The 71797-nt window shown below is 40.4% G+C and overlaps 5 protein-coding genes and 1 long non-coding RNA gene across 9 annotated transcripts in view; 5 read left to right on the forward strand and 1 right to left on the reverse strand.

The window, feature by feature from the left end:
- Positions 1-1436: 1436 nt before the first annotated feature.
- LOC133981687 (uncharacterized) lies at positions 1437-4391 on the forward strand. Its single transcript, XR_009925309.1, has 3 exons — positions 1437-1499; positions 2484-2660; positions 4300-4391. It is a non-coding gene; the product is annotated as an uncharacterized LOC133981687 (long non-coding RNA).
- Positions 4392-5296: 905 nt separating this feature from the next.
- Positions 5297-7196, forward strand: LOC133981652 (protein NLRC3-like). The gene has a single exon (XM_062420456.1). It carries the CDS (start codon positions 5490-5492, stop codon positions 7194-7196), a length of 1707 nt encoding a protein of 568 aa, XP_062276440.1. The 5' UTR covers positions 5297-5489.
- A 16073-nt stretch (positions 7197-23269) lies between these two features.
- Positions 23270-24694, forward strand: kbtbd13b (kelch repeat and BTB domain containing 13b). The gene has a single exon (XM_062420674.1). It carries the CDS (start codon positions 23270-23272, stop codon positions 24692-24694), a length of 1425 nt encoding a protein of 474 aa, XP_062276658.1.
- Positions 24695-26615: 1921 nt separating this feature from the next.
- LOC133981819 (peroxisomal succinyl-coenzyme A thioesterase-like) lies at positions 26616-31526 on the reverse strand. The gene is made up of 10 exons (XM_062420676.1): positions 31323-31526; positions 30829-30928; positions 30545-30735; positions 29804-29973; positions 28861-28980; positions 28404-28486; positions 27568-27661; positions 27267-27347; positions 26832-26973; positions 26616-26749 (listed from the first exon to the last, which is right to left on the reverse strand). Exons 1-10 carry the CDS (start codon positions 31516-31518, stop codon positions 26616-26618), a joined length of 1311 nt encoding a protein of 436 aa, XP_062276660.1. The 5' UTR covers positions 31519-31526.
- A 4931-nt stretch (positions 31527-36457) lies between these two features.
- On the forward strand, positions 36458-47939 carry LOC133981662 (peroxisomal succinyl-coenzyme A thioesterase-like). Of its 4 annotated transcripts, none has more exons than XM_062420470.1 (11): positions 36458-36576; positions 37908-38140; positions 39746-39845; positions 40234-40424; positions 41289-41458; positions 43284-43403; positions 44204-44286; positions 44855-44948; positions 45703-45783; positions 46532-46673; positions 47699-47939. In XM_062420470.1, exons 2-11 carry the CDS (start codon positions 37945-37947, stop codon positions 47833-47835), a joined length of 1314 nt encoding a protein of 437 aa, XP_062276454.1. In that variant the 5' UTR covers positions 36458-36576; positions 37908-37944; the 3' UTR covers positions 47836-47939. The 4 variants fall into 4 exon arrangements, with proteins under 4 accessions (XP_062276454.1, XP_062276456.1, XP_062276453.1 ...); XM_062420472.1 differs by having other exon boundaries at positions 36466-36576; positions 37944-38140; XM_062420469.1 differs by having other exon boundaries at positions 36486-36579; positions 37916-38140.
- Positions 47940-54423: 6484 nt separating this feature from the next.
- LOC133981650 (metabotropic glutamate receptor 8-like) overlaps positions 54424-71797 on the forward strand; it is a 165448-nt gene continuing 148074 nt past the window's right edge. The window contains exon 1 of the mRNA XM_062420453.1: positions 54424-54915. Within this exon, the coding sequence (XP_062276437.1) occupies positions 54430-54915 (486 nt within the window). The 5' untranslated portion in view covers positions 54424-54429. The remainder of the gene's footprint in view (positions 54916-71797) is intronic.

The following is a 71797-nucleotide window of genomic DNA, read 5'->3' on the forward strand; positions in this document are numbered from 1 at the left end:
CTTTTCCTTCCTTATTTTCCTTCCTTCCTTCCTTCTTTTTCATCCTTCTTTTCCTTCTTTTCCTTCCTTCCTTCTTTCTTTTCCTTCCTTCCTTCCTTCCTTCTTTTCCTTCCTTCCTTCCTTCTTTCTTTTCCTTCCTTCCTTCCTTCTTTTTCATCCTTCTTTTCCTTCCTTCCTTCCTTCCTTCTTTTCCTTCCTTCCTTCCTTCCTTCCTTCTTTCTTTTCCTTCCTTCCTTCCTTCCTTCCTTCCTTATTTCTTTTCCTTCCTTCCTTCCTTCTTTCTTCTCCTTCCTTCTCTTCCTTCCTTCCTTCTTTTCCTTCCTTCCTTCTTTCTTTTCCTTCCTTATTTTCCTTCCTTCCTTCCTTCTTTTTCATCCTTCTTTTCCTTATTTTCCTTCCTTCCTTCTTTCTTTTCCTTCCTTCCTTCCTTCCTTCTTTCTTTTCCTTCCTTCCTTCCTTCTTTCTTTTCCTTCCTTCCTTCCTTCTTTTCCTTCCTTCCTTCCTTCTTTCTTTTCCTTCCTTCTTTTCCTTCCTTCCTTCCTTCCTTCCTTCCTTCTTTCTTTTCTTTCCTTCCTTCCTTCCTTCCTTCCTTCTTTCTTCTCCTTCCTTCTTTTCCTTCCTTCCTTCCTTCTTTTTCATCCTTCTTTTCCTTCCTTCCTTCCTTCCTTCCTTCCTTCCTTCCTTCCTTCCTTCCTTCCTTCCTTCCTTCCTTCCTTTCTTTTCCTTCCTTCCTTCCTTCCTTCCTTCCTTCCTTCCTTCCTTCCTTCTTTTCCTTCCTTCCTTCCTTCCTTCCTTCTTTCTTTTCCTTCCTTCTTTCTTTTCCTTCCTTCCTTCCTTCCTTCTTTTCCTTCCTTCCTTCCTTCCTTCCTTCTTTCTTTTCCTTCCTTCCTTCCTTCCTTCTTTTGTTTCCTTCCTTCCTTCCTTACTTCCTAAACGAGTACTTCATGATTAACAGTGTTGTAGTTTGTTGCTGTTGTTAAAATTAGTCACATTTATATCAAACTACAAACATTATTAATCATTAATAAACATGTTTCAACCATAAAGTTTGATCAGGTTTTATACCTGCTGCACTGATGAATGTATTGTATAATGTTTGTATAGTAATGTGCTTTTGCGACCACTAGGTGGCACAAAAGGTTTGTATGAAGAGGACAACAAAGTTCAGCAGAATGAAGTTTAAGGTCCAACAAACCCAAATTGTAATGTTCCCATATGAGGACGCAGGAGGTTAAAGTGTCCTCAGTAAAGAATCCTTTGAAACCAAAAAGTACAATATGTTGAAAAGAAGAAAATGCACATTGTAAGTTTTTTCTTTCCACTTAACCTTAAAAGTCCTAAACAGGAAACACACACACACACACGGTTTCCAGTAAATAAGGTGTGGAACAAACAGGGAGGAGCAGACAGGTAGCAACAGGCAGTAAAGATGAAATTCCAGTCAGACTTCATTTTACAGTCCTCAGAGCAGAAGGAGGAAAACAGCCAGTCTGAGGCAGGTGAGTGTTAATATCAGGACTGTAAATAATGATTACTGTCATTATTGATCAATCTGATGATCAGTTTTCAGGTGAATCATTTAGTTGATGAACAGAGTTTGAGGTGTTCAGAAGTAGTTTCCTGTTGTTCTTTTCCTGGTTTCTGCGTCCTCACAGCGATGTAACGTGTTATGAGGCTGATTGTTAAATGTTGGTTACAGTTTTATAGCTGATATAGTTTCAATATTTACATCATTACATCGAGATTAAAACGTGCCGATATTTAGTGTCGTGGCGAGGGAGCTTGGGCCCGGTCATGGCTGCTTGCAGCTTTAATTTGATTCATATTTATATACTAGAATTGTTTCTGCTCCTTATATTTCACTTTTTGGTATTTGTGATTGTATCTAATTTTAATGGTTGTTATTTTCCATAAATACCAAAATGATCCATCTATAAAATATCTATATGGGGAAACCTTTTCCAGTGCTGCATACTGCATATGATCATTCATACTTAGAAAGTAGAACTGAAGTGATTCATTACAAGATGATTAATTAAAACATTTCAAAATACATCTGCATTATTTAGCATTTTGTGAATTTCAAATAAAGGAACAGTCATATATTTCCTCATTGAAGTGAGCTGAGTATATCATCACACCCCTAACATTATATATTATTATTAAAAAAGTTTTTTTTTAATGTATTCACATGTAACAATTCTATATAACATGTTGTTTTAAACTGTAACAGAAAGTTAACAATCAGCAGCTCATAACGTGACTCACTGCTGCCTCTAAATAGAGAGAAGTCACAGTTAAGAAGCACACACATGTTTATCTGAAGTCTGTTTGTTGGATTTAAACCAGAGTCAAAGTTTCTCTTTGTGATGACTAGAAAACACACATGGTTGTAGTTAAAGTCATGTAAACTAATAAGAAGCTACTAAGTTGAGAGACAGGACTGGGTTTATTATACTGTGTATGTGTGTGTGTGTCTCCAGTGTTACTGGTTTACCTCTCAGACTCCAGAAGATGAAGAAAGAGGAGGAAGAGGAGGAAGAGGAGGAAGAGGAGGACGGAGCAGAGTCTGTAATATCCAGCTGTCTGTCTATGAAGAGTGACCGGTCTAAAGATCCTCCTCCAGCCTTCAGTAATGAACCTGGACCCTCAGACACAAAGTAAGAGACTGTTTCTACTGTAAACTGAGCTGAAGATGATTCAGTTTAATATCATTTGATAATCTACATTATTAACACTACTCTTTAATTCTGTAATTCTTGTCTTGACTGAATTCATTATGATGAATAATACTAAAACAGTTTTTTCCAATTGCTAAAACACAACTTTGCAAACTAGTCTGGTTTCATCAAAATACTTTAACACAATTCACAGAACCTCACACCCAAACTGCAACATACCTCATATATCCTGCAGAATGAAGCACTGCAACCAAAACTACATATAACATTATCAAAATCAAACTTTTGCACCAACTGGCTCACACTTCATTCATATTACCAGATGTTTGTCTAACCAGCTACTCACTGTTAATAATGAAAAGCTCTCTCATCTTTAGTTTGCTTTGCTATAATACTAAAATAGTTCAAATTGTAGAAAATTCTTCAGATTGTTGCACAGAAATATTTGCAGATACACAAACATGCTGTCAGTGCAACATATGCACAGCAGATATATTTACATTGGAGTGAACAAACATATGCTCACAAGAAAGAGTAAACTGAAAAAGAAAACGTGCAAAAAAAAAAAGGCAAGAAAAATAATAATAATTAGGCAACATCTTCTCTTCTTTCTCTCTCTGCAACGTCTTCCATTGTTGTAAAAAAAAAAAAGTGCTCACCTGTGGTCTTTTCATAGAGCTTCCTGATTGAAGTGGTAACAATTAACCATTGAGGTGTTTGGCAGGTGGCTCATATATTGAACAATTAGCTCACGTATTGTCATTTTGAATGGCAGTGAAACGGCAAACATGTGACTTTATATCAGATTGTTGTGTTTTATGCAGAGAAACGTGTTCAGTGCATTTAAAAAGTGACATTTTGTGTTATGATGTCATTTTAGTGTGTTAGCAAGTGGAAAAAACTGTAAGAGTTCAACATCAAAGTTCTTTATTGCTCACGTAAGTGTACAACACAATGTGTAGTGAAATGCACTTTAGATCCTCTTAGATTATTTATATCTGGTAAGATTAAAGAATAACAAGATAACAATAGTAATACAGATAATGACACAGTTCAGGGATCAACAACATGAATGTTTAGAGTTGAAGGTGCAGTGACTCATTTATTGCTGTTCAGTATTGTGACTGCATGGGGAAGAAAGCTTCTCCTCAGCCTCTCTGTTCTTGTCTTTATATGATCATCTACATTACAAAATGATTCTTATACAATTCGTTGCTTTTTAATTCACTGCATTATTTCTGTCATTTAGTGGACAGAGAGCTTGATTGCTGTTCTGAAATGTTTATTAGTTGCTTGAAGCAATATTTAATACAGGTTAAGTAGCAGAGGACAGATTGTGTTGTTTGTTTTCTAGACAGGAACAAGTTAATGTGACAGTCCAGCATCAGGCAGCAGTGCCTTTAGTTTAACTGTCACTAAATAAACTGTTGTCATTTTAACACCACACATGTCAAACATTTAGATGTTAAAAACTCTTTCTACAAATATATCCAGATTACAAATGTTTAAAACATGCAGGAGATATGAACATAACTGTTGTCATCACTAAATCATGTTTCATGTTACATCTGCTCTGCAAGAAATAATGATGTGAGTCAAACATTTGTTGTTTCTACAGACAGAGAGCAGAGTCTGTAATATCCAGCTGTCTGTCTATGAAGAGTGACCGGTCTAAAGATCCTCCTCCAGCCTTCAGTAATGAACCTGGACCCTCAGACACAAAGTAAGAGACTGTTTCTACTGTAAACTGAGCTGAAGATGATTCAGTGAGACGATTCATGAAGGTTGTAGTTTAGATATGAAGGAAACACAGTGGAAAGAAATAATGAAGTAGCTTCCATTCAGCTGTAATCTACAACAGATCTTCATGTTCATGTTAACCAGAGACAGAGACAGGGCTGGTATTGCTGTTTGATTTTCCAGTCAATAAATGTAAAGTAGCAGCAGATCCTGCATTGTTTACATGTTTACTAGCTTGCAGTCTTCTTTTTTCTTCTCTGCCTTTGCTGGCACATTGTTGTCTCTGTCTAATCTATTTTAAACTCTTGTGATTGTAGTATTTATTATTTTATTTCAAACTGAATGTGTTGAATCTCAGAGGCTGAAGAACAAAAACTGTAAGTATGTAAATACTGACAGTCTGGACTGTTCATGTGGGGAAAGAGCTGCATGCAGCTTGTGAGCTGTCGGTTAGCCTCCACTAATGTCACGTGACATAAAGAATGTGTTCATGTCCACAGAGTGAGGAAGAGGAAGAGGAGGGCTGTTTCTGTGGAGGAGCAGCTGTCCTGCTGTTCTTTGTGTCAGGACGTCCTGAAGGATCCAGTCTTTACCAGCTGTGGATACTGGTTCTGCAGACAGTGCATCATCTCATACTGGGACCAGTCTGCTTCATCAGGAGACTCCTTCTGTCCCAAGTGTAGAAAAAGATCCAGAACCAGACCTGGACTGCAGACAGACAGTCAGACCAGCACTGTACAAAGTAAGACTGAAGATCTGTCTGCTGATGTCATCATCTCTGAAAACAGGAATCTACCTCCTCTATCCTACTGAACATTAACAGTCACACTGATTTCTGTTTCATTCTACCTTTGTTCTTCTCTTTCAGCAGAAAGTGGTCTGCAGGAGGTTTTAGATGAACATCAGATCAGTCTGAGCAGCACATGTGAATGTGTGACTCAAGGAACTGATGAAGCAGGAACTAAAACCTTCCTCATCAGCATCTTCACTGAAGTCCACATCACAGAGGGACAGAGTGAAGAGGTTAATACCCAACATGAGGTGAGGCAGCTTGAAACAGCTTCCAAGATGAAGACCCTCCATGACGCTCCAATCAAGTGTCAGGACATCTTTAAAGTCTCACCTGACCAACAGGAAACTGAAGAGGTTAATACCCAACATGAGGCGAGGCAGCTTGAAACAGCTTCCAAGATGAAGACCCTCCATGACGCTCCAACCAAGCGTCAGGACATCTGTGAAGTCTTACACAGAGTCAGAGTGGTTCTGATGAACGGCGTCGCTGGCGTTGGAAAAACCTTCTCAGTGCTGAAGTTCACTCTGGACTGGGCACAGCGCTCCAACAACCAAGATATCAGTCTGCTGATTCTGTTCTCGTTCAGGTCGCTGAACTTGATCAAAGATGAGCAGTACAGTCTGCTCATGCTGATCCATGTTTTCTATCCAACATTACAGAAGCTCACAGCAGAGAAGCTCGCTGTCTGTAAAGTTCTGTTCATCTTTGACGGCCTGGATGAAAGCAGACTTTCACTGGATTTCAACAACAGTGAGGTCGTGTCTGATGTCACACAGAAGTCATCAGTCAGCGTGCTGTTGACAAACCTCATCAAGGGGAAGCTGCTTCCCTCGGCTCTCGTCTGGATAACTTCCCGACCTGCAGCAGCCAATCAGATCCCTCCTTCATGTGTGGACAGGGTAACAGAAGTACGAGGCTTCACTGACGCCCAGAAGGAGGAGTACTTCAGGAGGAGATTCAGTGATGAAGAGCAGTCCAGCACAATCATCTCACACATCAAGACATCCAGGAGCCTCCACATCATGTGTCACATCCCAGTCTTCTGCTGGATCACTGCTACAGTTCTGGACCACATGTTGACTACAGACCAGAGAGGAGAGCTGCCCAAGACCCTGACTGACATGTACTCACACTTCCTGCTGGTTCAGACAAAGAGGAAGAAAAACAAGTATGATGAGGGACATGAGACGAGTCCACAGGAGCTGACGGAGGCTGACAGGAACCTTCTTCTGAAGCTGGGGAGGCTGGCGCTTGAACAACTGGAGAAAGGAAACATCATGTTCTACCAAGAAGACCTGGAGCAGTGTGGTCTTGATGTCACAGAGGCCTCGGTGTTATCAGGAGTTTGTACAGAGATCTTCAAAAGAGAGAGTGTGATCTTCCAGAAAACAGTCTACAGCTTTGTTCATCTGAGCGTTCAGGAGTTTCTGGCTGCAGTCTACATGTACCACTGTTACACCAGCAGGAAGACAAAGGTACTGGAGGACTTCCTGGGAGAAGACTACAGTTCCTCATCTCTGGATGACTTCCTGAAGATAGCCATGCAGAAATCTCTCAGAAGTGAAAATGGCCACCTGGACCTGTTTGTCCGCTTCCTTCATGGCCTCTCTCTGGAGTCCGACCAGAGTCTCTTAGGAGGCCTGCTGGGTCAGACAGACAACAGTCCAGAAACCATCCAGAGAGTCATCAACAACCTGAAGGAGATGAACAGTGATGATATCTCTCCTGACAGAAGCATCAACATCTTCCACTGTCTGACGGAGATGAACGACCGCTCAGTACATCAGGAGATCCAAGAGTTCCTGAAGTCAGAGAACAGATCAGAGAAGAAACTCTCTGTGATCCACTGCTCAGCTCTGGCCTACATGCTGCAGATGTCAGAGGAGGTTCTGGATGAGTTGGACCTGAAGAAGTACAACACATCAGAGGAGGGAAAACGGAGACTGATCCCAGCTGTGAGGAACTGCAGAAAGGCTCAGTAAGTCCAGATGTGATTATCAACATTATAAAGCTGCTTTCTCATCTGAAGCATCAGTATTACAGTAAAGATTCACACATGCACACTATAAAAGTGTTAAACATGTGTTACACCTGCTTGTTGCCAAAGTTATACATGAGTAGTGTTTCACTACAAGGAGAACCTGCAAGCACATTCAAACGTGTCAAGATATCCTCATCACAAGTCAAACACACATTTCTATTCACATTCATGTTGTTATTTTCCTGGTGATGAGGATATCTTGACACATATGAATGTGATTAGATGATGATGTCACTGGACATTTAGATATACAGTATATATCCTTCATTTCCCTCCTGTGGGTATCTGCCTGAGGAAGACCTGTAGTCGCTGGAAATGTTCCAGTTAAATGAAATGGAGCTGTGATTCCAGTGTGTGAGTTCTCCTTGTATCACAGTTGAATAGATTTAGTATCCAGCACCGATCCCACTGAGGGTTTGTGGATGTGCACACCAACACTCTGACTTATAGTGCTTCACTTCAAATGTTCTTCATGTTACAAATGCTATGAGAGCAAGAAAAGCTTCATTTTATTGTTGGTGTGTTTAATTAATATAATATAATATAATATAATATACTATAATATAATATAATATAATATAATATAATATAATATAATATAATATACTGTAAAATAATATAATATAATATAATATAATATAATATACTGTAATATAATATAATATAATATACTATAATATAATATAATATAATATAATATAATATACTATAATATAATATAATATACCAAAATATAATATAATATGATATAATATAACATAATATAATATAATATACTATAATATACTATGATATAATATAATATAATATAATATACTATACTATAATATACTATAATATAATATAATATAATATAATATAATATACTATACTATAATATACTATAATATAATATAAAAGAGAAAACATTGCTTCGTTAAAAGCTGTTAAAGTCGACTGACAGCTGATTTAAGAGAATTGAGAAATACCTCAGGACTTAAATCCAACGTAACCTGAGGAGGGGAGGAGGTGCAGGAGGAGCAGGAGAACAGGAAAGGAGCTGATTGGCTGGGGAAGACACAGGGAGCAGGGCGGGGCTAACGAGGCTGATGCAGGGCAGGTGTAGAGGGAAAGTGAGGAGGGAGAAGCAGGCTGGGGAGGAGGACATGAACACAGGAAGGAAACACAGAAAACACTAAAAACACAATGAGACAGATGATGTTCCTACAAATATAAAATGCAGTAGTGTCTCAGATGACATTTTCCTTCCAACAATCCCTTAAAGTAAACACATGCTCCTATATAACAGCAGCCAGGAAGGTGAAAGTGTCTCTTGATAGTTTGTGTGTAGATGGGCGGGAAGCTCAGCTGAGGGGAATGAGCTGATTGCAGTGATAGCAGGGCAGATGGGAGTGGTGTAGTGCAGAGCTGCTTAATGTCCATCTAATGTTGAACACAAACAACATACAGACATCACTACTGTGGTGACACAAGATGCTCACAAACACTGAAGGAGGAAAATGAGCAAAATGACTGGATAACACTAGTGGAACACATAAATGATGGAGGATAAATACAAGCTAAGAGAGTGAATTCTACATGAAGAGTAACTAAGCCAACACTAAACAAGCCGCTCCATAAGCAGCACTGTACATGACTAGATAGTCACATAAAGCAGAGAGGAAGAAAGTTGTTGTGAGTGAGAGCTGAACTTAGTAGAGCCAGACTCACTCAGAGCTGAGAGGAACATACATAGAGCCAGACTGTGACAAGGCACAAAGTCACATTTGATGGAAGATAGATTTACACATTTCCTCTTTGCTTCAAACATAGAAGCTACTGGCCTCAATTATTCCTTCACATTATGAGACATTCTCATCATAACATGGATTATTAAATCATCAATTACAAACACAATATCAATGAATGCAGATGTAAATAATGAATAGATTTTAAAAAGTAGAAATGTGCATTCAGTGTGTGAGCAGTTACAAACTGGTCTGATGGATCTGTTCCCAATATAACCTGCAGATGTTTGTCAAACAGTTTATTTCAGGAGAAACATGCAGAGATATTTCACCTTCTCTTTTGTCATGTTGGAGGACATCACTACATCACTGTGCTGGCAGTGCTAACTGTACACCCTTATTCATGTTTAACACTACATCACATTTAAAGTCCAGCACATCAAAAGACACTAAAGAGCTGTTAACAGCTGCAGACTGACAGCTGACGTCACTTCAGATGATGCCTGAAAGGAAAAGATGTCCAAAAACATGTTTCCTGGATTCTTCTTCTCTCACATCTTTTCCTGCATCTCTCCCTTGTATCTTAGGAGGGAGGGACTAAGACACAAGGATACGACTCAAGTGAGCAAAGCAAGGAGACATTTAAGACAAATAAGAAGCAATCACTGTGGACTTTATAGAAGCCTAAATGCAACTTCATTTTCTTTCCCTTTGTCTGCAAGATGAAACCAAAACAGAGAGTCCCATTAAAAAGTGTGCAGTACAGCAGCAGAGAGAGTGAGGAGAGTTACTGAATAACTCAGCTTTGATTTGAAGGGGAAATCACAACATGACACGTTTACATTACTTTCATTTAGCAGCTTTTGTCCAAAGTCACTTACATTGTTTTACATACACGTACAGTTTAGTATTCAGTGTGTTGCTCAAAGACACTTGGACATGTGGACAGAAGGAGCTCAAGTTTCAAACCATCAACCTTGTGATTAATGTCCGACCAGCTCTGCCAACAGAGAGAACTGAGCTAGTCGCCACATCTCAGTTTGTTTAGTGATCAAAATGCCTAAAATCTATATTTAATATTAAAGTGTGTATTATATATAATCTGTCATCACAGACTTGTTAGCTGTGGACTCTCAGAGACTCACTGTGAAGTTGTGGCCTCAGCTCTGAAGTCCAACCCCTCCCATCTCACAGAGCTGGACCTGAGTGAAAACGAGCTGAAGGATTCAGCAGTGAAGCGTCTGTCTGCTGGACTGGAGAGTCCAAACTGTAGACTGGAGACTCTGATGTAAGTTCACTGACTGTCTGTTACTATTGTTGATCTTAATGTTTAACAGCTGAAACTAATTTATGTTCATACATAACTTACATCCATGAAGTTCATTTTATTTCCATATTTTCATTGTGTTACTGAACAAAGTTTAGTGTGTAGTTATAAAAGATGATTCTTAAAGAAAGTGTAGAAAATGTTCACTGTTAGTTGTTAAATGAATGTTTGTAATTGTTGGTAAAGAGTCACATCTGTATACAGAAGATCCTCTCAACTCATATCTGTTTGAAACTCATCAAGTTTACTTGATGAAGTAAAAATATTTCTTTATTATATTCTTTAATGTGTTTTAATGAATAATGTCTGATCATTGATATTGATCCTTCAGCACACACACACACACACACACACACACACACACACACACACACACACACACACACACTCACACACACATACATACATACATACATACATACATACATACACACACACACACACACACACACACACACCATGTTTCCATCACTTCAGGGGACATTACATTGACTTACATTCATTTACTGGACACTTATCCTAACCGTAATCATAACCACTACATGCCTAATCTTAACCCTTATCCTAAACTTAACATAACCCTAAACTTATATTAACTTTAAATCAAGTCTTCACCCTAAAATAAATCATTTACCTTAAGGGGACTCGCTTTTTGTCCCCATAAGACAGGCGAGTCCCCATAACATAACTGTGTGAACAGATTTAAGTCCCCACAACATTAGGAATAGTAGTACTAGTACACACACACACACACACACACACACACACACACACACACACACACACACACACACACAAACCGCTGCTATATTAGCAGCCTTGAGTGGCAGTGCAGACGCTGCTGAATATTTGCACACAACTCGCTGGTGTGCACACATGATTTGGGGATATGTGGATAATGTGGAGATGAGACGTGCAGCAGCAGAAAGAGTGAAAAACAAAGCCAAGTGTAATGAGTGTGGGGGAGTCATGAGGCAAGCAGACTGTCCACAGAGAAAGAAAGAGATGGAAGTCATGAGGATCAGGACCAAGAGAAGGCTGAGCCACGAGGAAGCAGCGAGGAATGAAAAGATTCAACAAGTGAGGGAGAACAAATCAGGTAGGAAGCATGATGAAGATTGTTTTTGGAAGGAGAAGATGAAGTTCTGAGCATTTGTGGCCGTGCTGATTAACTGAGCCGCTGAGGCAGAAATCTGAGAGAACAGAGAGAGTTGTTGATGCTGTCACAACGTTTTTGGATCTGGTGGAAATGACTGGAGAGGAAGTGCAGGAGCTGCTGAGACTGGCAAGTTCTATTTATATAGAATGATTTAGATTTGATAAGAGAACTGAGTCTGATTTTCAGTCCAGTAGAAGGCAGTAAGGATGCTAACCGCCTCTAAAAATCACCAAAGAAGAAGAAGACAGTCAGATTTTATAAAACAATAACAATATATGACTTGTGTTTGACTCACTGGATTACAATCATTTAACTGAAGATGAAGGTTTTATTTTCATTTTAAAGCCTTTAACAAACTTTATAAATGTAGTTAAACTACTTAACAAAGATACTAAATACTGATAAAGGAATTAAACAAGGTTGTCCTGTTTCTCCTTTGCTTTTTATCACAGCAGCACAAATTATCTCCATTCTTATCAAATATTCACATTTTTAAAAATGGACAGTTTTGGTCAAACAGCTTCAATCAGTCAGCTGACTGATGATATTCATGAAAAATAGAAACTAAATGACAAAAATCATCTCAATGAAAATGAAAGCTTTAAAATGTGAATGAATAACTTCCATCTGATGACAGTTCATAATATTCCTGTTAAATCAACCATTAAATACCTCGGCATACACATTACAGAGGAGAATAACTCACTAGATTATCTCCATATTTGGAATAATGTAGATAAATGTAAATCTGATCTGAACTCGTGCTCACAAACAGACTTCTCTATTATTGGCTGAATGTTTCTAATAAACATTCAGTGTATTTAAAGATGAATTTATGATGTCACTTCCCAGAAATGCAATAAAAGCTATAAACCAGGTTAACTTTCATTCTATAAAAGAAAATCACAGTATATTATAAAATGAATGATGATGAAGAGTATGAGGAAGGAGGGCTAAAAGCCTTTGACATTGAGTGTATTAATATTACTATTAAAACCAAATGAAAACAGTTCATGGTTTCATATCTGAGGAAACATTTGTATCAAACTAGGAGGCATTAACCTTCTTCTGAGATGTGATGATGAGCTAAAAAAGCTCCTATTAAATGATCCACATTTCATCAACAGGTATTACTATATTGGAAAATGATTTAAAGCATCATTTTAGTTCCCATAACACCACATTGTGGAATTAGAGGTTTGTGGTATTTAGGAATAAATCCTTATTTTACACAAACTGTGTGGAGAGAGGAATATGGTCTGTAATGCACTTAGTGGAAAATACTGCAAACATTACAACTTCTGACACTTTTAGTTTCAAATGGAAATGAGTGTAAACAGTTTGATAATGTTATCAAAGCTATCCCATAATCTATAATTATGATGTATTATAACTTGTATCAAAGTCATGTAAATCCACATCTTCCTAAACTTTTGGTGAATGGACTCACTGTCACTAATCTAAAATGAGCCAATAATCCAGAAAGCCTTTGTCAAGGAATTATTTCCCTTTCCATCAAACACAAACTCAATGTTACAACATTTCTCTCAGAATGAAGCTGAGAAATTAACAAGCTGCTCATTATGTAATAAACATATTGAAACAACATTTATTCAATTAATTATTTTATTTAAAATATTAATAAGAGAATAAACTTCTTGTTTTCTTGCAGCTCCTCAGGCACAAAACCCGAAAAAACAATAAATAAATAAACACATGAATAAATAAATGAGTAGCAACAATAATGATAAAAGTTGAAGCAATTCAATAATATAAAACAGTCACCATGGACATACACATAAGGGCTCTCCGTTCATCCCAAACCATAAACACTACATCTGTTACAACAGTCATCTGAACAAAAAATGAAATACATAAAGCCAGACTAAACAGATGGTTTTTAGTTGATGTTTAAAAATCGTTCTATTTTCAGCTCCTCTCAGATCCTCTGAAGGCTGTTCAGCAGCTTCTAAACCTTCTTCACATCTCAACAGATTATGAAACACTGAATGATTTCAAACAGGAACTTTGTCTTCTAAACTCACATCTTTTATTCTTTATTCAGATTGACTTGGTGCATTTTGTCAGAGATCAGCTGTGCTTCTCTGGCCTCAGCTCTAAAGTCCAACTCCTCCCATCTCAGAGTGCTGGATCTGAGTCACAATGAGCTGCAGGATTCAGGAGTGAAGCAGCTGTCTGCTGGACTGGAGAGTCCAAACTGTAGACTGGAGACTCTGAGGTCAGACACCATTTCTTACTTCTGTGCTGAGATAATTGAGGTTGATAATATCAAGTACTTGGGAATCATCTTAGACTCACATCTAAAATTTGATCAACAAGTGAATAATATCCTAAAAAAAGGTTCAATCAAATGTCAACTGCTTCAGACTCATCAGAAAGTATCTACATACCATGATATTGTCTCAGCTGTCATACTGCATCACTACCTGGTCACAAGCCTCACAATCAACTATAAAACCCATCATATCACTTTATAAGCAGCCAATCAACATCCTGGACAAAGAACCAATGAGGTGGCAGCATTGTCACATCTTGAAGAAACACAATATGTTGACCTCTGAAATGTTGATAAGCTATTCCAGCCTAAAGCTTCTTTTAAATGTGTCCATGGTGGTGCTCCTTCCCTGCTTACTGAATGAGTTACGAGGCAGCAGCACTCCAGTAGAGTCAGCACAGCCTCAACAAACTGGAACTGTCACATTGCAACGTACAAAACCTCATTTAGACAATCAGTCTTTACTGTTAAAGGAGAAAAACTCTGGAAGTGTCTGAGCCCACTGAGCTGAAAATGCAGCACAATGATCATGTTTTCAACAGAGGTGTTAAATCATGGCTAGAAGAGAAACTACACTGCTGTCACACCTAAAACCCCTGTACACACACACTGGCATTTTATTTTCCTTTCTTATCTTTCTTTCTTTTCTTTTTTCTATTTTATCTTTTTTAAAGCCTGCTGTGGTCAGGTGATGTAAATCAGTGTTTAGCTACAAACACTAAATCCAGTGCATCTGCTGCATAATTGTATGTTACAGTTCCAATGCTATTGTGATGTCCATGTCAAATCACATAAAGTGAATATGATGTGACAGCTGTGGTGACACTAAACTGCAGACATAAGGATGATGTTTATGAGGTCAAATCCCCTTCACATTTACACATTCACATGTTGTTTTCACATATTCATTTTAAACCATAGTTAACACTTTAAAAACATACTTTCAAACATTCAAATCTTAGTTTGAATCTTTCCAGTTTTGATGGGATTTGACCACATAGATGTTGATGCTGATCCACACTGAGCATCTTGTTGAGCTTCATATTTAAAACATATTTAATAAAACATTCAAAATCCAACACTGGCTGATTGACTCTGAACTTCTTCAACATTTGATCTTCATCTGAAATTTAACCTTTATGTTCATTTCAATACAAGATTGAAGAGTCAAAACTTTATTGTCATCTCATCATAGTTGACAGGAATTTGCTTTAGTGTGCTGACATAAAACAACATTCATGTTTTCCACTTTATTAAACAATGAAAACTATATTCAGTATCTGCTTGTTCCAAAGCTTTATGATGATAGGTGATGTTTGTACTGACTGAAATATGAAACTAAAGGTTTATTCAATAATACAACAATAAAATGAGTAGTTAAGATCATTTAATTATTTTATATAAAATATGAAAAGGAATATAAACATCTTGAGATAACCTGAAAGTTACCAAATGTTTAAACAATAATTAAATACATATATTAATAAATGAGTGAATACATAATAATAATAATGATAAAAGTTTAAACAATTCAATAATATAAAACAACATGGACACACACATAAGGGCTCTCCCTCCATCCCAAACCACAAACACTACATCTGTTACAACAGTCATCTGTACAAACAATGAACCAGAAATAAATAATCAGGTCAAAATACTGATGATGAATACAAACAATAAAAATAACAAATAAAACTGAACTACGACACAAAATACATTAATAAACTAGGTGTTGTCATATTATTATTAATATTTATTGTTACCCATTATTATATAAAAACACTTTGTTTACTTGTTTAGATTGATTTGGGGAATCATGATCTGGGGGTCGGAGCTTACATTTTTTGACTGCGAAGGGCAGATCGTCTATTCTTTTGTTTTGTAATCATATATGTTAATAAATAGTTGAAGTGACTTTGGATTCGCGGCTGTCTTTTGTTTTGGATTTCAATCGCAAGGTCACCCACTCACGAGCAGAAGATTTTAAGTTTGATGCCGCAACATTAGGAAAATTATAATAAAATAAATGATAATGATCAACAGTAAAATGTTGATAAAACAAAATGAATATAAATAATAAAAGCATAAAATGATAAACAGGACATGAAGCCAGACTAAACACATGGTTTTTAGTTGATGTTTAAACATCTTTCTTTTTCAGCTCCTCTCAGATCCTCTGAAGGCTGTTCAGCAGCTTCTAAACCTTCTTCACATCTCAACAGATTATGAAACACTGAATGATTTCAAACAGGAACTTTGTCTTCTAAACTCACATCTTTTATTCTTTATTCAGGTTGAGTTGCTGCCGTTTGTCAGTGATCAGCTGTGATTATCTGGCCTCAGCTCTGAAGTCCAACCCCTCCCATCTCAGAGAGCTGGATCTGAGACACATCTACCTGAAGGATTCAGACATGAAGCAGCTGATTAATCTTCAGCAGAGTCCAGACTGTAGACTGGAGACTCTGAGGTCAGTAGAGAGTTGGAGTCAGTCTGTGCTGGTTTCAGCAGTTTAGTATTAAACACAGTCAGTTTCAAAGCAAAGATCCAGTATTTCCTGGTGAACCTCCAACCTTCTCAGTGCTGCTTTCCTCAGTGAAGCTGTGAGAGGAGAATGGTGACAGGCTTCAGGATTGGACAGAAAGACAGAGAGAGAACCGTCAGCCAATCAGATGAGCCAGAAGCTTGTTGCGATCATGTGTTTGAGTTGATGTGAAGACGACTGTTGTTGTTGTGTTGATGTCTGCAGGAAATAAAGCTGGATTACAGCTGACAGTCTTACAAGATGTATAGAGACAGTGGTCCTCATCATCAAACTGTCACACCATCAAATCTGATCTCAAAGTGTTTGTTCTCTCATTTCAACACTAAACTATTGATCAGTTCATCTTTGTCAGAGCTCTAAGATCAGTCTGACTGCAGCCTGCAAATCACTGGCTCTGATTTCACACAAGCATCATTACGTTTAGTAACCATGTGGTCTTTATACAGACCAGAACCTCTGCTGAAGTCCAGGAATCACAGCAGCTGTTTAGCTGAGAGCTCTTACTGATTGTCATGTGATGATTTAACAGCAGGAAACATCTTCAAATCCCACAGAGACACTGTAGCTTTAAACTTTGATAAGAGTTGACATGTATCAGCAGTAAATCCATCAGTAAACTGATGAGTGAATGTCTCTGTTTCTGCAGTAATGATGTGTTCATGACTCTCAGCACTTTATTTCCTCTGTGTACTTGAGTGAAATCTGCAGAGGAAACACACTTGATAGTAAAAGTGTGTGCAGGTGTGTGAGCTTGGAGCTCAGTGTGTTCACTCCAACACGTTAACATGAGAGCTGAAAGGAAGCAAGCTACGCTGCACAGCTGTTCCACTTCTGGTCTGAACAGGACTGAAGTCCCTGCTGCTCTTTATACTGGATGTGCTGCATCACTGACTGACAGCTGATGAAGTGAGTCTCACTAAACACTCATTTATCTCCTCTGTTCTTTCTTCTTCTCTCATCAGATGGAAACTGGGGCAGTGATCTCTGTCACTGTGACTACAAACTGAACAGTTATCTCTGGATTTAGCTGAAGTCAGCACTTTACAGATGTGTTGTACATGAGCAGTTTGATGCAGATAAAGATAAAAACAGGTGTTGTAAGTCAGACTGTGAACCTGGGCTCATATTTATCAAGTGTCTCAGAATCACACTGAGAGTTAACTCCATTTCTATCATCACTTCACTGTTTACCTGTTTGTTTACCATTGATTTGAAACATTTGATTGATCACTTTTAAAGGCTCCACATTACATTTCAGAGAGTCTCAGTGTGTAAATATTAAAGGTATCCAGCTTTTATTTGCATAATGATGATGTCAAGATGAATCATTTATATCTCATAACCATATTTAACAAATCATTTGCATCAGTCTGTAAGTAAACACTGCTCAGCCAATCAGCTCAGCAATAAACAAATACCTAATTCTAATAAACATGTGGAAATAAATGAAGTGTCAGCATTTTTATCCTGTGTGGAGCTTCAGCTTCATGTTTAACATCTATTTTTATTGTAGTTCTTTTTCTGTCTTTGTGTATAAATGACTCATATCTGATTGAATCTGTGTTGTTAGTTTTGGATTTGTGTGGATCTGTTAGATGTTTTTGTTGAACCACTGGACCAGCAGGACGCCATCTGAGTTCATGTCACACTTTATTATAAAGCTCCATTATTCTTATACTTTATTATTCATTTCTTTAAAGTTTCAAAAAGAATTGTCTCTGTAATTTGGTGATATTTATAGATTCATATTTATTCATCAGTCATTTATTATTGGAATAATTCTCATATATGTTGAATTGTATGTTTGCATGTTTGTCTGAGCTGCTATGAACTGACTGAAAGACTTTAGGAGAAACAGATGGAACTGTACACAGAAAAGAGAAAACATCACACAGAAAATCACTTTATATACAAAAAAGGTTTCATTAGAACATTTTATGTGAAAAAATATGTTTTTCCTTCCAGAATTTTATATTTTAAAACACCAAAAAATCTGACAAATGAGTTTAAACTTAATGGCACATGATGACAACTGGCTCATCAGCCGCTATAGGTTCCAGAGGGCAATCCTCCTGGAACTGTGCGCAGAGCTGCCACCGGCCTTGGAGCGCGACACAGCGAGGAGCCATACGCTGCCTGTATCCATACAGGTGCTGACCACACTGGGGTTCCTAGCAACCGGGGCATTCCAGAGGGAGCTGGCCGACAGGTCAACATTAAAACGCAATTTGCAGCGAGAGCCGGTTTTCTTAATGTAATCGGAGCTATCGACTGCACACACATTGCTATAAAAGCGCCATCACATGATGAATTTGTATATGTCAACAGGAAACATTTTCATTCGATCAATGTACAGATCATATGTGATGCGAAAATGCAATTAACCAACATTGTGGCGAGGTGGACTGGTTCAACGCACGATTCTGAGTAACAGCATGGTTGGGAACAGACAAGCTGGCACTGTGCGTCTTCACAGCATCGTTACTAGTCAGTGGTTACAGTTAGTGACTTGCTGGTTAAAATACAGCTTCAGATCTTTTTAACAAGCCCCTGATTGTCTCTGTGTGCAGAGTACTCATGTTAATAACCCTGTGCGTAAAGTGTGAAATGTCTTAATCAGCCTCACCTTTTCCCCTGCGCACTTCTGCATTCATTTGCAACAATACTGTGTGATCCTTGGGGATAATCAGGGTCACCTACATGTGCTCCCACCACCTCTGAGAAAGCAGTGTCACCCACGATTGTGGCGACTCTCTCTTCAAACGGGGTGGGCCCCACTTCTCTGTCCCCCCGCCTGTTTTGACCACACTTTGGCGGTGGGCAGCCGTCCTCAGTTTCACATCCACCTTGATGTCGGACGACTTCTTTTTCAATTCAGCGTGTGTGTGCTATTCTGACCCCACAGCCTTGACAGCCTCACACACACTCTCCCACTCACTCCTCTTGCGTTTATTGTTTATGCCGGAGGACAGCGTGCCAAAGAGTACATTTTTGCGCGCCTCCACTTCAGTGAGTAGCGTCTCCAATTAGCTTTCCGTGAAGTTCTTCTTTTTTCCCGTCTTACTCATTCTTTTGTTTTAATTTTCTGATCGTGCAGAGAGGAGTATCTCAGGTGCAGGGCAATTTAAATATGATTTGCGTATTTAAATGGGGGCGTGGACAGGGAGGGGTCGGGTGTGCGCCCAATTCCACGTTGATTGGGATGTACAAAGGAAATGTGCTTGGATTCATGCGTACGCACAGATTCATACATCTGTTTTTTTTGTGCGTACGACGTTTTCTGGGTTTGAGCGTACGCCATGTTTCAGTAGGAAATCCACGCACGTCTTTGTACATGAGGCCCCAGATGAGGAGGAATGTCTCTTTACTTAATCAATAAAACTAAAATGTAATAAAGAAATTAATCTATTGAAAATGTAAAAGTGAACATTTTGCATTGACAGTGCGTTTTACAGCCAGACTGACACAAGAAAAACATGGATCCTATCAATAATCAATCAATAAAGAAGAAAATGTTCAGGTATCAAACACGCAGCAGATGACGTCAGATCCTACTCACTTTCGTCCGCTGTTACAATAAAGTGAATATTTTTGTGTTGTGGACAAAATGAGACATTTAAGGACTGTTGGACTTTGGGAAACACTGATTGACATTTTATGAAGCAAACAACTAATCAATAGAAATAATGGTTAGTTTGGTCTCTAAATGAATAGAACTGATGACATATGTTGATAAAGAACCTTATTGGCTTCATCTGTGATTTAACAACATTTTTATTTGAACAACAATGATTCTTTGTGTCAGTAATTATTTCTATTTTCATGATTCATTCTTCCAGTTCAGATCTCCGCCAGCGCAACGTGACATCTTCAAATCAAACCAAAGATAGAAAGTTCACAAAGATTTTAAACACATGTTTGGAATTAATCAACAAATGGTTGCAGCTCTACTTTGATCTGAATGTTTGGGACCTCTGCAGAAACACCTTGTTACCGTGGCAACCAAAGCAGCTTTTGAACCCAAGGCACTCGGAAACCAGAAAACAACAACAACATTTTTTAAAATTGTCTGTGACCACGACTCCGTCACCAGATGACAGCTGTCAATCAAGTCCCATCGACCAATGAGACGCTCTGTTGGCTGGAAGAGGAAGATGAGGAGGAGGAGTCTGCTGTGATGGCGTGGAGAGTGATGTCACCGCTCATTACCCTGGGGTGGAGGAGGATCTGCTCCAGGGTTGGCCGGTCGGACGGCTGCTGGCACTCTGTAACAGAAACAGCTGATGAACAACAAACTGAGATTAAAATCACCTTCATCACTCAGTCACCACTACAGCTGCAGAGGGTATGTAATGTAGCTGCAATACCACTAGTGACCACTGGGAGGAATCAGTTTATAACACACACACACACATATATAGATGGAGAAACACACACACAGAGAGCCACACGCACACATACACGTTTTTATTACCCTGTGGGGACCCCTGACTGGGTGCAGCCCTGTGGGTTCCAGCCTTTCTAAAGGGTCTAGAGACATCATTTTAACTGCTAAATTCATTGACTTGAAATATCAATAACTCACTTACATTTTAAACCTGAATTTTGCTCACACTGCAGTACCATGTGTGACCTCTGGGTTGCACACAAAGTCAGGAAAACCAGCTCTGTGGGTACCTTTTTATTTTTTTCAAAAGAAACTGCACCAGGTATAAAGGAGGCTGTTTGCTAGTGATTCCAGGAGTCGGTCCCCACGGGGTCAGTGATATGTCAGGTTGTGGTCCCCACCAGGATAGAAAAACGCACACACACACACAGAGATAGAGAAACACACACAAACACAGAGACACACACACACACACACACACACACACACACAGAGAGAGAGAGAGAGAGAGAGAGAGAGAGAGAGAGAGAGAGAGAGAGACACACACAGCATGTAAACAGCAACTTTTAGCAGCTGCTGTGATGGAAACATGACAGTGTGGTGCAGTGTAATACCTGGGGGGAAACTCAGAGTAGTTAATCCTAAAATGAGGGAAACTCTGTGTTATCCGTTCCAGAAAGAGAGGTAACTGAAACTCTGAGTTAGTCACCATGATAACTGACTCTGTGAACATAACCTGCTGGCTGACAAGTTTTCTTTAAAGCCCTGAGTTTCTACCTGTCTCCTCCTACCTGAAGCAAGCTGCCACACATGGGTTGTCTGTTTATCCTCAATCCGATAGATATCGAAGCAGAATTTGCAATGCCTTACGTTGGGAGATGATTTTCAGGGCTCAGTTGGATGTGCTTTCATTCCGAGATGAATATCTGTTAGAACGGTATCACTTTTCTTAACACTCAAACATTTCTTAACATTCTCCAGCCATATATATATATACACTCACTCAGCTCCTCAGCCTCTGACAGAGGTGGTGGTCTTCATCTGAAAAGTAACTAAAGCTGTCAAATAAATGTAGTGGAGTAGAAAGTACAATATTTCCCTCTGAGATGTAGAAAGTAGCATCACATGGAAATACTACAGTAAAGTACAAGTACCTCAAACTGTACTACAGTAAAGTACAAGTACCTAAAACTGTACTACAGTAAAGTACAAGTACCTCAAACTGTACTACAGTAAAGTACAAGTACCTCAAACTGTACTGCAGTAAAGTACAAGTACATCTAACTGTACTACAGTAAAGTACAAGTACCTCAAACTGTACTGCAGTAAAGTACAAGTACCTAAAACTGTACTACAGTAAAACTGTACTACAGTAAAGAGTACCTCCAAATTATACTATAATAAAATCCAGTGAACCAAATGTGCCATGAAATCAGATATAATGGATTGAAGTTACTTCTTTCCTCTCTTCTCTTCGTTGTACCTGTAAGTGTGCAGAGTGGAGGAGCATCACATGACCTGCTGTATTATTTCTGCCCCACTGAGCCCAAATGTAGGTCAGCCCCTCCTCCCTCACTGTAAGTGACTGCAAGTCAGATTTAAAGGCACAAACATCTTCAGACTGATCTGAGCTCACATCCACAATCAGCGGGTTAAAAATCAAAGAGTCAGCAGAATGATAAAACATGGAATAAAAATCTGTCTTAACAATTATTCAGAAAATTCACAGTAGTTTGTTTCATTAGTCAGGTTTCCATCCAAATGTGGAACAAATTTCAACAAAAAGTTCAGTAAACAAATATAATAAAATGATTAAAATGACTTGATGTGTTTCCAAACAGCTGAAATCTATGCTGCTGTGTGTCAGTTATAAAAACACGAACTGAACGCTGCTCAGAGACGAAGAAGAGACCTGACAGTGAAAAACATCTGCCGCCATGTTTGGTCTCTCGTCTAAGTCACATGCTTCCTGTCTGCAATCTGCTTTTATTGATACACAAACTTTTTCACCTCATACAAATATAAAAAAACATTTTATTTTCTTCTAAATTTCCCGTGTTTTCACTCGTTTTTTATGTTCAGATTGAATAAACTGTATAAAAACTGCAGTCATCAGCATGTGTTGTTTGTAGGTTGCTAAATGTCCAAGTTCCCACAGAGAACAATATGGACCATTTATGTCATCTTCCAAAACAAATTGTTCCACTGTTCAGAGTAAAGTTTGTGATTTTTTTCACTGAGCTGCACAAACACAATTCCTTTTATCTCCTTTTCATTGTGGTGGAGGTCTATGAGCCCTTAGTTTTTTGTGTTTTGGGTGGAGTGATCCTTTAACTTTACAGCAGCAGATATCAATGACTGTGTGTTGCCTTGTCTCCAACATGAATGTGACTCCTGTCATCTGTTCTCTTCTATGTTTAGCTGCTTCTATTTTGATAGCTGTGAAAAAAGCGAGCCTCACTGAAGCAGCTTCGACCTGAGTTGCTTCTCTTCAGGACTTTTGGAAACACATCAACCTCTCATGTCATTTTCATTGAGGATTTTTTCTTCCGTGTCCCAGTCAGAGAATAGTAATGTCTGTGCACAGCAGTGAGTCAGAGGACAGCAGCAGCTGTGACGGTGCAGACGGTGGAGGGCTCGGTGTCGCCTCAGATAAATTAACTGTTGTGGTCGGAGACACGCACTTCTCTGAGGAGAAGACATTACTCATTCAGAGCTGCGACTATTTCCGAGCCTTGTACCGCTCTGGAATGAGGGAATGTCGACAGGAAGAAATCCACCTCAAGTGTCTGCGTGCTCGAGGTTTCCTCATCGCGTTGGCGGTTTTACGAGGCGAGATGCCGTTCCTGGATGGAGACGACATCGTTGAAGCCATTGAAAGTGCTGCTTTCCTGCAGGTGGCGCTGCTCACAAAGCATCTCATTGACCTCATTGACTCCGACAACTGTTTGCTGATGTTTCACACCGCTGCAACCTTTGGCCTCATGGAGCTTTACCACGCTGCTGCACTCTTCATCCGAAACATGTACGCTGACCTGGAGGTGGAGGTGAGGCAAACCTTACCGTCAGAGCTGGTCTCATATGTGGAGTCTTTGACCCCGAGTGTTTTCGTGGCAGTGGGGGCCCATGTGACCTGTGACACAGGTGAAACTGTCCACGCTGCCTCCAGGACGGTCTGCTACCTGGATGAAACTGTGAATAACTGGAAAATACTGACAGATCTCCCACTGGAGGCCAGCACCTCCATGGCTGGAGTGACTGTTTTAGACAATAAACTTTACATCATTGGCGGCATTCACGGAGTTCATAAACAAGTCGTGGACTCTTGTTTCTGCTACAGCGTTGAAGACAACAGCTGGAGCAAGATCACCAGTCCGGCACAGCTGCGCTACGATCTCAGCCTCGTAGGTGTGGACGGTCGTCTTTATGCCATCGGAGGAGAGTTCGAGCGGACGATGATGTCATCTGTGGAAATATACGACGTCAAGACCGGGAGGTGGGCGTTTGCTGCTCACCTGCCTCGGCCGGCGGCGGGAGCAGCGTGCACCAAAACCATGAGCAGGATATTTGTGTGTTTGTGGAGGCCGATGGAGACCACAGAGATCTACGAGTACATCTCAGCTGCAGATGAGTGGCGGCTCGTTACCAGGCTGATCAGACCGCAGAGCTATGGCCACTGCATGGTCGGCCACAGGGACAACCTGTACGTCATGAGAAACGGGCCGTCGGACGACTTCCTGAGATGCCTGATGGACTGTTATAATCTGAGCACAGGCCAGTGGACATCACTGCCGGGACACTTTGCCAACAGCAAAGGTTCGCTGTTCACGGCCTTGGTGAGAGGCGACTCTGTGCTCACGCTCAACAGGAGCGTGACTCTGGAGTACGCCATCAACGGTAAAACCTGGAAGCCCCGACGGCAGATGAAGGGTTTCCCCAGAAGTGGATCAATGTGGACGTTTCTGCTCCGACTGCCAGAAGCTCTGATGCTGCAGTAATGGTTTTATTTGATCCGTGATTTTTGGATTTTCATGATTTGTATAGAAAGATACATGTATTTACTACAACACCTTTGCTTTGATAAGTTTAAAGGATAATTCCAGTTTTATAATGACTCTCTTCATATTTTGGTGTTTACCCTCACATCTTTTCCAGCAGTTATACATTGAAATCACCAATTTAATAAGTAGTTATGTTACACTTGTTTCTGATTGGTTCAACACTGAGTCCACATGTTGAACTTTACCAACATAACAACTTTTACACCCCAACACACACATAAAAACTACACATGATTGTGTATATATAGATTTAATGGTTGATAGTGTAGAAATATGTATATTGTGTAAATACAGTCAGATGTGTAGCTCTCTATAAAACATACTAAAGTGTATTCTACAGGAGCGAGTCATAAATGCAGCAGGGAAGTTTTCAGTAAGCTTTATTTCTGACAGCACGTCTTGTTTTTTGGTTGATTTAAGATGTTTTGTTGCTTGTTTATGTTTCATTGAGAAAAGTTTTCAGGACATTTGAAGGCTGTAGTCACTGAATCATTTCTGTGTGAAAACTATGACAATGTGTCACAGTTTGATTCATAACTGTTGCTGTTGTGTTTGAACATGTGAGCTCAGTATTGATTCCTGCAGGTAACCAAAGCTGTAATGTTTTATTATGCTGATGAAAACAAAGCAATTTATGATCAAATACAACATTTTCATCTTCAACTTTTTAGATTCATTTTTAATTATATGTGTGAATAAAGATATGATTTGTACAGAACTGAAGCCAGGCAGCAGCGGAAGAAGTACTCAGATCCTTTACTGCAGTAAAAGTACTGCAGTATTATGAGTGATGTAGTATGCAGTATTACAGTAAAAGTACTGCAGTATTATGAGGGTCTCAAAGTCAGGTCTGCAGCCTTGTGTGAAGGTGAACGGATGAGAGGGAGTGCTGTCTTTAAATAAGACTCGAGTGGACCAGGTGCCTGTTCCAGAATGCAGGTTTAGTGAAAACTTAGTTAGTCAACCTACTCAGAGTTTGTTAAACCTGCTTCCTGAAACAGGCACCAGGTGAACTCAGTCAGGATTATTAGGGTGGCAGAGGGGGAACCAATCAGCCAATTAGTGAGAAGGAAAGGAGAAGAAAGGCAGTGAGGTAATTGAGGAAAAGAAAGTGGAATAAATAAAATAAAAATAGTAAATCTTTACTAAAGGCATCTTAATAGAAAAATTGTCTCAGCACTTTTGCAACAATATTAAATCTCATCATTTTTTTGAATGTTCTGCACAAAACAAGCTGCTCTGCTGTCATGATACTGTATGAGTGATGCAGGCTGAACTTAAAACCACATAATGTTTGTTACTTTTTAATGTTTGCACAAGCCTGTGGCTTAATTCATCGTCTGACAACTTTAGTAGCACTAATATTGACATTAATGTTAATTTGCAAATGTTAGTTTGCTACAGAGGAGTTCCAGAAGTGTTTCCCAATCCTATCTGAGGATTTACTTATCTATTCAATTTGGGTTTAATTACACTGCAGGTCATGCAGGTCTTTGGTTTTCAGGCACTTAATAATTGGAACATTATACGTATATAATTTAGCATTACTGGTGCACATGAGCAAATTCTAAGCTGTGTGATTGGATGTTTCTTGTAGAAATTCATATTGGGAGTTGTAGTTAACTACTCAGGTACACAGGCTTATATCTTCAACTTCTTATTAAAGAGATAAAGATATTTTGTAATATAGCTGATCATCTTTCAGTCTGGTGATTCAGGCGGGAGAGTTTCATGTTGATCCGAGCTGTAGAAGAGCTCCAATTGTGTTTAATGTAATATTGAAAGTTAATGAGATTTTTACTTTTCGGAAGTACGGGGGTGTGAAATAACTTTACAAATCTATAATCATAAGTCATCGTTAAACTGAAACTGAGGCTGCAGCAGTCTTTGTGCTGCCGTACAGATTCTCTCGCAGGAAGGCCAGCGTCTTCCTCCAGGCGTCTTCCTGAGCGCGGGAATGTGGCACCGTGTCTCCGCCCCACAGAGCCATCACTGCAAAGACGACAGGAAAATGAAACACATTTAACCTCCAATCATTCAGAGTGTCTGTAACACAGTCCACAGCTCAGCCTACCTTTCTGACGTTGGTTGACTGTCTTGAAGACGGTGGCTCTGAAGTGCGGCGTGTATGGAGGTTCGATCAGGTGACCGGCGTTCGGGTACGACAGGATGGTCAGCAGGTGGCTGTTCCCCGCCCGCTCCATCATCTCCTTCATCTGGAAAACAGGAAACATTATCTCATATCTGTGACATGGCTTGGATATAATTTCTAAATCAATGTTTTTTGAATGTTGTTGCTTCTTTCCCCAAACTGAATCTTTATAGAACAAACTGTTTCTGTTACTGTGAGATTTTAAATAACATCCAAACTGGTCTTAATCAGGAAAAAAACATCCTGAGTGTGACAAGCAAAAGCAGGACAGCTCCCACAAATATGACAAAAGATTTAACTCAAGAACTAGAATCTGTTCCCTATCAGGAAATCAGTTTGTAATGAAAGTAAACTCACATCCTGTGCAGACTCGTTCGCCGGCCAGTTCTGATCGTCCTCCGCTACGACCAACATCACAGGACACTGGAGTCGCCCCACCTGCTCAGAGACATTAGTAAGAAAAAAAATGCATAATGATCCAAATATACCAGAATTAAACCTACCCCCTCAAAAAAAGTATTTTGGATATGCTGTGATGTGTTGCATTATCACATAAAAGCAAAACTACCATAAAAAAAACAAAGGACGCTTCCTTGTGAGACCTAAAATAGAAAAATTACGAGAATGAAAGAGACAAGTTGTGGCTGATTGAACTCACGTCCACTTTGAGTGCAGGGTCGGTGGGGATGGGAAGCAGCAGATCTCTCCAGATCACCTGGTTCTCCTCGTTGAAGCGAGTCTTCTCTGCGTTTCTGATTGGACAGAAACAAATCAAAAAAAGACACTGAAAAAAAACGACTCAATTCCGACTTTGTTTGACTTACCAGATATGGACTGCAGGTGTGAGCCTGTCATTGACTAACTATTCCAGTCAGAATATTCCTGCTCTTCCTCTATCTGTGTGTTACTGTTTTCTAAAGTCCCTGTCGGTAAACAACAACAACCTCCAAGCTAGTCTCGCATAGTCAGACCGATCTCCACGCTTTGTTCCTTGTGCAGAGATTTTGCCATTATACCCACACACACGTTCCACCAAAATAAAAGTTCCCCCCCGGCACTGTTTGCAAGGGTGCCGTCGCAGCATCCTGGGCTTAGCGCCTCCCAAGATGACTGTGATTGGTTTAAAGACATAGAAATAAGCCAGAGTGATTCTCTCCACCATCATAACGACCCGAATGACCCAGAGAAGGAAAACCTTAGAGGTTTTATGTTTGCCAGGCCCGAGGATCCGTTGTGTCCGGTCACAAGGTTCAACTTTTTATCTCCTTCAGATGCTCCAAGTCATCCATTAAATCTTGATAATGGATACCTCATGGGGCATTAACCCTTACATAATGGACTTTTGATGCAATGAACCTGGAAGACTTCTATATGAGTACTCTTCTAAAAATCTAAAGTTCATTCTCTGGGGAGCAGGAATGAGATTAGGACATTTAACGACAATCTGACTTATAGTTGTTGATTTGTTGAACATGACTGATGAAGAAGACTTACCTTGTACAGAATTCCAGCATTTCATCCACAGATCCATTGACTGGCTGCACATGACTACCATTAATACACACCACACACCTAAGCTGGGACACCACATAGAACACACACACACACACACACACACACACACACACACACACACACACACACACACACACACACACACACACACACACACACACACACACACACACACATTTGAGTCATTTTTAAAGAAAGAAAGAAGATTGAAATTCTCTGATTCCAGCTTCTTGTATCTGAATATTTTAAGGGTTTCTTTTGTCAGTAAAATTAGTAAAGTAAAGTTAAAGTTAGACTGAATATCTTTGTGGACAAAACAAGACGTCATCTTGGGCTTGGGCACCAGGGCTTACCACTCCATACTGCTCTTTACAGCAGTGCAATTGTCTAGGAGAGGATCTTCAAACTAGTGGAGCTACATGAAAATGAAGTTTACCTTTACAACCTTGGAGTAAATGGCCATTTTGAGTGTGAAACTGGCACCAAGGGAAAGGCCCATCATGCCGATCCTGCTGCCGAGTACCAGAGGATGCTGCTGCAGGACTCTGAAGGCCGTCTGCAGCAAGAAAACAAGTTCTGATAATAAATATTTCTATTAACATACCAACCAAACTTGCCCGCACTACTGTAGAGGATAAAGCACCGGACATGTTTCTGCATTTTCACAAAACAGTTTTATTGTCCACACATTTCCATAGTGCCAAAGTCCCTATTTTTGTTGCTATACTTCCACCACAGCTCAACAGGGAAACACTAAGAGGGAATCTGATGCTAAAAAGACTGTAAATGTGTCAGATATCACTTGATATGACTAACTCACACTGATGAAGCTCAATAGAAGCTGATCATCTACTTTAAATGACTGTGTGGAAACACTGTGATACAGTCCTCCATCACTGAACACTGGAAGCACATTAGAAGGTTTTAATAGTCAGTATGATCAAGAAGAATGATTACAGAGAGGGAAACTTCTTTACTGTTCATATGGAAACCTGACTGCTGCTTTAAAATACAAACTATGGATCAGTCACTGTTGCAACGTTTCAGTGTTAAAGCTTCATACACCTCAAAGGATCAGGGAAGCAAATAAAATGAAAACTGAAGGACTCTTTTAAGTAAACATTCGACCCACATTCATAATCATGTGGAGCAAAACACAACTCCAGTGGGATGAAGACCATGTTTCTCTATGTCTGCTGACATGTTAGACACAACTACTTTATAAGGCAATAATATGACAGAGCTGTTTGTCTGTCAGCTTGGTTTTGAGGTTTTTTTTTAACGAAATCCTTGCCTTACCTAATCCCTTTGTGGAACTTTGTGGATGGAACATTGATTTAATGTTTCATATTTTAGAAAATGTCATTCGTCAGGTTTACCTCAAAGTACGTGTTGTCCACCATCTTTCCAGTTTCCAAGGTGATTTTAGTTGTCAGGTAGTCGAGGGCCAGGGAGGCAAAGCCATGGGAGGCCAGCAGCGCTGCACGGTACTCCACCAACTTCCCTTCACCCCCCCACAGGTCCAGGAGGCCGGGGAAAGGTCCAGGTCCTTCAGACAAGTCAAAACACCAAAGATATGACGATGAAGGTTTCTTCAACTGTGGGATACATTTAATGTTTCCTGCTTTCATGTTTCACTCCTACACAACCAGTCAGATAGATAGTCATCTATCGTCAATTTTTATTTGCACGGCCAAACATCAAAAGTAATAGATTTGCAAAACAACATCCTCTGTCCTTAGACCCTCCATTCAAGTAAGGAACAACTCCCTAAAAAAACCTTCAACAGGGAAAAAAGTGGAAGAGAGTTCAGGAGGAGCAACAGAGGAATGATAGATGTGTGCACAGAAATGAGCCACAAAGCAGAATTACAGAAATACATCATGAACAAACTTGATGATAAAAGTGTCACAACCACATTTCCAGACTACACCTCCTGCTAGCACCTCCTGCCAGCACCTCCTGCCAGCACCTCCTGCTAGCACCTCCCGCCAGCACCTCCTGCTAGCACCTCCTAACGTCTCATTTCACTCCTGCTGCAGCGCTGAACTCACTCTGATGTCACTGGTCTGTTTCTCAGACCGTCAGACCTGAAACCTTCCTCCAGACTCTGGTCCTACCTGAGGGCAGGAAGAGGGTCGCAGTGAGTCCACCCTCTGTGATCGGGACCCTCTGAACGCCGGGCGCCATGTACCAGCGCTCCACCAACACACCGGCCAGCGGCACCTGAGCTGTGAAGCCTTCAGTTTGGTGACCCTGGTACACCGAGATCCTGATCTCCATGGGAGTCTGGACGTTCACCTTCCTCATCCTGAGGGATGACGGGAAAGACTCAGCTCTGATACTGATAGTTGATTCTGTATTTATTGGGATCATCTGAACAGCTCTGATCTGGTTGGCCTACCTGAGTCCAGGTTTGCTGCCTGGAACCGGTCCGAGGCTCCACAGCAGACCCATCGGTTCAACTCCAGAATATGTCCCACCCAGACTGAGATCCTCTGAAACTGTTGGGGTATAAACAACTATTAGATATGAATATAAATCTGAAATCACTAGTTTTATTCTGTACTGCTTTAATCATTGATAAACATTTAAACATTAAACATCTTCCTCCAGATTCTCATTTTTGTTGTGAATTAATTTAGTAATTTGTATTGATGGCCAGTATATGATACAATACTGACTGTCCACTGGACCATGTCAGTCTACAGCTAAACGTCATTTTAAATACAATTATAAAATATAAAGAAAGAGATTAAAAAATGACCAAATGTCAGAAAACCAGGGACATTTAATTGTTTTTTGATGAATGTCTAAAACATTTTTTGCAAAAGGCTGAATTGAAGATAAAAATAATTTAAAAAAACAGAAAGACAGTCCAGATTTTGGACCGTGTACCGTTCACTGTCCCGCTGGCGTTGGCGATGTACTGAGCGAACGCCTCCCATGTGTATTGGTCTTCACACCGGTGCAGAGCGTGGACCGTGAGCTGAGAACCAGGAGAAACATTCTGGACCAGGACGGTGAACTTCTCATCCACGAGTCCTCTGGACGGCTCCACCGACAGCTTCACACAACACTGTTTCCTGTCCATCCTGAGCGGAGCACAAACAGGCAAGAAGCTGTGTTCAGATAAGCAAAATAACACCAACTACTGGTTAGTTAAGCTTGATCGAAATGTTTGACTTATTCTTAGCGTGTTAGTTTCTGAATCTTGTCTTCCACAGCTTTCAGTAAGTTTAACTTGATAAAGGACAAATTAAAGGACAAAGGATAAATATTTATATTCTCGGGTTCCACTGGAATATCTTTGCATGATCTACATTTAAAAACTCCTTATTTATCTTCTACTGGTCCTTTATGCATGTGAATGTTCTGATGAGGAGGTTGGTCCCATAGACTTAATAAAAAGTAACGGACGTAGCCACAGCCTCTAGTCTGGATTTTTGACCGTCACCATGTTGGATTTCTGGAGCCAGAAGTGATCATATTGGAATGAGAAGGTGGAGTTGACCTTAAACTGACCATTTAGTGGCCACTCACAGGCACCCAGAATGCATTTTCCCCATAGACCACCATTATAAAAGAGACGTCTGTAAAAAATATTGATAGCTCCAACTGCAAAACAAAGGCCAGTTATGTCTCTTTCTATTATACATTTTTAATCCATGCAGGTTTTATGTTTGTCAAACTTTCCTTAAGTCTACATGATTTCAGGATCTATGACATCATCCTAACAGAAAGTTTATGGGCCATGCTTATTTCCATGTTGGCTCATATTTGTTCTTGCTTATGTCTGCTCCTGTCAAGCTGCTCTCTAACTGTTGTTCAGACGTAGTTTGATTTGCTTTGACTGTGTGCTGCTTATGTCACTCTGTGTTTAACTTATTGTACCTAATTTGTCTTATAATGTTATCTTTTCTTTATTTTAAGCTGCCAACTCACACCTGTCCACGGACAACAGATGGAAACTCGCCTTTGGGCTGATTCTGGCATATTTACAGATATGTTTATTAATATGCACTTTCCCTGACTAATAAACTAATAAAATAAAATAAATGCTCCAACTGGCAATCTGGCAGTTCTGACAAATGCCAAATTACCACCTCCTGGCTTAGAGCTGTGCTGTATGCTCAGACAGGTACGTTTTAATGCTCCTGATGTTGAACAAAGTGTGTTCAGTCCCAAGAATAATTTAATTATGTAAATAGGTAGCCTGACTTGTAAATTAGATTATTGTGCGCATATGTGAGTGTATGTGTGTCCTTAGATTAATTCAACAATTTTGCTAATTTTGAGTCTAGTATCAGTGACATGAACATTATCTGAGCTTGGAAAAACTACATATACTCGCTCGCTTGCATTCTTATAAGTCAATAAACTGAGGAGCTGCTCACACTCACTCAAACCATCACTATCACTGCTGAATACTATGAAAATGAGTTTGTAATATAAAGTATTAGTACATAGTATGAACGTGGAACATTGTGTGTATCAACAAGTAAATTGTGCCTCTCCCACCTGTAACCATGACCACAGCTGCAGCCTCAACATAACAGATACATTAAGCTTGTGTGACAGATATAGTTTTTGTCAGAATGTGACAAAAACTATATCTGTTATGACTCATTAAACACACACTTACACACTTTCAATATAACCACAGAGGAATCACAATGAAACATGTACGCATAGACAAACATACTGAACCTAAAACAGCTTTAAACTATATTAATCTTCTCAATCTCTGCACAAACCCCCAAAATATAAACTCCTATGAACTCTTAATTTGATGCCACATTTTCCCTTAAATCCCACGTTTACACTCACTGTGCAAGCAGACAAGGAGCAGATACAGAACCTGCTGCTGTTCTTCAGGTTTGGCGTCTGTCAACTAGATTTAATGTCAATAAAACCCAAAACCACCGAGCTTTATGTAACCCATTCAAATGATGTTCAGTCTAATAGCGTGAGTCTCCTCCCACTGCTGCCATCAGTCTAATATGCTTTTAAAAAAACTGTGTTAACTCTACACAACCCCGTCCTCATGCCTAAACCAAGTGGGTGTACACGTAGATATTGCAGGTCAGTAGATAGACCTACTTGTATAAACTAGGGGTGCAGACCCATTCTTTAATTCCTAGTACGGCCCATGACTGTGTGACCAACAGTTTCCTGATCATCAGCCAGCAGTCTTAAAAAAAACTCACAAAAAACCTACAAATGCAACATGGGGTTTGGCTATTGGCTGGTTCCGGATCAAAAAGCACACAAGTTCTGTTTCGCTAAAATATTGAATAATGTCTGAAGGTACCGAGGCTGTTCCAGCTGTGCGTAAAGTGAACAGAATTTTGTTTAAATCTGTTTTAAAATGTTTAATTGTTCACGGCATAATGATGTTGATGCAGGTTTATTCTGTGGCTGATTTATACTCTGATCATCTGGATACACATCCAGGCGCACAACTGACGACTGCAAATATTCTGAGACTTGACTAAGAGCCTGATTTACTAAGATCCCCAATAAAGGTAGTAAATAGCGTGCACAGTGCAACAGATTGTGTGTTTTCGTTTGCGTGCTTTTTGCAGGTGATCTACTAGAATAACTGTAAATGAAAACAGGTGCAACAGGTGCAGACAGCAGTATTTAAATGAGGGTTTTGTGTCTTAATGGAGAGTTTGGACGAGCAGGAAGCTGCAAGCACAAAATGAAATGATCAGGTTCTAGTGGAAGAGGTTAACTAATATATTGAGTTATAACAACAACTAATATTACCAGAAAAACCCACATATGGGAGAGTATTAGTGACAAAGTCAATGCTGTTAGTGTGTATTCTGTCATTGTGTCTCTGTCTCCTCGTCTCCATAGTAACAGCCGGTTAATATCTGCCCTTCAAAGGTATTATTTATAGACACAGTTACCGTTAAACATTACCTTCAGGTTTGGTAAATCACAATGTGTGTGCTAAATAACATATTTGCATTTTCTCCTCCCTGTATTTTGCACACTGGGGTTAAAACGCCTCATATTATATATTCATTACTGTAAACTACTAATATTACATTCATTACGGTAAACTACTAATATTATATTCATTACTAAATAAACATATTAACATATTATTTTGCACAGTTGAAAGACACAAACCTCAGTGCGCTGCGTTAGTAGATCAGCTGCATATTTTGCGGGTGATGTCAAGTTTGCACGTTTTTACACACGCAGACCTTTAGTAAATCAGGCCCTAAATGTCGAAGCTGAAAAATGACAAAAAAAATCCTAAATTGAGTCATTTAATAAAAACAGACAGATTTGATGGAGCTCAGGATGCATCCTGATGACAGCCGCTCTCCAGTCCGATGTTTAGAAAATGCAGAACATTTATCACCGTTTCCTGTCCCTGTATCTAAGATTTAGATATTTAGTGATATTTCCTCTGCTGTGCCATCTGTGAGAAAATGCTGCACAGGTTCCTCATACACGTATCATTCCTGCTGCTGTGTGATGATGACTACAGCTGTGTGTGGAAAACTCTCATCCAACAGAACATATTTAGTGGCAAAATCAGAACCGATATTACACAACGGAGCCCAATCTGCATCAACACAGCTGCAGCTCGGCTTCACCCCCTAAAGTCGGGGCAAGTGCGTTCTTTTGGTGCCAAAGAGAAAAAGAAAGAAAGAAAGAAAGAAAGAAAGAAAGAAAGAAAGAAAGAAAGAAAGAAAGAAAGAAAGAAAGAAAGAAAGAAAGAAGTCTGCAGGAAATTAAAGCCATGTGTCTTATTTGAAGAAAAGGTTTTTAGCTTCTTTTGTGATTTCATGATTCAGTTGTTTAATGTCACTGGTAAAGCTTTGTTTCTTTTATCATTTCACACATTCACACTTCACACCAGCTGGTGGCGATAATGTGCTGTTTGGTTGTTCACCAACCACCAATACAACTCAAGAAGAAGAAGTTTTGCACACTTTTTTAAAATCAACTTTATTTGCAGCACAGTAACATCACAAGACAAACAACAGTACAATTTAATACACCCATTAAATATAATAAATATAGAATTAATCACAAAAACAAGCAGAAATAAACCTGTACAATGGAAAACAGACATAATACAGGAACTTATTTCATTATTGGGAGGCGTGTGTAATATAGGAATAATATCTATATCTACTATCTATGATACTATTGCTGAAATAAGGAAAGTAGGGAGAAGACGAACCATCGTAATACTTTTTTGTTTTTGCTGAATTACTCTGAAACTGTGTCACATACAGGCAAAATATATCATATATAGTACAGTAACATGTCTGCTCTTGTTTTAACATGCAAATTAAATCATTGAATAAACACACAGGCTAATTATATAAAACCTAAACAGTGTCAGTGAACAGTGTGCATAATAGGAACAAATAGCTAGGATGGGCTACAGGGCTTTAAAAGTTCATCTAAGTGGTTTTGTAATAAATAAAGAAATAAAATAAAAACCTTTCATATGTAAAGTAATGAGTGTGAATAAAAATTACAAATTAATCTTCTGAAAGAAACGGACAAGACATCAAAGTTTTACAAACGTTTATATTTAAAACTGAATTTCCAAAACTAGATTGTTAATATTTTTATTACATTGACAACCTGTTGGATTTAACATGTTTATCTCTGGTTTGTCAACAAATCTGAAATATAAGTTGACTAATCTTTCACAGGCCTGTTACATCTCAGTAACTGCTGGAACAATAATAGTTATTAAAGTTAAACATTCTTCCACTAATCTGTGAGTGTGTGAACAGAGAAGAACCTGTTAGTAGAGGTAATGTTGTGTTGAAGAAACTGTAACACACGAGCCGCCATGTTGGATCTGGCATTAGGTGCTTTTCAGCGGCTCCACGCTCCGTTCTTTGAGCCGTAATGGCGTCAGTTGCACAGCTCGATCCGTTCCGACGCAGAGCAGCAGGAAACACCGACACACCGGGTCCAGACCCTGCAGGAGGAGCAGAGGGCGGAGACTGAAGCTTTGGGAGTTTACAGAGTTGAACTTCAGACTGTTGTGGTTGAGTAAAGTCAGAGCTGCGATTCACTGACTGATTCTGTCTCTGCTTCATTTCCAGAAATCAAACTAACAACAAACCTGGAGACAGCTGACAAGTACTACACACAGGTAGTACTCTGAGTCTGAGGTACTTTACTGTAGTACAGTTTGAGGTACTTGTACTTTACTGTAGTACAGTTTGAGGTACTTGTACTTTACTGTACTACAGTTTGAGGTACTTGTACTTTACTGTAGTACAGTTTGAGGTACTTGTACTTTACTGTAGTACAGTTTGAGGTACTTGTACTTTACTGTACTACAGTTTGAGGTACTTATACTTTACTGTAGTACAGTTTGAGGTACTTGTACTTTACTGTACTACAGTTTGAGGTACTTGTACTTTACTGTAGTACAGTTAGAGGTACTAGTACTTTACTGTAGTACAGTTTGAGGTACTTGTACTTTACTGTACTACAGTTTGAGGTACTTATACTTTACTGTAGTACAGTTTGAGGTACTTGTACTTTACTGTACTACAGTTTGAGGTACTTGTACTTTACTGTAGTACAGTTAGAGGTACTAGTACTTTACTGTAGTACAGTTTGAGGTACTTGTACTTTACTGTAGTACAGTTTGAGGTACTTGTACTTTACTGTACTACAGTTTGAGGTACTTGTACTTTACTGTAGTACAGTTTGAGGTACTAGTACTTTACTGTAGTACAGTTTGAGGTACTTGTACTTTACTGTAGTACAGTTTGAGGTACTTGTACTTTACTGTAGTACAGTTAGAGGTACTTGTACTTTACTGCAGTACAGTTTGAGGTACTTGTACTTTACTGTAGTATTTCCATGTGATGCTACTTTCAACATCTCAGAGGGAAATATTGTACTTTCTACTCCACTACATTTATTTGACAGCTTTAGTTACTTTTCAGATGCAGATTTGACATAAACATTTAATTGTTTAAATTAGTTTTCAGTCCATTTGTGAAAGGTATAAATACAATGTATTATTATTATTATTATTATTATTATTATTATTATTATTATTATTATTATTATTATTATTATTATTGTTGTTACTGTTAAGAAAAACATAATATATGCTTATATAATATGATGCAGCACTGTTACTGTTAATTGTCTCCACAATGATAAACTACAATACTAAAATGCTCTTATATGTATTTGATAGTGATGAAACAAACAATATAGACCTAATATACTCTAATTATGTAACACTGTGCATACTTACACATTTAGCTGATTATACATCTGTACCTTTGACAGACTTAACTTTCTGAAACAATCAATCCTCTTAATGCAGTGATCTTAAAGTTGTGTGGAAGTGTCATCCTACCTGATGAAAACTTTTGTTCCACAAAATCCACATCTCATGTATTTAAGCATGTAATGAACCAATGAATCAGTCCAGTCAGAACGTTTCGGTTCGTCCAGGTTTTGAGGTGTCGGTGTCACGTCTGCTCCGCTCAGGATGGACAGGAAACAGTGTTGTGTGAAGCTGTCGGTGGAGCCGTCCAGAGGACTCGTGGATGAGAAGTTCACCGTCCTGGTCCAGAATGTCTCTCCTGGTTCTCAGCTCACGGTCCACGCTCTGCACCAGTGTGAAGACCAATACACGTGGGAGGCGTTCGCTCACTACATCGCCAACGCCAGCGGGACAGTGAACGGTACGCGGTCCACAATGTAGACATGGAAAATAATAATAATACTAATTTAAAGATCCTCTCCAGTAGAGATGTGGTTGTATATTAGTCTCTTCAGTGTATTACTGTCATCAGAGTCTGGCTGAAGGAACTAAATGAGGAGAAGAAGATGTGTCCACTGGCTTAGTGTGGACATGGTCTCAGTCTTAATGCACTGCAGGATTAACGTTTCTACATCACACCTGTGTAATGTTGAATAGTCGACCATGATTGGTGGCTGCTCATAGGTCCATACCTTAAATTAAGATTTACAATGAATGCATGGCGCTTTTCCACTAAACAGTTCTAGCTCTACTTGACTCTCCTTGGTTTTTTTTGCGTTTCCATCAGGGATAGTACCTGGTACCTGCTCCTCCATCAGGGATAGTACCTGGTACCTGCTCCTCCATCAGGGATAGTACCTGATACCTGCTGCTCCTCCATCAGGGATAGTACCTGGTACCTGCTCCTCCATCAGGGATAGTACCTGATACCTGCTGCTCCTCCATCAGGGATAGTACCTGGTACCTGCTGCTCCATCAGGGATAGTACTTGGTACCTGCTCCTCCATCAGGGATAGTACCTGGTACCTGCTGCTGCTCCATCAGGGATAGTACCTGGTACCTGCTGCTCCATCAGGGATAGTACCTGGTACCTGCTGCTGCTCCATCAGGGAGAGTACCTGGTACCTGCTGCTCCATCAGGGATAGTACCTGGTACCTGCTGCTCCATCAGGGATAGTACCTGGTACCTGCTGCTCCTCCATCAGGGATAGTACCTGGTACCTGCTGCTCCATCAGGGATAGTACCTGGTACCTGCTGCTCCTCCATCAGGGATAGTACCTGGTACCTGCTGCTCCATCAGGGATAGTACCTGGTACCTGCTGCTCCATCAGGGATAGTACCTGGTACCTGCTCCTCCATCAGGGATAGTACCTGGTACCTGCGTCTCCATCAGGGATAGTACCTGGTACCTGCTGCTCCTCCATCAGGGATAGTACCTGGTACCTGCTCCTCCATCAGGGATAGTACCTGTTACCTGCTGCTCCATCAGGGATAGTACCTGGTACCTGCTGCTCCATCAGGGATAGTACCTGGTACCTGCTCCTCCATCAGGGATAGTACCTGGTACCTGCGTCTCCATCAGGGATAGTACCTGGTACCTGCTCCTCCATCAGGGATAGTACCTGGTACCTGCTCCTCCATCAGGGATAGTACCTGGTACCTGGTACTTTTTTAGTATCTGCTCTGCCGAGGTTCCAAGCGAGCCGAGCCGATTCTAAATGTGACGTCAACAGACTGCCGCCCTCTGATTGGTCAGAGAGTCGCTGGAAGAGTCATGAGCCGTAATGGATAGTAATGGAAAAGGTTCCTGGTACCAAACCGAGTCGAGCCGAGTCGAGTAGTGCTAGAACTGTATAGTGGAAAAGCGCCATCACTGAGATCTGGATCTGTTTTTCAAGAGAGACCTGTGTACAAGAACATATTGAGTTTAAATGTGGATACAAACACAGATCATCATCACAGACAGACATTATTTTTTAAATACTTCATAGAATGAAAATAATGTTTATGCGTTTTGCTTTACAGTTTCAGAGGATCTCAGTCTGGGTGGGACATATTCTGGAGTTGAACCGATGGGTCTGCTGTGGAGCCTCGGACCGGTTCCAGGCAGCAAACCTGGACTCAGGTAGGCCAACCAGTTTAGTTTAGTTTAGTTTATTTGGATCCCCATTAGCTGTTACCCAGGCAACAGCTAGTCTTCCTGGGGTCCATGTTAAAATAAATACAACCAATTACAATATAACATAAATAGAGTGTAATTATAAATCCTTAACCCCCCCCCCCCCCCAGTTAAAACAGTGAAAAGACTACAAACCCGGTACAATTCCTCTAAAACCAGCTTACATCCTCGCTATCCACACACACAGATGACTGTACACAGTAACCTACACTATAGAAACAACACACACAACAATGATACCTATTAAATATCAGATCAGAGCTGTTCAGATGATCCCAATAACTACAGAATCAACTATCAGTATCAGAGCTGAGTCTTTCCCATCATCACTCAGGATGAGGAAGGTGAACGTCCAGACTCCCATGGAGATCAGGATCTCGGTGTACCAGGGTCACCAAACTGAAGGCTTCACAGCTCAGGTGCCGCTGGCCGGTGTGTTGGTGGAGCGCTGGTACATGGCGCCCGGCGTTCAGAGGGTCCCGATCACAGAGGGCGGACTCACTGCGACCCTCTTCCTGCCCTCAGGTAGGACCAGAGTCTGGAGGAAGGTTTCAGGTCTGACGGTCTGAGAAACAGACCAGTGACATCAGAGTGAGTTCAGCGCTGCAGCAGGAGTGAAATGAGACGTTAGGAGGTGCTGGCAGGAGGTGCTAGCAGGAGGTGCTGGCAGGAGGTGCTGGCAGGAGGTGCTAGCGGGAGGTGCTGGCAGGAGGTGCTAGCGGGAGGTGCTAGCGGGAGGTGCTAGCAGGAGGTGCTGGCAGGAGGTGCTAGCAGGAGGTGCTAACAGGAGGTGCTAGCAGGATGTGTAGTCTGGAAATGTGGTTGCAACACTTTTATCATCGAGTTCGTTCATGATGTATTTCTATAATTCTGCTTTGTGGCTCATTTCTGTGCACACATCTATCATTCCTCATTTTTTTAGGGAGTTGTTCCTTACTTGAATGGAGGGTCTAAGGACAGAGGATGTTGTTTTGCAAATCTATTACTTTTGATGTTTGGCCGTGCAAATAAAAAATTCACTTGACTGAGATGAAGGTCCTTGTAGTGATGGGGCGCAGGAGGAGTGAAGGGTTTGCTTGGAGGTAAGAAGGAGCCGTTGCAGATGCAGCGAGGAGCAAAGTGAACTTGGAACAGGAGCGATGCACCGGCAGCATTCTAGCTGCAGAGATCTCGTGGCAGAGTCCAAGAAGCTCCGTACATGATCTATATTATAATATCAAAGCTGGACGTCCCACCTTACAAAGCCTTTTGTGTTGAAATGTTGCTGATGATTCGTCTTGTTCAAGCGTTCACACTAAAAGATGCAGACTGACAGAGGAAACATTAAATGTATCCCACAGTTGCAGAAACCTTCATCGTCATATCTTTGGTGTTTTGACTTGTCTGAAGGACCTGGACCTTTCCCCGGCCTCCTGGACCTGTGGGGGGGTGGAGGGAAGTTGGTGGAGTACCGTGCAGCGCTGCTGGCCTCCCATGGCTTTGCCTCCCTGGCCCTCGACTACCTGACACCTAAAATCACCTTGGAAACAGGAAAGATGGTGGACAACACGTACTTTGAGGTAAACCTGATGAATGACATTTTCTAAAATATGAAACATTAAATCAATGTTCAGTCAGAAAACCTCAAAATAACAGAAGGTTTTGTAAAAGCATGAATATTATGGCTACAAGAGACAAGTAGAACAAGCTGACAGACAATGAATGCATGAAAATAATCGTTAGTTTCTATTTATACTCATTTTAAATCAGACATCTGGGTGAATTTGAGAATCCAAATAAACAAAATTGACTTCAAATCTCAACAGTCAGCCTTGAGATCTGCTTCCTGGTTAGCTAGATGCATCACAAAGAGAAAGATAGATAATCTGAGGCTTAAAGACGACATCCTGCACATCTCCAGCTCTGTATTTATATTCTGTGTCTCTACTAGAATATCTCTGCATGATCTACATTTAAAAACTACTTATCTATCTTCTACTGGTCCTTTATGCATCCGTCTGAAACAAGCCACATTTCTACATACGTGACCTCAAGTTTAGAACTTAGTTAACATCTGACATTAGAATAGGATATAAACAAGATACAATGTGAAGGCCCCTTTTAAATAAAGAACCCTGCTTTGCTCCTGCATCATCCACTAAAATCATGAAACTTAAAACATGTTGGACATTATATAAATGTGGTACCTCTTGGGTCAATGTGTGTATTCTCTGAGGCTAATAAGAAACAGACCCACTATGTATAACTGTCTAACACAGGCGTCAATCACAAACTATAACCTGCATACTGGTAATAATCACCAGAACATTGGGAACATTGTTGAGTTTTGTAGGTTTAAAGTGTCGTCAGCAGACTGTGTGTCTGTTATCTGTTTATGTCTCAATAAACTGATAAAAACTGGTTCAGAGGTTCATTGACCTCCACAGAGACGCTCCTTCAGTCACACCAGAGAACTAAAGGTTAGGGTTAGTTATTGTTGGTGTGATATCACATAAAATATTATTACTACTACACAATGGTGGAAAGTAACTAAGTACATTTACAGTTTGAGGTACTTGTACTTTACTGTAGTACAGTTTGAGGTACTTGTACTTTACTGTAGTACAGTTTGAGGTACTTGTACTTTACTGTAGTACAGTTCGAGGTACTAGTACTTTACTGTAGTACAGTTTGAGGTACTTGTACTTTACTGTAGTACAGTTTGAGGTACTTGTACTTTACTGTAGTACAGTTTGAGGTACTTGTACTTTACTGTAGTACAGTTTGAGGTACTAGTACTTTACTGTAGTACAGTTTGAGGTACTTGTACTTTACTGTAGTACAGTTTGAGGTACTTGTACTTTACTGTAGTACAGTTCGAGGTACTAGTACTTTACTGTAGTACAGTTTGAGGTACTTGTACTTTACTGTAGTACAGTTTGAGGTACTTGTACTTTACTGTAGTACAGTTTGAGGTACTTGTACTTTACTGTAGTATAGTTTGAGGTACTTGTACTTTACTGTAGTACAGTTTGAGGTACTTGTACTTTACTGTAGTATTTCATGTGATGCTACTTTCTACATCTCAGAGGGAAATATTGTACTTTCTACTCCACTACATTTATTTGACAGCTTTAGTTACTTTTCAGATGCAGATTTGACACAATGGATAATATAATATATTATATATTATATATATATATATATATATATATATATATATATATATATATATATATATATATATATATATATATATATATATATATATATATATATATAATATAACAAGCTTTATAAATACAACACATTGTTAAAGATGAAACCAACATGTAAGGTGAACAGATCTTTGGGTGATGTGAACTTTATATAAACTGGAGCTGAAGTCGTGTTTTCTTGCTGCAGACGGCCTACAGAGTCCTGCAGCAGCATCCTCAGGTCCTCGGCAGCAGGATCGGCATGTTGGGACTTTCCTTCGGCACCAGTATTACACTCAAAATGGCTGCTTACTCTGAAGTTGTAAAGGTAGGTAAAACTATAGCTGAAATCTTCGTCACGCTTGTGTTAGTTGAATATTGGCTCCTGTTAGGGAATTTTCCATCATTTCCATCAATCATTGGCATGCAGTGGGTCAAACTAGGCTCTGTGGTGGTCGGAGGGCCACAACAAATGTTGGTTTAGACACTGTCTCCCCTTTAGATAGTGGTGAGCAGTGAGTCTGCTCCTTTTGGGGAAAACAGGAAGCATTCTGATAGTGTTGCTATAGCAACTGAGGTCAGATATGTGTTTGACTGACTCCTTGAACGCAGTAGAGGTTTGATATAGTGTTGGATGGAGGACAAAGGTCCTGAGTGTTGTCTAAGCGATGTTTTGTCTTTAGACCAGTAGACTACATACTGTATATTGTAGATGTGTTGGATCTGCCCATATTTGGGCTCAACCTGAGGCATTATCTGTGTGGTTAAAGTCCTGCAGGACAGAAACTTCAGAACTGAAGGAGCATCAGAACATAACGTTTACTGATCATTCATTCACTTCTCCTTGATCAAGTAAATAAACCTTTTCAACTTAAGACATCCTGGACTCCTGTCTTCTCTCTCCACTGATGTATGGGCTGCATAATTAAAAATCTCTTACAGCTTTTTTTACACATTGTTACTCATCATTTTGAGTAGTTAGGGGTGTGTAGTATTTCTTTTTAATTTGATTTTTTAATCACTTTCACCCTAACGCTGCTACTTTTTTCCCACTGTACTGGTTTGTCAATTCTTATCTTATCTTATCTTATCTTATCTTATCTTATCTTATCTTATCTTATCTCTCAGCTGAGGTGTGCGATCTGTGTTAGTGGGAGTCATGTGCAGCCAGTCGATGGATCTGTGTCAGAAATACTGAGTTACTTTCACACGTAAGTTGATCGTTACTGTATCATTCATGTCAAAAACTCAACAGCAATGAGTCAAATCTTCATTAAACACCCCGACATCATTCCTGCTCCCCAGAGGATGAACTGTTTGATCAGTTTGAACCGAGAAGTTGGAATTTCTGAGTAATAAACTGTTTAATTGGCACTTCTGTCGTATTTGGGTCTCATTCAATAAATCGTTCACACATTACTGTCCAACTCCTTCCAAATACTGTGTAACGCCTCATTGTTTTGCTGGTATTGCTACAAATGGGTACCAATGGCTAACCTTGCTAGAGCTTGTTTTCTGACTTGTGCTGAATCTCGGGGGTCATGGAGCGCAGCGTAAATTAAGATTTAATGACCCCATAATGTTTCATCTAGCGCCACCCACAGGTCAAACTTTATACTCTATTTTTAGCTCAACTGGCAAGACTGTGAGTTCAAGTCAGAGGAGAGAAAGATAAGGACACAAACAGACTAGTTTGAGTCGCCAATATTTCAATTAAGAGTCGAGCCGGTTGAAGTACTTTTCAGTCTCTTATTTTTGTTTTTTTTTCTGTCCAATCAGAAACGCAGAGAAGACTCGCTTCAACGAGGAGAACCAGGTGATCTGGAGAGATCTGCTGCTGCCCATCCCCACCGACCCTGCACTCAAAGTGGACGTGAGTTCAATCAGCCAGAACGTCTCTCTTTCTTTTATTGTTATATCAGTTTTCAGTTTTTGGTTTCAAAAGGAAGAGTTCTGTCTTTTTTTAATGGTAGTTTTTTGCCTTTATGTGCAACACATCACAACATATTCAAAATAGTCTTTTTTATTTTTGATTGGTGAACTTGTGTGCTTGTTCTGATATGTTTGTACTATTAGACCCATATTAATTTATTTTCTTATTCCTTGGTATATGCATTGATTAACAGTTGTGGTCTTTGACTCTCATATACCTACAGAACCATTTTATTTTGTATACTTTCTAAATTACATGGACGTTGCTCTAAACATTTCTTTAGTCAGAGACACATCTTCTGGGTACGTTTAGGGTAATATGGATCTTTAGTTTGATTATTTGGCATTTTGTGTAATTTTCCAGTCTTTCTCTGATTGTTTTAATCTAGATGGCCAAAAGGTGTTTTGTGTGAGACAGCACACATTTGTTTTGGTCTGAGATGCTCATGCTATAGTGCGACATCTGGTGGTGAATGCTGTGTACTGCAACTGAAAAAAACATTTTGGTATTCAAAAAAAGAAAAGAAAAAAATATTGAAACAGCTTCTTTCAGCCTCCACACAATAACATTTGCTTTTCCACTGAAAACTTTTATAAAACCCATTTAGACATTTTGACATGGGTTTAATTTTCCTTGAATCAAAAGTGGAAAGTTGATAAAAGTTGAAATGCTGCTGCTGTTTGTCTCTGAGCAGATGGGACGAATCCAGTGTCCTGTGATGTTGGTCGTAGGGGAGGACGATCACAACTGGCCGGCGAAGGAGTCTGCACAGGATGTGAGTTTACTTTCATTACAACAAGCCTGGTGCAGAAGTTAAAGTCAGATTAGAGAACGGGGGGGGGGGGGGTTGGGATTGGAAAAACACAGACTGCCATTATGTTATATTAGTTATTTACCTTTAATTGTTCTGCAGCCTCCACTCAGGACGTCGATAATGTTATTACTGTGACAGGTCTAATTTTACACAAATCTCAACAAAAAATATGTTTTCTTCTGGAATTAAATATTTTTCTTAAATGCTGGCTTGTAATTCTTCAAGAGAAAATAAAAAGCATTGATACTGTTAATAGTGTTTTAACCCCAAACCCCATATAGAAACTTATGCAGTGTTATTATAATAATGATAATAATAATAATAGGATTTATATAGCGCCTTTCACATAACCAAGGATGCTTTACAATGAATAAAACAAACAAACAAACAAAAATAAAACAGGTCAAATCAAGACTGAGCAGAAGAGAAGGAAGAGAAGTGTTTTTTAACTGGGACTTAAAAGTTGATGGAAATCATGAATCAGAAAAACATTTGTCTGACTTCTACTTGTCAAACTATCAGTTCTTAAACCAGTTTGGATTTAATTCTGTAAAACCAAACATGTCATTTAAAATCTCACAGTAACAGAAACAGTTTGTTCTGTAAAGATTCAGTTTGGGGACAGAAGCAACAACATTCAAAAAACATTGATTTAGAATTTATATCCAAGCCATGTCACAGATATGAGATAATGTTTCCTGTTTTCCAGATGAAGGAGATGATGGAGCGGGCGGGGAACAGCCACCTGCTGACCATCCTGTCGTACCCGAACGCCGGTCACCTGATCGAACCTCCGTACACGCCGCACTTCAGAGCCACCGTCTTCAAGACAGTCAACCAACGTCAGAAAGGTAGGCTGAGCTGTGGACTGTGTTACAGACACTCTGAACGATTGGAGGTTAACTTTAGTGATGGAGAAGCGGGATACGATCTAAGAGGGAGATGGAATTTTAAACAACCAATTGTTCACACTACTCTGAAAAGCATGTGTGTATCTGTCTGTGGAACAAGTTCACTGATGAGATCAAAAAAAGTAAAAATCTGGTGCAAATTAAAAATAAGTTAAATCATTTTGGAAAGATACAGTCTTTTAAAATCTTTTAAATCTTTAAATGGTCTGGCCCCGCTTTACCTCTCTGAACTCCTTCACCCCCCCCCACACGCTCCTGCTCGGTGCCTCAGGTCAGCTGATCTGCTGCTGCTGGAGGTACCGAGGTCAAAGCTCAGAGGGGACAGAGCATTCTCTGTTGCTCCTAAATGATGGAACGAGCTTCTTTTAAACATTAGACGAGCCTCCTCACTGTCCATTTATAAAACTCGTCTTAAAACCCATTTTTATTCCTTGGCTTTCAACCCTGCATGAGACTCTGCTCCTGTTTTATGGTTGGTTTTTAGTTGTTTTATTGTTTTTAATTAGTTTTAAAAACAATAAACAATTATTTTAGTATTTATTTCTTGTTAATTGTTTTATGTTCCTGTGTTGTTTTATTTATTTGTGTACAGCACCTTGTTTCAGCTGTGGTTGTTTTAAAGTGCTTTATAAATAAAGTTGAGTTGAGTCTTGACGGTGGGGAATGATTTATGGGACTAATGTTAAATGTTTATTTTGCTGGGTATTTGCTGAGTATGTACATGTAGGTGTGTGTATATGTGTGTAGATGGCATGTATGCTTGTTTGTTTATGTATAGGTAATGTTTATACATATATTTATATGTATGGTTTAAAGGTTAGAGCATCTATAAGCTTGTAGCTTCAGCCCTGCAGCCCTGTTGTTAGAGGGATGTGTTACTGGGTTTTTTGTGGTTTTATTAATTTTTTTTCTGATCGAAATAAACTCAAACTCAAACGTGTTTCTGTTTCCTGTCGTCTTTGCAGTGATGGCTCTGTGGGGCGGAGACACGGTGCCACATTCCCGCGCTCAGGAAGACTCCTGGATGAAGACGCTGGCCTTCCTACGAGAGAATCTGTACGGCAGCACAAACACTGCTGCAGCCTCAGTTTCACACCTGTAGCATAACGATGACTTATGAGGTTTATAAGTTGCTAAATCTATCTCAGGCTCCAGAAAATACAAATTTCAATGAACTTGTTTTTACGTGACTCACAGTTTGAGCTCTTCCGCCTGAATCACCAGACTGAACGATGATCACACCGATATTCATATCAATGGTCTCGTTAGATGTTACTTGTCATTAGTAACATACATTGTTGTTGTGAGGTTCCCACTAATCAAATGGGAATCTGTGTGAATTATACAGATAGTATGAAAACGAGGTCCTCATGTTCACTTGATTTTTCCCCATTTATCTTTGTGAAAACTTCATCAATTCAGTTATTATCTATTGAAGTTTTGCATTTTTTCGTACTTTTTCTTCACTTCATTTTTTCTGTTTTTTTTTTTTTTTTTTTTTGCGTGTTGCTGATTGTAAAAATGTGCAATATAAATAAAGTTAATTCATTAATTCAAAATGTATTTCCTGTCCTGTGCTGTGAAAAAACCAGACTGGTGGACGATGAGCGATGAAAGAAATGACCAAATATGCTTCTGCTTCTGGGTTTTATACGAGATAAATATGAGATGATGTTTCCTGTTTTCCAGATGAAGGAGATGGACAAACTGGCTCTAGAGTTTGTGTAGAAGTCTAGTTTTCTAGTTTTCTAGTTTCTCGGCTTCCTCGGCTCTAGTTCTTCACATCCAAAGTAGGTTCTTCTACACCAGAGGTTGGCAAATAGCGGCCCGTAGATCAAATTACGGCCCTGCAGCAAAAATATTCGGCCCTCTGATGTAAATTCTGACTTTCATAGTTTAAGTCAAAACTTTAACTTAATTTTTCACTAAATAAACACAAGGTTCCTGTAATCCCCAACTATTGTCATATATCCTTGTTATACTTGTTTTCTATACTTAAATTAAACTTTTAGCATAAAATATGTTTTAAAAGTTTAATCAGGTATATTTCTATTCTACTTACAACTTAATTTATAATTTAGTACATTTTATTTCAAATATATTTTAATTATATTAATTTACACTGCATTAATGTTCTGGTTTTGAAAGTGTAACATAAGTGATATTTTTTTTAATCCTCCATTTGGACGCCTGAAGCTTCATATTAGCTTCAGATCAACTAGAAAACTGACCTCAGACCTTGCAGTGTGTTAAATGATGGTTCCAGTGTGGAGAACAGGGTCGGTCGTCACATTCATCAGATCTCGGTCTCTAGAGGGCGCTGTTGTTAAAACATGTTGCTACTGAGTTCAGGTGAGATGTTACTGCAGTGTTTTTCATGTTAAAATGTAAATATCAACTCTTCAGTGTTTCTCTTCTTTTACACAAAGAGTTTATAATAGAACATCATTACCATTAAAAAGTATGAAGAGAGAGCGATAGGTAGGGAGGTTTGTTTCTTAGCTACTCTAAAACTAAACATGTGGTTGTTAGCTTTGCTGGTAGAGAAAAAATCCCAGTTGGAGATGTTTGTCACATGTTGGTATTTATACATATATAATGTGATATATCTAGTTCTTTCTTTCTTTTAAGATGCAAAATTAGCAGGAACTTTGTCAGGAAGACAAACACAGAGCCAGACTCCTCCAGATGTGAAGCTCAGAGCAGTCAGAGAGATAAACTGTATAATATTGTTATATAAGAACATAAAATGCACTTATAGGAATGATTGTTCCTGTTTATGTTCTCTTGGTGCTGAGATGTTAGGTTGTTGTATTTCAATGAAACCAAACAATTTAAATATGTTTTTAAGATTGTCTATTTTTGATTTTTCTCCATTAAACTAACACAGAGACAACCAACCTCCATGATGTCTTACTACCAACCCCACGATGGGGACGATGTCACATATTAGACGGTTCATATGTTTAGACCAGAATCAGCTGAAGGAGAGTCAGACTTCTCTATTCCTACCTGATGCTTTAGACTTTCATTATAAATTAAAAGGGAATCTATTCAGTATACGGTTTATGAGGAATTCAAAGGAAAGTAAAAAGTGTGACTACCAACCCTGGTCTCCCCTACTTTATAGACTAGTGTTACAAAACCACCAACAACTGGATATACTAAATAACGTTTAGCTGGTACTTATGTGAAAGTTAAATACACTTAAAAAACAAACATTTCATATGCAGGATGTGATGATGTTCATTCCTCAGCCTTTTAGAGCTGTTTGCTGTTCCTGTGTTTGTCCGCTGGGTGGCGCCCTAGCGCCGTGTCTGCAGCTTTAACTCAGCAGCTTCTTCCTGTGAGTGGCTGCGTAATGAAGCTCATTAACTTCATCTGTGGCTGTTTCCCTCCTGTCGGCTCTCATGTGTCTGTCGGCAGCCTGGACGCACTCTTCCCTCCTGTACCGGGGTCCTGCTGCTGTGTGAGCTGATCTGAGCGCTGCTGTCTGTGGGAGGAGTGGGAGTAGAGAGAGGGACCCGAGCTGCGGGGAGTCGACCCAATACCTGCAGGTGATCCGGCAGAAACCTGCAGTTCAGAGGGATTTACAGCCAGGACCTGGACCAGCTCTGTAGATCCAGGAACAGGGGAAAAAAGTGGCATTTTGGATTTAATGTTTTTGGTGGATGGATGTTAATGATCGAGTCCCTGCGGAGGAATTTATGAGACAATGTTTGTGTGACGTGACAAACAGCTGGAGACAGAACACATCTGTCTGACCCGCGACACTGACGGAGGAAACACCTGCTCCAGCTGCGGAGAGAAAAGGTACCTGAATGCAGCATTTAAGATATAAGTGTGTGTGTGTGTGTGTGTGTGTGTGTGTGTGTGTGTGTGTGTGTGTGTGTGTGTGTGTGTGTGTGTGTGTGTGTGTGTCTAAAACAAGTTTAAGATCTGACAGCATGTTATTGATAAGGACAAACAAAATATCATAAATCTGCTTTTTAATTATTAATCAATCAGTTAATCAATCAATGAGTATTAATCGATAATGATGATCTCAGCTTCAGCTGGAATGTAACTTGAGCTCGTGCCTATACGTGTGTGTGTGTGTGTGTGTGTGTGTGTGTGTGTGTGTGTGTGTGTGTGTGTGTGTGTGTGTGTGTGTGTGTGTGATAAACTAAACCAAACGTCATTCTGGGTGAGCACTCACGAGGATCTCTCTCTCTGTGTGTGTGTGTGTGTGTGTGTGTGAAGCTGTATCACACGTGCACGCGTGTTTATCTTTGGTTCGTGTGCGTGCGGTTGTGAAAACGCGTGCGTGCGTGTGTGTTTGTTCATTGTGCGGCTTGTTTCGCGCGTGTGTGTGAGTGTGAAATAAAGAGGGAGCGTCACGTGCACGCGCATTTATGGCTGTCTATGTTTGTGGTTCACTCTTGTAAAAGTGTGCGCGTGTGTGTTTGAGAATTATATTTAAAGCTTTACATTGTTTCAGGTATTAAAACAAATAGTTAAAGGTTTAAATGCAGCTCTGACTCCTATAACTTACATTTATATGCTGCTTGTGTTCTTGCTTATTATTTATTGCTCTTTATTATTTTTATTGATGCTCTCTCTATCTTCTTTATCCACTTTGCTGCTGCAATAATGTTAATTTCCTCACTGTGGGACTAATAAAGGAATCATTTATCTTATCTTAACTGTAACAGCAGAAACATTGAATCACATTCCTCTCAGCATAAAATGAGAAAATGTTCGTTTTTATTGTGTTAGTGAAGCTGAAGAAATGTTGCTATAGCTGAGCGTATGAGTGAAATGTTCAGCGAGCTTCACCTGGTTGTTTTTTCCACCTGAATCTGTGACGTTACAGTAAAATCTGTGCAGCAGTATCAGAGTGTTTGTTGGTTCAGGTCAGACTAAAGATCAGAGTCTCAACATGTTTTTGAACAGTGAAGCAGCATCTTTCACTGAGCTGAACACACACAGGACTCAGGATGTGACCCTGGGTCTCTGCTGCCCCCCCCCCCAACCCCAACCCCCCCCGCAGAGCCATATATAAATGCAGCTTCATCCACTCCACAGCTGAAGCCTATTTAGTGAAGTTTCAGGAGCAGCACCACACCTCAACCGCACCACATCCGGCATTCCTATAAATACTCTCCAAACCTTCTCCTCTTCCTTCGCTCTCATATCCTGCGTTCCCCCCCCCCTCCTCCGATTCTTCGTCTCTCTTCCTGTTTCTTCCTCATTCTTCCTCTCCTTCCTCTTCCTTTTATACCTATATCCTGAGGGGGTCCGTCATTGCTATGGTGCTACTACGGCAGATTCCCCTCCACACAGTCAGCAAGCGGAGGAACAGTGGCATCAATCGGTCCTTGCTGGTGAACTCATTACCTGCCAACATATCAGGGCACAGATCACATTTATTCACGCAGCATCACTGAGAAAGAAAACCCAGTCTAGTTATATATGAACGTTATTTCTAGGAGACAGGGTTGCCATATGAACACTGACGTTTTATTGGCTGTAATCATTCCTCCTGCTCATACTGACTGAAGAGACTTCTTAACCCTCACATGCTGTTCATATTCTACATCCTCGTCAGTGTGTTCTGGGTCAGTTTTGACCCGGTCTAAGAATCCCCTCATAAAAAGCATCTCTACCAAATGTTGAAGCACAGATGTGTTTAGAAAGCATCAATAGTGGATCTGACTGATCAATAAATGTGATTAAACCTTGATTCATGTCTCAGAGAGCAGAGAGAGTGTATCTTTTAGCTTTTACACCACTAAACATCTCCTATCACACAACATCATGTCCTATTTTACCTCAGACATGAAAATATAACATAGCAATAATGATGGAAATGTCTCTTTTTGGTAGCAATTAGGTTTCTTTAGTCAACTTAAGTCTCTTTTAGTCATTTTTAGCATCTCTTTTTGGTGGTTAAACATTATTTTATTGAAAGTGTATTTTGTATTTTTTGAGAAAAAAACAGCTATCACACAATATCATGTCCTGTTTTACCTAAGAAATGAAAATATAACATAGCAATAATGATGGAAATGTATTTAATGTAAAGGTAAAATGAGCAGAGCTTTCTGGAGCTGTGGGGTTTATTGTAGAACCATTAGAGCCATCAGTCTTCACTGCTACATCATAAAAAGAAACCCTCATAACTACTATCTTATTAAAACTATTAACTATTCATTTCACTAAAACACATGTCAATAGATACGGAGATAATCTGACCCAGAACAGCCTCAATGGACTAACATCTGGAGCAGAAATACAAAATATAACATTTTAAAATATTTTCATTTTGGGCCACTTTAGGAAAAGTCATCAAATTTCAGAATAAAAGAACATCTGGGGTATTTTTACAGCTGTTAAATGTCAAAACGGGTCAAATTTGACACAAACAGAATGTAAAGGGTTGAAGTAATTTTAATGGAAGTGATTGATGACAACATCCACAGTCCTCATTTTGTGAAAAAAATGCATTTAAAAGTTTGTCTGAAGTAAGTATGAAACTTCAGCAATGCAAATTTGCAAGAATCTTTCAATGTTCGTCTTTTCATTACAAAATTCCCTCGTTGTGTTTCCCAGTTGAGCTGCAGTAGAGAGACAGTAACAAAAAGCACCAGGACATCTTTGGCTTAACTTTAAAACACAACAAGGTTCAGCTAAAAAACTGTCACAAATGTCTTGTTTTCTACAAAATGATGTGTTGTTAAAGTTATTAAAAATCAATAAAGAATTGTGACATGTTAGTTTAAAAAGATATAGTTTAGTTTGGGTAAATAAACCAACATCAAAATTAAAAATAGAAATAAAACTGGCTGAAAATAATCCCTATCTAGTGACTTTCTCAGTAACATTAACCAAAATGCAGGAAATAAATGCCCTCTTCTTTATTTTGTGTTGAATAAAAGATAAAGAGAGTAAATGTTTAGTGTGAGTTACATGTGGTGTTTATCTGCTGCTGCATTCAATAAGACGATCCATACTGACCACATGCAACCGATCTGCACCTTCCACCATCTGACAGAAGATCAGTCACAGTCTATGTTGTTCCAGCTTATTTATTTATTTATTTATTCTTTCAGTGTTACTTTCTCACCCTGCCCCAGAGTGTTGACAGAGAGGGTTTTCTTCACTGCTTCACCTCTCTGCTGTAGGACTCTTTGTTGTTATGGGGCCAACAGCACGATGTCGTCTGCATATATGATAATACGGCTGTTTGCTGTTGTGTATAAATATTCTGTAAATCAGAAGCCGGACAGCGGTTCTGTAATGCACCTGTGCTCTGATTTCCTGCCTGAGGGATCTCTGGTTTAGAGGCTTATTGATCTTGTATTGATCGTTTCTTCCTCTGTCTGAACAGGTTTCTGGAAGAATGTGAAACTGGAGTTTCTGAGACATTAGAGTTGCGCCTCCTCTGCTGCCTTCGACAGGTATGTCCGACACAGGAAACCCTCAGGGTCAGTGTTTGTAGGTGTGACCGCCTGCCGTGGTCGACCCTGCCCTGGGTGACGGGGGACTCCATGGTCTGGCTCATCTCATCCTCACCTAACCCTCAGTGCCGCCGCTACCACCACCTGCCTGTTGACATACCACCGCTTCCTTTCCCTGCTGCTCCGCTCACTGCAAAATGGCGAAGGGTTGGAAGAGCCTGACTGTCACCGGTCATTGTTTCCTCTCTCTGCTGATGCTGAAGAGCTGCTGGCTGCTAGGCTCTGCCTCCCAGAAGCCCCCTGTGTTGGTGGACTCCCAGCAGCCCACGCAGGAGTACGCTCACTCTATCCGGCTGGATGGTGACATCATCCTGGGCGGCCTGTTCCCGGTGCATGCCCGCGGCGAGAGGGGAGTGCCCTGCGGCGAACTGAAGAAGGAGAAGGGGATCCACCGCCTGGAGGCCATGTTGTTCGCTATTGACCTCATCAACAAGGACCCGGACCTGCTGCCCAACGTGACGCTCGGGGCTCGCATCCTGGACACGTGTTCGCGCGACACCTACGCCTTGGAGCAGTCGCTCACCTTCGTCCAGGCGCTCATCGAGAGGGACGGTTCCGATGTGCGCTGCGCTAATGGTGACGCGCCCATCTTCGCCAAGCCGGATAAGGTGGTTGGCGTCATCGGCGCGTCGGCCAGCTCCGTGTCAATCATGGTCGCCAACATCCTGCGACTGTTCAAGGTAAGAGCAACCGTGATATTTCTGCTGTTTGGAGTTTGAATTGGCGGCTTGTTGCGGCTCAGCTTTGGTCTGTGTCTGGTTTGTAGCGGTTGCCATGACGATTGACAGCTGTTTGTGGTACTTTGTGTTGCCATTGTCTCGTTGACTTATTGAGACTTATAGAGGCTGCTCAGTGGTGCTTCTAGCTTTAGTTTAACTGTGACTTATGCAAGTGTATAACCCGTGTAAGGAGAGAATCAGGTTCCTCTAATCCCCGACCCCGACTACACACACCAAGTTTCTCAGGATGTTTAAGAAATCAGCTTACTGGAGAAAGCCGACTGCATTTGGTGTCGGTCAGGGATGATTCTACCCTGATCTGCCTGTTAGTGGATAAACTTTTTAATCCTCTGGATACACAGAAAGTACACATGCAAGTATGTGAACAATGACGCTCGTGTCACAGACAGTGTTTTCCTTGTTTACACTCTTCAAAAAGACCAGGAACATGCTCATGGAGGTTTGTTGTTTTTAAGAACTAATTTACTTTGGGTATTATTTCATTGTTGGTGTGTTTTCCAGACGTGCTTTCTGCTTTTGATGCTGTGTGTTTGGGTGCAGATGATAAAAAGTTGAGATAGAGATCTCTGGATTTCTACTTCAGTGCCAGATAAGAAGAGTACACAGCTCTTTTCTCTCTTCCACTATCGTTTATTCCTGGGGTCAGAAATGAGGGTTAATGTGATTGATTCATAGTGGGGCTGTATGTTTTCTTTATTTCTTTTAATTCATTTAAGAATAAAACAGATTTATAGCACTTTTAAGGACTGTATCTGAGGGCAAAGTGCCAACCATTTGTGTTTGTGAAGAACAAATCAGCAGTTCGTCCACCAATCGGATGCTCGGTGGTTCGATTCCCGGCTCCTCCAGTCCACATGGCGACGTGTCCTTAGGCAAGATATTTGACCCCGAATCTCTCCTGATGGCTGAACCAATGATGCATGAATGTGTGAATGGTTAGTCTCTGAGCAGGTTGTCATCAGTGTATGAATGTGACATGTAGTGTAAAAGAGCTTTGACTAGTAAAGTGCTCTATAAGTAGAGTCCATTTACACATTAAACTTTAATTTCTGGGAGGTTTATTAGTCTTAGTTTCCACATCATTTACTGTGCAAATCAGGCACAGACACAGTTTTAATGCCTCTCCTCGTGTGGAGGCAGTATTAGATGTAGAATGGATTATATTACAATAATTAGGATTTACAGCTTTGTGTTTGTTTTTGCTGCTCAGCGACTTTCATCAGTCACAGATTTTCTTCATCCTGTTGAGTTAAAAGAGAGACGGAGAGGAGATTCAACAGTTGTTGCAATTAATAACATATTTTATCACATCATCTTTAATATTGTTATCACTAAAATACCCAATCTTGTTTGCCGTTATCACTGTATATAATTTTATGTTGTGATACTGATGTAGTCACATTTGTGGAAATCCAACTGAGAATAAAATAAACTGACTGAAATGTTTTTTGTGGAGCCTCAAAGATCATAAATGATAATAGTAAAGAAATAAACAATTAACCTTTGTATCGTCCTCCCGGGTCAAATTGACCCCGTCTGTTTTGACTGTTCCTTCTTTCCTCCCTTCCTTCCTTCCTTCCTTCTGTCCTTCCTTCCTCCCTCCCTCCTTCTCTCTTTCTTTCCTTCCTCTCTCTTTCCTCCCTTCCTTCTTTCCTTCCTCCATCCCCCTTTCTTCGTTCCTTCTGTCTTTCCTTCCTCCCTCCTTCTTTCCTTCCCCCCTTCCTTCTTTCCTTCCTCCCTTCCTATTTCTTCCTTTCCTCCTTCCTTCTTTCTTCCCTCCCTCCTCCCTCCTTTCCTTCCTTCTTCCTTCCTCCCTCCCTCCCTTCCTTCCTTGACCCGAGGACAACAGGAGGGTTAAATCATATTTCAGGCCTTTGATGATCTCTAATTCTCTAATTCTTTGTCAATCCACTGAATTTAAAAATATGGATGAATCTTGAACCCTGATGCAAGGATCGTCACATCCTCCAACGATAGACGTGATTAAAACACTTCAAACTGTCTGATTCCTCCTTCATCGGTTCCCACACACACTGAACCTGAAGCTTCCTCTTTCTCACTTTCTAATCTCCACATCTTTGACCCGGTGACAGCTTCCTCCGTTCCTCCTGCAGCAGAGCGGCAGCGAGACAAATGTGACGTACAGGAGACAGATGTGGATGTAAAGTGTTTTATCAGTGGAGTGTGAGCGGACAGCTGGACCATTCAGAGTGTAAATAAGAAGAATCAGCCTGTCAGCAGCTGTGGAGTCAGAAAGCTTCTCCTGTCAAACAGACCAGAGGTGATAAAGAGTTTCTACATCGTGACTGAAAGGAGGCTGTCGGTAGAAAGATGCTGTAACTACAGCTGCAATAATTAGTTTATTCATCACTTAGACTCTATACATTTAACTCTAAACTATCACTATTTTAACCCTCCTGTTGTCCTCGAGTCAAGGAAGGAAATGAGGGAGGAAGGAAGGGAGGAAAGGAAAGAAGGGAGGAAGGAAAGGAAGGAGGGAGGGATAAAGGAAAAGAGGAAGGGAGGAAGGAAGGAAAGAAGGACAGAGGAAAGAAGGAAGGAAGGAAGGAGGGAGGGAGGGAGGGAGGGAGAAAGGAAAAGAGGAAGGGAGGAAGGAAGGACAGAGGAAAGAAGGAAGGGAGGAAGGTAGGGCGGAGGAAAGAAAGGGGGAACGAGGAAGGAAAGAAGAAACAGTCAAAACAGGCAGGGTCAATTTGACCCGGGAGGACGACACAAAGGTTAATAATGATTTGGATTCTTTAAGTGTCCAAAATCTTGAATTCCAGCTTCTCAAATGTGAATATTATTTTAGTTTCTTTAGTCTTTTGTAACAGTTTGAGGCTTTTTTGTTCTCTGCAGTTTTCATTACGGATGAATCTGTGTGGAGAAAAGCTTAAAATACTGGAAACTGCTCAATCAGACATCAAACAGGGAACTCAGCTGCTAAACTTTATGGGCTTTATGTTTGCACCGGTCCATCACCATCACTACTGTCTGTGAATTCATGGCGGCCGCAATTCATCCTTTGTGAGTTTGCTGTCACATCCTGTCTGTAGTTTCTGGTGTTTTAGTTCCTGTCTTATTTTGAAAGATTTTCTCATTGTGTGTGTGATTAGTTTTACTTCCTCTGTTTTCCCGCCTTAGTTGATTTCCTCATGTGTTTCACCTGTGTGATGTTTGTAATCACCTCATGTGTGTGTGTGTAGTTTTTGGTGGTAACACTCCCAAATACATCTGACCAAACCATAGACCAGAAAATGAAGCAGATGATATTAATGATTAGGTTTTAACCAGGCGGGGAGCTCCGGTCCTCTGAAATGAGGCCAATGTGGAAGTAACTTAAAACTGCATTCTATCAAAAGGCCACCAGGGGGCGACCGTTTTGGTGTCAAAAGGACTTCCGTCTCTATACAAGTCAATGGAGAATTCACCAACTTCTCACTTGATTTCTAACCTCAGTAAACGTTTTCAAAATGTGTTTATGGTCTCAATCGCTAGTTTAAAGCCTTCTTCAATGCAGTATGATGTTCATTTGGGACATTTTGGCCTCCCTGATTTTATATGTGACGATAAAGCAGGGTATGCATTAGGGCGTGGCTACGTGGTGATTGACAGGTTGATTGGTTCACAGGTTCAGGAGGGCGCCTCATGCTCCTCCTGATGCCCATATAAGTAGAATCCCTGTTTTTATTTTTCCCAGCATGCACCTTCTTCAATTTTCAAGATGGCGCTGCTCAGATCCGATGCTATTGGCCTCCGAGCAGCAGTCCACAAACCAATGGGTGACGTCACGGATGTTACGTCCATTTCTTATATACATTCTATGGTTTTATCTAAAGTCTTTGGTGCTTGGAGCAGCAGTAAGATGGGGTCTAGACGCTGGTGGAGCTGCTGACGGAAAAAGTCATTTTCATTTCACTGAATCTGAACAGTTTGCGTTTTACAAGCAGCGTCTTTATTGGTGGAGAATCTGCACGTGTGTTGGCCTGCTGATGAGGTCGATGAAGTGATGCACACATTAAAACATATTTAAAAAGACAGCTGCAATATGATAGGCTGCTGAAGAAGGTGTGTCACCGTGCTATTGGTTAGATATGAACAGCTGACGTCTTCATTGATGCTCCAGAAATGAAAGAAAGGAAATGATGAGAAATAAAAACTACAGAGCTGAGCATGCAAAAAGAAAAATCTCCTGACTGAACTTCATCACAACTTCAGCCATAAAAAAAAAAAGAAAATGAAGAAATAGAGAGAGAGTGTTTTTGTGCCTTCAGCTCTGTTCACATCTGAGGATCTTTACAGTAACATTTCTGCAGCTGTGAGGAAAATATCTCGTTATGATTCGATGAGAGGAAACTAAACTTCACCTGAACTTTACCTGAACTGTCCTCAGAGACGCAGCAGATCAGAGTTTAGTCAGAAGCCTCTTTGTTTGTCTTCATTTCATTTGCTGTTGATTCAAAACTCAAATCTTCCTCTTCATGCTCACCTGTCCATAGATTCAGTATAACGTACATTTACACATCACAGAATATGAATATAATCTTTATTTGTTAGAATATATTTAGTTTTTTGATTTCAAAGTGCTCTGTGAAGTTTTTCTTGTATGCAATAGTTGTTTGAAACATTAAAGTCATTATAATATCAAATCTGAGATAACATGAAAAACTGATTTTAAAGGTTAAGTTTAGGGTTAAAACACGAGAGACATGCACAAGAGGATCAAATGTCAAAAATCACAGCAGCAAAATATCTACAATCATCTTTAGTGCTGCAACCATCAATCTATTAGTTGATTGATAGTCAGCAGCAGTTATAATTATTTCATTTTTTCAAGTAAAATCAAACAAATATGCAGAACATTTAATGCTTCCAGCTCCTCATATGAGACTATTTCCTGTCTATCCTTGTTGTTTATGACAGTGAATTCAGTATTAAAACATTTCAGCCTCTGACAAACTGTTACCAACACATTATTCACATTTCATAAACTGATTAATCGAGTAATTGAGAAAAGAATCAGCAGATAAATCAACATGATTACATTCATACACAAACCAGAATCTGTTATTGTGCAATATGTTAAAGTCCTGCATGTTTACATCAATGTTTACTTTCTTCTTCTTCTTCTTCTTCTTCTTCTTCTTCTTCTTCTTCTTCTTCTTCTTCTTCTTCTTCTTCTTCTTCTTCTTCTTCTGTCCTGCATCACTGTGTTTCTTCACTATTTCAGTGATCTGCAGATTAATAGGCACTCTGTATCCTGCGTGTGTCTTCAAGGAAGTGCACGAGACAAAAAAGCATCATGGAGAAGCTTTAACAGCGACCGTAAAACTTAAAAAAGAAAAAGTTTAAAAACTGTCAAACTGTCACTTAGTGGTGCAGGAAACCAGCTCAGTCTGAAGTTCTTCATTAGCTTCATCGCTCCTCTCTGATCTGACACAGTTTGAATGTTCAGACGGATGTTTCTCGCCGTCTGTGGACACACACGCACACACGCACACACACACACACACACACACACACACACACACACACACACACACACACACACACACACACACACACACAAAGTTGATCCCAGCTGCTTCCTCGTCTTCCTCGGCGCGTGCAGATGGTGGAGACAAAATGTGTCTGGAGGCGGTGTGTTACTGCGCACAGCAGCAAACAAATTCCACTGCGCTAAATTAGTGATGAGCTGTCTGATTCATGTGTGTGTGTGTGTGTGTGTGTGTGTGTGTGTGTGTGTGTGTGTGTGTGAGAGAGAGCTCGGCCAGCTTAATGAGGACAGAAAAGCCCAACAACATCACTTATCTAAAATTAGCTGGAGATGCCTGCGGGGAGGGAGCGGGGGGAGGAGGGGGGAGGAAGAGGAGGAGGAAGAGGAGGGGGGGGGGGGGGTAACCAGATTGTGTTGATGCAGAGGTTTCCTCACCAGCGCTGTCACAACCTTCAGCTGCAGTCTGAAACTGAAACCCTCTGAGGGAGTCCGGTGTCATCGCTGCCTGATGGAGGAAGGGTTCACATCTTAAACCCTAACCCTGCAGCGAGCCGAGTCTTCTTCACTAGTCTTCATCAGAAACCAGGAGAGATCATTCTGTATACACATTATACGGCTCAGTGACACTGTAACTCTTCCACACTGAGACTGAACCTGTGAAAACCTCCAAACCTTAATACTCTGGCTCAGTGATGAATAAGTGTTGGTAAGATAATCAATTCAAAAATATGTTAAAGGCACGAAATGCATCGGTCTGATAATAAACTTCTTCTTACTTCAAGTGTTCAGATTCAGATTCACTTTAATGCTCAAACATAAAAACTTAATAATGTTTGACTTAAAATAAAACAGAGAGAATAAATAAGAAGAGGAAACAAGGCCAGATGTTCTAAAATAAGTATTATAAATAAATAAGCTAAGAATCAAATAACAATAGGCGACTTCTCTAAATTGCTTCACTTCAGTCATTTCAGTGGCAGTTCATTTATTTCAGGTTCAGGAGGAGACTGCTTGGGGGAAGAGACTGTGAAGCAGTCTTGTTGCTTCTGCACCTTTCCCCGATTTCATAAGGAAGAAAAGGCTGTGGGAGGGATGAGAGGAGTCTTTAGTGATGCTGCAGGCTCTGGTAATGCAGCGTTGGTTGTAAGTGTCCAGCAGCGAGGCACCGATGGTCTTTTCTGCCGTTCTCACTACTGTTCAGTCTGTGCCTTTCCTCTGCTCTGCAGTTACCGAACCAGGAAGTGATGCAGTGGGTCAGAATGCTTTCGATTGTGCTTCTGTAGAAGATGGTGATGACTGGAGTGGGGAGGTCTGCTCTCTTCAGTCTGCAGAGGAGGTGGAGGAGCTGTTGTGCCTTCTTGATGACAGCTTTGGTGTTACAGCTTGAGGTCATGTCGTGTTAACCCTCTGTACTGCAGAGCCGGTGATGGTTAGTGGAGGATGATGGTTGGGTTGAACTTTTCTGAAGTCGACGATCATTTCTTTTATTTTCTTTGTTGCAGCAACACAAGAAGTTTATTATTTGACTTTCTGGTAAAAAGTGTTTCTCATGCTTTGTGGATGTGACGTTTTTTGCTGAGTCATCACCTTTAATATCTATACAACCAGTAGTTAAATTACTAAAGCACAAAATGATCTAGAGCACAACATGTTTGTATAAATAAGACCTCAGAGTGCACCAGAATGATGCATTTGACTTAAATGTGCCTGTGGAGGGTCAGACTGAGGTCCAACCATCAGAGCCTCTGAAGCTTTTGTAGGAAACACTTTTAACAGACTCGATTACAGAGTAAAAAGCTTTGGGATTGATCTCATTGCTGAGGATGAACCCAGACCTCTTCTCTCCATCTCTCTGAGCTCTCAGAATAGATCGTCACCACCTGTGCTGACGTGATTCGGAGGTGTTTTGCTGTTGATGAAACTCTCTCCTCCCTCTTCACTCAGGCTGTCAGAGGTGAGATCCTCTCTCTCAGTGTGTGATGTGCTTTCATTGTATTTGCATAATAATTTTAGATCCATTTTTAAAAAAAAGGCCCGTCCCGATTCTGCAGGAGGCCGCCGCGCTGCGACAGTCGCTCACGCTGCTGCCGTTATATTTCCATCTCTGCGTGGGTGAGACAGAACCGCAGAGGCTCTGTTTATGAGCTCGGCCAAAAAGCACCTAAATAAAAAATGAAAGAGGTGAGAAAATAACAAATGAAAACAGAACGAACCTTCCTGAGCTGCTCCATATCAACTGTGAGAGCTGAGCCTCAAACCATAGAAGAAGAAAGACACTTTGGTTATTAATATACAGTATATGTATCTGTAGTGTTGGGGAGTAACTAGTTACATTTAACAGCATTAATTAGGAAATAAATATAAGTGTAATCTGTTCAAGTTACTGATGAAAATGTTGATGATTACATCTGAAGTCACACCTTTAAGATTTGACTCATACATTTTTTACTCCATGAAAAACAGCTGGACTTAGATCTTAGGAAGGAAGGAAGAAAGGATGGAAAGAAGGAAGGAAGGGAGGAAGAAAGGAAGGTAGGAAGGAAGGAAGAAAGGACACATGGGAGGAAGGAAGGAAGGAAGGAAGGAAGGGAGGAAGAAAGGAAGGAAGGAAGGAAGGGTGGGAGGGAGGGAGGGAGGGAGGGAGGGAGGGAGGGAGGGAGGGAGGAAGGAAGGAAGGAAGGAAAGAAGGAAGTAAGTAAGTTAGGGAGGAAAGAAGGAAGGAAGGAAGGGAGGGAGGAAGGAAGGAAGGAAGGAAGGAAGGAAGGAAGGAAGGAAGGACAGATGGAAGGAAGGAAGGAAGAAAGAAAAGAAGGAAGGGAGGAAGGAAAGACAGATGGAAGGAAGAAAGGAAGGAAGGAAGGAAGGAAGGAAGGACAGATGGAGGGAACATTTACCCTAACAGATGAAAACATTGGTTAGAACATTAGAAAAGTCATCAAATGTAATAAGTTATTTTACTTACATACATTACTTAGATGCACTGAGCTGCTGTCGTGTGATTGGCTGATTAACGAGCAGTTGACCAGGTGTACCTAATAAAGCGGTTGCAGAGATCTGATAACCTCCTTCTGACTCCACACCCTCCACTCTTTCGTCATTGTCAGACTTACATCCTGGTTTCTTCTTCTGGCCCTCAGACGACGTGTTTATTTTCTCCTCTGAAGCGTCTGAGAACCGCTGCTGCTGTGACAGGAGTTAGCGCGGAGCCGTGTGATATTAGCAGCTAACACCTCCACCTCCCAGGGTGAAAACCAGCTTCAACATTCACACCTTCTTCAGACTTCAGTGTGAAGATCTGCTGCCTGAAAACTAAGTGAAATATTTCTGGAGCTGTAGCGTCACACTTCTTCTCAATCCTGGTTCTATTTTTAAACAGTCCCTCCTGATTGATGATTGTTAGTTAGATAAAGAACAAATACTCTGTTAGCCATTGAAGAAAATATCAGTAATGAAAGATAAAAGTTAGTAATCCAACAGGAAACTGACACACTGATGCTGGGTGGTCATTATTATACAGACTACTGGTACTACTGGTTAAAAAATTGGTGTATTGAATAAAGTCTGATTTTCATTTAGGTGCAATCCAACAGGGGAAAAACACAATTGGAAGCAGCTAAAAATGAAATATAAAAAGGTTAGGCGTATTTTGCTGTGACTCACTTTGAGTTTATTCATAATTGACGTAGACTATTAAACAATAAGTAAAGTAAGTAAATATTCATTCAGTTGCTACTTCAAGTAATTTAAACCTCCAACAGAAAGCCGTTTTAACACATATGTCGCTTAGTAGATTAACATTTTACACAGTTTCAACACTTATGTTTTACATATTGGAGCCAAATTCATTTGTAGACTAAAATGTGACGATGTGAACATGAACATCATCAACAACATTAATATTTGAGTCCTACTGTAACCCTGACAACGGCTGGAGCATCATGTCAGCAATGATTTTGGTCTTCGTTGGTTGTACACCATCACCAGTGTTGAGCCTGAACGCTTTCAGTGAACCATCGTTCCTGAACTCGTTCATGAACTCGTTCATATTTTGGGCGAACGTGAACTGAATGTTCTGTATTTCTGCCTGATGAACGTTATTGTGAACGGCGCTCTCTCACAGTTTAACTTCATTCAAGAGAGAAAACCCGGCTAAAACACACCGTAAACAGGCCTTAATATTTAGCGGAAAAAACCCAATCTGGCAACAGCAGCCACCACAGAGTCGCACCGCCACATGCGTCATCACAATGAGAAGCATGGAGGCAAAAACACATGATGGCAGCAGCAGCGTAGACACATATACTAACCCTAACCCATGTATATGTGGAGCTGTGAACTTAGTTCAACATGTTGAATTATGAACTATGAACTGAACTAGTTCATTTTAAAATTTGTGAACTGAACTTTTAACTAGTTCATGTAGAAAGTGAACTTTCCCAACACTGACTATCACGGCCTGTTTCTATAGCAACCACAACACAATCTGATGTTCTTTTTCTGCATTAAACAAGTGGTAAAGATTGCCCCAAAAGTTTATTTTTGGCCAGATATCATGACCCAAAGTGACGGTTGAGTAGACCTACAAAGGGTTAATCCTGATCTCACCTGGCAACCAGTGGCAGCCTCCTGCAGCCAATCACAGACAACCAATCAGACTTTTATGTCTCATTAACCGACAGTCTGACCTCAACATCACATCCAATTAGCAGCCTCGTCTCATATCAACGTCCTGGCAGTGAGAATGAGAGGCTGAAACCGCTCCACCTGCTGCAGAGATGAATGCTGATCGCTCCCGATCACACCTGCTCGCTCTGCTGTCGGGTAACAAATGTCATTTCAGTCTGAGACAGAAGGGGAAAGAAAGGAAAGAGATGGAGGAGAGGGAGGATAATGGACTATAATCGAGGGGAATTTGCTCATTGCAGCGTCGATTCATTAACGCGGCAGATAATAACGTCCTCGTTAAGCTGTCTGAAGCCGTCGTCCTCGTGGTTTTATCATCAGTGTTAATAAAGCTTTTTGTGCTTCACGCTCAGTCTGATGGGCCTCAGTTTGTAATTCATCCAGTTTCCAATAATGTAAACTCTTATTGAAAAGCTGCCAGACTGTGAGCAGACGGACGCGTGTGTCTGTCAGGAAAGTTCAAACTCACACTCTGTCTCATCAGCGTGTTAATGTCTGGACTACACCGCAGTTTGAAGGGAGAGATACATGTTGTTAATGACTAAAGAGTTTGACTCAGATCTGGTGTAACTGAGGGTACGAACATCCAAAAACTTTCACAGGTGCTGGATCAGAAATCTATGCTTCCTTCCTTCCTTCCTCCTTGCCTTCTTTCTTTCTTTCTTTCTTCCTTCCTTCCTTCCTTCCTTCCTTCCTTCCTTCCTTCCTTCCTTCCTTCCTTCCTTCCTTCCTTCCTTCCTTCCTTCCTTCCTTCCTTCCTTCCTTCGTCCCTCCCTCCTTTCTTCCTTCTTCCTCCCTCCTGTCCGTCCTTCCTTCCTTCCTTCCTTCCTTCATCCCTCCTTTACTTCCTTCTTCCTTCCTGACACATGATTGAGAGTCGAGCTGCTCTCACATCGGACCAAGACAAAGCAGACCTCTGGAAGAAGGGACTGAACAATAAATCACATTAAAAGCTAAATATACAAAAACAATCCAGAAAAGTCTGAATTCACTTTAAACAGTCTTTAAGCGAAGAACAGTTACTTATTGAAAACTCGACCTCAGACTCGGACTTTCCTCCAAACAGCTGAAATGATGGATGATTAATCGATTCATTAATCAGCAGGAAAGGTAAATGTCATCAATATCAGCTCAGTTATTGATCAAACACTCCCAACTATTCTCTGGTAGCAGCTTCTCAAATGATTTCACCGGTGATTTATTCAGCTATTCACAGTCTCTAGTTTGCTTTTTTTTTTTTTTTCCTGCATTGTGAATTAAAAGGTCGTCGTTCTGCCACCAGACGAGAAATCAGATCCGTGTGGGAATAAAAAGCCCAGAGCGGAGTTCAGATAATACTCTGAAATATCAGACTGATGTGCGGCAGTCAGTGTGACCGCTGCAGATCATCAGCTGATTGGGGGGAAAGGTCGGAGGTCAGGCTGGTTTCATTACCGACAGACTCATTCATCACCGGAGGAAAACAGAGACTGGTATTCATCAACGTGCAGAGAGATTACACATGATCATCACCTGCAGGCGCTTCTTATTAAACATATTCCATCTACGTGAGGACAAAGTAAAGAGAGATCCTTACAGCAGGTGTTTCTGTATCTTCTGTTGTTATCAGATGTCGTTTCTCTGCTGAGCTCAGCAGTCTGGTGTCTGTTTCCAAAACCGCTGACTGAGCAAAGATTTACATTATAAATCCACAGAATGGTCCAGGTCACGGTTATCCAAGGACAGGTGAACCGAGGGCAGCCGGACTTTGTTGTAGATACTTGAAGACGGGAGCGTTTCTATGGCTGCGTTCAGACTGCAGCAAATCTGATTCCTTCTCAAATCCGATTTTAGGCCTGACTGTCCACACTGTTTTTAGCAAGTGTCCGAATGGGATTTGGCTCTGTTCAGACTGGGCCACATTAATGACCAATCTGACAGGTTGCTGTGGCAACGTCATCGGAGCAGAGGCGTCATTTAGCGTGTATTGTGTGATGTCATATAATTGCGACAGCGACAACAAACCCTGAACGGAGCCATCTCCCCAAAGATTAAGAATTATGTTTGGTCCTCTGTCCAAGGACGGATGTTTTCGACGTCTTCCATTGCCTCCATTGATATCAGCTAGCAACAACAACTGGAATAAGCCTCCATTGATATCAGCTAGCAACAACAACTGGAATAATAACCATTGATATCAGCTAGCAACAACAACTGGAATAAGCCTCCATTGATATCAGCTAGCAACAACAACTGGAATAAGCGGTTCTGGTGTCGTATAGAGTGACGTAGCGTAGAGACGTAGAGAGACGTCACGGACAGTCAGAACCGATGTGAGTGTTTGGAGCTGTTCAGACTCAGACACATCTGTCCAAATGTGATTTGAAACTACCTCCCAAAGGTGGTTTCCATCGGGTTTGCTAAAATCGGATTTCATGTGATTTCTGACAGTTCAGACTTCATAAGAGCATCTGGTTCCTATATAGATTGGCTAAAAATCGGATTTTGGCTTTCAGTGTGAACGCAGCCTATTTTCCCTCAGTTTAATAATAAAATAGAGAATTTCACCTTTCTTTCAAGCATCTTCATCGATGAAAAAAAAAGAGATGTGCATTAGGGAATGGCCATACTATCCGACATCAGAACAGGAGTTATGTTCCTGGTTCAGTGTGGATGAAGACGGAGCCAGCTCCTCCTCCTGCTGGCTGCTGCACCATCTGACCAACCTGATGTTTGTTGTTTTAAACTCATTCATTAGCTGCTGGAACGGCCCACACACTCAAAATGAAACCAGTTTGATATGATCTTACCCATTACAGGTTTAAACCAACAGACTCTGGATTTATTCAACATTATTGTCTGGGACTTATAATCTAAAGTCCTGTAGTGTACACTTGGCTTTACCGTCAGTAGTCACCATCATGGCTGTAGTAGAAGAAGAGGAACCATTAACCTAGTGAAGATGTTGTTATTTTCCCTGCAGGACTGTTAATATCTCACTTTATTAAGAAAGCAGCCATTTATATTTCCAGTATGTGATGATCAGTTTATCTAAATAACGCCTGATCGTGACTCCTGCATCGTCATCCTGAGGAGAAAATGATCCGATGAGCTGATCTGTGTGCAGCTCTGTGCTGATTTACAGCTGACTCTTAACGTCTCTGCACAGTTTTGATATACGATATAATTCCTTCTGCAAGAGAAATGTTGCTCTCACTGATGAAATCTAACAATTGTAGCTGCTGCGTTAATTCATCTGAATTTAAAGTGAAGCTTCATGTTTTTACTCTTTACGTACATATATCACATTTACAGGCATAAATGTATTAAAATTGACAGTTTGGATTTCAGACTGATTAACATAGGTTAGTTGAAGTAAAGTGATATTTTGGCGGCTGACGATTGAGGTCAAATGCTGGACCTTACGGAGCCCCCGAGGGGACATGGACGTCAAGAAAAAAAATCTGTACTTATCTCGGGATCCCGACTTAGTTATCTCGGGATCCTGAGATAACTGGCCTCTTTTTTTTTCCACCTTGTTTTTTTTTTTTTTGCTTCATGTCCCCTCAGGGGCTCCGTAGGACCTGGTCACACTGTTAAGAGGAGAAGAAGAAAAACCGTCAAATTTGAGACAACATATTGAAATTCACACACTACCTCCTCCTCCTCCTGTTCATCTTAGAGGAGATTCTTCCTGAACTTGGCCCTCCTCCTCCTCCTCTTCCTCCTCCTCTTCCTCCTCCTCCTCCTCCTCCGCCTCATCCTCCTCTTCCTCCTCCTCCTCCTGCGGGAGTTGAACATGCTTTGTCTCTCGTCCTTGAGAATGTCAATGCTGCTGCAGCTCATTCATCACTGTCTCCGTCCTCACAGAGCTGCAGGATGAAGAGGTGATGAAGAGGTGATGAAGAGGTGATGAAGAGGTGATGAAGAGGTGATGAAGGAAAGCTCTGAGGTGTTTGTGATCCTCTCCATCACTCTTCTGCTTATCCAGCATTGTTTTTATTTTTATTTTTTGCATTTTCGATTTTTCAAAAGCGAAACAAAAAGACGACCAAAAATCACAGAAATTATTTCCACAATATTTGTTTTGTCCAAAATAACAAAACATTCGATCGAGAAATAAATGAAATATTGGAGCGGTTATAAATTATAAATGATCATAAGTGTTCTCATTCGAGCCATCACTAGTAAATAAATGTATTTATATGGACATTAGTCAAAAAGTGTTTTACATATAGGCAAGATGAAACATTATACACTATGTTTTGATTTAACCCTCCTGTTGTCCTCGAGTCAAGGTAGGAAGGGAGAAAGGAGGAAGGACAGGAGGGAGGAAGGAAAGAAGGAAGGGAGGAAGGAAAGGAAGTAGGGAAGGACAGAGGAAAGAAGGAAGGAAGGTAGGAGGGAGGAAAGAAAGAGAGAAGGAGGGAGGGAGGAAAGAAGGAAGGGAGGAAGGAAGGAAAGAAGGACAGAGGAAAGAAGGAAGGGAGGAAAGTAGGGGGGAGGAAAAAAAGAGAGGAGGGGGGGAGGGAGGAAAGAAGGAAGGATGGGAGGGAGGAAAGGACAGAAGGAAGGGAGGAAAGAGGGGAAGGAAAGTAAGAGAGAAGGCGAGAGGGAGGACGGACGGAAGGAAGGAAGGAAGGAAGGAAGGAAGGAAGGAAGGAAGGAAGGAAGGAAGGAAGGAAGGAAGGAAGGAAGGAACATAAAACAGACGGGGTCAATCTGACCCAGGAGGACGACACGAAGGTTAAACACAACTGCACATCGCAGGAAAGTGACACATTTTTAGGACAACGGCAGGATTAAGTGACATTTGATGTTAACCCTTTAATATTGTTCAGTCTCATTTGATCCAGTTTAACAATTAAGAGAAGATTAAAAAACACCTTAAAAACTTTATTTGGCCAGAAACTTGATGACTGTTCCTCATGTGACCCAGAATATACAAACTTGGAAATATTTCAACTTTTTAAATATATTTTTGTGCAGCTGATAGACATTTATGTTGAGTCGTAGACGCGTATTTATTCAAAAATACTTTTATTCACATTTAATATAATTAACTGAAATCATGTTCTTATAGCGTGATTGTTAAAGGTTTTTCTCCGTCAATAAAAAGTGTTAAAACTGAAGATTAAAGTCTCTCTGCTCTCTGAAAGCTTCATTAAGAATTAATTAATGACTGATGAGGTTTTCATGAATGATTTGTGATTCAGAAATTATGTAGAGAGACTAATAATGAGAGGAAACTGTGAAATGAACTGTGTGCTAAGGTTAAATGAGTGATGCTGATGTTTATATTAGAAAGTTAAAACCGATCATTTTGACCCTTCGGAGGGCCGACTCTGATCGAAACGTCCTTTAGAATAAAAATGAAAATGATGGTGTTGCATTAAGTGTGCAGGCATTACATTGATGTGATGTTTTGTATTATTGGGGCCAAAAAACTCGTCATGCGTCAGACCTGGTGAAAAATTTCATATTTTATGGTTTGCCGAAATGTCTCTACGGCTCCCCGGAGGCAAATTAAAACTAAATTGAGCCCTCGATCCAGAATGATGTAGATGAACGAAATTCTGTACACATATCTATCAGGTAAAGACGCACAAAAAAGTCTCTTTGACCCTAACTCCAACAGGAAGTCATTTCCACGCCTCGTACTTTAACGAACTCCTCCTACAGATTTGACCCAGTGTCGCCTTAAGACTTTGGAGATGAAAAGTTCAATTTTAGGTTCAAGTTCATGAACATCTTTTTCCTCTGTTACCTGGTGGGTGTGGTGTAAAGGTTTCAACATAAAACAGGAAGTCTTTATAACTCCAACACACATTGTCCAATATGCCCCTAATTTCCTGCACATGATGAGGATCCCTCCCTGAACACGTCTATGTGTCAATAAAGTAGAAGCTTTATTGACATTATATAAAGGGTCAAACAACAATATAACTAAATTAAATAGCACTCCCCAGCCAGCAGGTCCATGTGGGCAAATTTTGCAGGTAACATGGGTCCCAAATGTGATAGATATGGGGTCTATATGAGTCTCACCCAGTTGGGCTCCACCTGAAACCCAGTCAGAACCTACTTGAAGCCCATATGGGCAAACACAGGTGTGGTCACCATGGAAACTGCAGACAAACCCACTTGGGGACCCATATTACAGCCCAAAGAGGTTTATATCTGACTCTACTGGAGACGTTAGCAACATGAACATCCTGAAAGAAAGCAGGTGAAGTTTTCACTCAGCTTTAATAAGATTTTGGTCACATGATCAGGAGTTGCTCAGAGGCTCCTGGGCAGCAGGTTCTTCTTCTTCTTCGTCTTCTTCGTCTTCTTCTTCTTCTACTTCTCCTTCATCTTCTTCTTCTTCTTCTTCATCTTTTGCTCTGTGGTTTTCCAGGTCAGCCCGAGGCTCCGTCCTCGCTGACATGTTGGGAAATTCGTCAGTGATTTGCGGTGAGGCTGCGTGTTGAGTCACAGCGTGAAGCGACGCTGACGAGCGCAGATGGTAACCTGACATTTATTGGGCCGCGGATGGAAATCATTTTTTGCCTGAGTGAGCCGAGGAGGAGGAGGAGGAGCCATCTTCTGCACACTTGCATGCTTCACACTCGGCCGTCTCAGTGTGTCAGTGGGAGACACTTTTTACTCTGCATACAGGAC

This window comes from Scomber scombrus, chromosome 6, assembly GCF_963691925.1.
Source record: "Scomber scombrus chromosome 6, fScoSco1.1, whole genome shotgun sequence".
Lineage (NCBI taxonomy): Eukaryota > Metazoa > Chordata > Actinopteri > Scombriformes > Scombridae > Scomber > Scomber scombrus.

What these genes read in the sequence shown, in the direction of transcription:
- LOC133981662 (XM_062420470.1), top strand. Translation starts at nt 37,945, where the DNA reads ATGGACAGGAAACAGTGTTGTGTGAAGCTGTCGGTGGAGCCGTCCAGA. An exon ending in TGGACAACACGTACTTTGAG is followed by an intron (nt 41,459 to 43,283) that starts GTAAACCTGATG and finishes TTCTTGCTGCAG; the next exon opens with ACGGCCTACAGAGTCCTGCA. An exon ending in AGTCAACCAACGTCAGAAAG is followed by an intron (nt 46,674 to 47,698) that starts GTAGGCTGAGCT and finishes TCGTCTTTGCAG; the next exon opens with TGATGGCTCTGTGGGGCGGA.
- LOC133981652 (XM_062420456.1), top strand. Translation starts at nt 5,490, where the DNA reads ATGAAGACCCTCCATGACGCTCCAATCAAGTGTCAGGACATCTTTAAA.
- kbtbd13b (XM_062420674.1), top strand. Translation starts at nt 23,270, where the DNA reads ATGTCTGTGCACAGCAGTGAGTCAGAGGACAGCAGCAGCTGTGACGGT.
- LOC133981819 (XM_062420676.1), bottom strand. Translation starts at nt 31,518, where the DNA reads ATGGACAGGAAACAGTGTTGTGTGAAGCTGTCGGTGGAGCCGTCCAGA. An exon ending in ATGCTGGAATTCTGTACAAG is followed by an intron (nt 27,662 to 28,403) that starts GTAAGTCTTCTT and finishes CTGTCCAATCAG; the next exon opens with AAACGCAGAGAAGACTCGCT. An exon ending in CGAACGAGTCTGCACAGGAT is followed by an intron (nt 26,974 to 27,266) that starts GTGAGTTTACTT and finishes CCTGTTTTCCAG; the next exon opens with ATGAAGGAGATGATGGAGCG.